General features: G+C 35.6%; 4 protein-coding genes and 1 long non-coding RNA gene across 23 annotated transcripts; 2 read left to right on the top strand and 3 right to left on the bottom strand.

Moving 5' to 3' along the window:
• The first annotated feature begins 14477 nt into the window (after window positions 1-14477).
• On the top strand, window positions 14478-18995 carry LOC18440713 (NAC domain-containing protein 92). Of its 2 annotated transcripts, none has more exons than XM_006850851.3 (3): window positions 14478-15625; window positions 17239-17510; window positions 18325-18995. In XM_006850851.3, exons 1-3 carry the CDS (start codon window positions 15460-15462, stop codon window positions 18835-18837), a joined length of 951 nt encoding a protein of 316 aa, XP_006850914.1. In that variant the 5' UTR covers window positions 14478-15459; the 3' UTR covers window positions 18838-18995. The 2 variants fall into 2 exon arrangements, with proteins under 2 accessions (XP_006850914.1, XP_020526822.1); XM_020671163.2 differs by having other exon boundaries at window positions 14572-15625; window positions 18355-18995.
• Window positions 18996-19368: 373 nt separating this feature from the next.
• Window positions 19369-43892, bottom strand: LOC18440714 (uncharacterized). 6 transcript variants are annotated; one of them, XR_966894.3, is made up of 16 exons: window positions 43710-43892; window positions 43066-43193; window positions 42301-42372; window positions 42093-42206; window positions 31690-31758; window positions 31554-31610; window positions 29864-29917; window positions 29716-29778; window positions 29475-29537; window positions 25888-26052; window positions 25603-25758; window positions 24194-24274; window positions 24026-24087; window positions 23759-23916; window positions 23438-23601; window positions 21744-22171 (listed from the first exon to the last, which is right to left on the bottom strand). XR_966894.3 is itself a non-coding variant. In XM_011627443.3 (15 exons), exons 1-14 carry the CDS (start codon window positions 43864-43866, stop codon window positions 23841-23843), a joined length of 1317 nt encoding a protein of 438 aa, XP_011625745.1. In that variant the 5' UTR covers window positions 43867-43892; the 3' UTR covers window positions 19369-19919; window positions 23829-23840. The 6 variants fall into 6 exon arrangements, 2 of the variants coding, with proteins under 2 accessions (XP_011625745.1, XP_006850915.1); XR_966895.3 differs by having other exon boundaries at window positions 23829-23916; XR_002282003.2 differs by lacking the exons at window positions 21744-22171; window positions 23438-23601 and adding an exon at window positions 19369-19919.
• Window positions 43893-48351: 4459 nt separating this feature from the next.
• On the bottom strand, window positions 48352-57751 carry LOC18440715 (Pentatricopeptide repeat (PPR) superfamily protein). Of its 5 annotated transcripts, none has more exons than XM_088848731.1 (5): window positions 57669-57751; window positions 57305-57510; window positions 54128-54421; window positions 53814-53926; window positions 52374-53303 (listed from the first exon to the last, which is right to left on the bottom strand). In XM_088848731.1, exons 3-5 carry the CDS (start codon window positions 54350-54352, stop codon window positions 52601-52603), a joined length of 1041 nt encoding a protein of 346 aa, XP_088704857.1. In that variant the 5' UTR covers window positions 54353-54421; window positions 57305-57510; window positions 57669-57751; the 3' UTR covers window positions 52374-52600. The 5 variants fall into 5 exon arrangements, with proteins under 5 accessions (XP_088704871.1, XP_088704857.1, XP_088704875.1 ...); XM_088848749.1 differs by having other exon boundaries at window positions 53822-53926; XM_088848745.1 differs by lacking the exons at window positions 52374-53303; window positions 57669-57751 and adding an exon at window positions 48352-48494 and having other exon boundaries at window positions 57305-57632.
• Window positions 57752-58512: 761 nt separating this feature from the next.
• Window positions 58513-66660, top strand: LOC18440716 (rRNA processing protein-like protein). 9 transcript variants are annotated; one of them, XM_088848677.1, is made up of 4 exons: window positions 58513-58673; window positions 59375-59429; window positions 61623-61811; window positions 65510-66660. In XM_088848677.1, the coding sequence occupies exons 3-4, from the start codon at window positions 61781-61783 to the stop codon at window positions 66355-66357; spliced, it is 879 nt and encodes a 292-aa protein (XP_088704803.1). In that variant the 5' UTR covers window positions 58513-58673; window positions 59375-59429; window positions 61623-61780; the 3' UTR covers window positions 66358-66660. The 9 variants fall into 9 exon arrangements, with proteins under 9 accessions (XP_088704803.1, XP_088704842.1, XP_088704806.1 ...); XM_088848716.1 differs by lacking the exons at window positions 59375-59429; window positions 61623-61811 and adding an exon at window positions 62071-62124 and having other exon boundaries at window positions 65455-66660; XM_088848680.1 differs by lacking the exon at window positions 59375-59429 and having other exon boundaries at window positions 61651-61811.
• Window positions 66661-68947: 2287 nt separating this feature from the next.
• Window positions 68948-71000, bottom strand: LOC148783951 (uncharacterized). Its single transcript, XR_016041946.1, has 2 exons — window positions 70468-71000; window positions 68948-69196 (listed from the first exon to the last, which is right to left on the bottom strand). It is a non-coding gene; the product is annotated as an uncharacterized LOC148783951 (long non-coding RNA).
• Window positions 71001-72089: the final 1089 nt, after the last annotated feature.

Here is a 72089-nt window from a genome sequence, read left to right as displayed (position 1 = left end):
AGAAGTTTAAAACGCGACTTTTTCAAAATTTGAAAAACTTGTTTCAAAAAAACTTTTCTATTAATATACTCATTTTTTTTTAGAAAGTTCAATATCTTTTTCCTGTTTTATGAAATTTCTACTTCTATTTTTATTTCTCTTCTCTCGAAACTTTCTTTGGTTCTCTACTATGGATATGGTGCATATTTTTTGAATGGTTATGGGTAGACCATAGTTAGCAAGTATTAGGTAGACTATTTCTTTCTAGAAAGATGAAAATTGAATTAAACCTACCCAATACTTATCTTGACTAATAGAATAGATAACCATCTTATGATTTAGATATATATGAATATTTGAAATTTATATATATATATATATATATATATAGGGAGGTCATTTTTATATTGAGTGATATATATAGAGTGAATGCATTACTCCTCACTACTATTAATTTTTTCTATGCTGAGTGATATATATATTTAGAGTTTCAAAATTTCTTATATTTTAAATATATCCGATTTTTTTACTCCAATTTTTTGAGCCTAGCCCGATATATTCGCTCTCTCTTTACATGAAGCATTTTTGGCCATCTATATTTTTTACTCGATTTTTTTATCCAACTTTTTAAAATAAAAGCGATTAGTTTCCGATTTCAAGGTGAGCCAATTTATTGACAATCCCCGACGTGCTAACTATGGTCTGAATATTTAATTTTTTAAAAAAACCATATGAAATTCCAAAAAATAAAGGATTTGTTTGTAATGTATTTTTAAATATTTTTTATCATTTTAGCAAAGTTTGGAAAGTATTTTTTGCCACAAATACTTTTTTACATGTTCCCTTCTTTTTTGAAAAATGTCAAAAATAACCTTGAGTACAAATCAATTTTTTAAAAATCCATTTTTTCACTACTTTTCAATTTCATTTGGAGGCGCTTTATTTAATCAAGTTTTAAATATATTTTTATATTATTTTTGGAGTTTTTTTTTTTTTTTCTTAAATATTTTTTAAACCAATTGGGGCCTGCCTGGTTAAGCCGGTTGAAGTTGGTCTTTTACCGTTACTTGGACCCGGCCCTTGGCCGATTTGATTTTTCTAACACCGGTCATAATATTCTTTGTCCCCGCGGGGCCATTTCCTATGGCCACGCAGTCTGAGATACTTTTAGAAACTCACATTTTAAGGATGTAACCTCTTCAACATAGCCACTAATCTAAACAGAAATTATATGGACTTTGTATCCGCGGGAAAAAAAAAACTAATTTCGAAAGATTATGTATAGTCGATATAATTTTTGGACGTTAGATCAAAGTGTCTGTGGTTTAAAAAACGAATAAGTGACCCGGATCGGGTACTCCAAAAATCCATTTGGATCGGTGAATCGGCGATTCGGATCAGAAATCGGCCGAATCGGTGGGATTAAGCTTTAAAAAAATCTAAAAAAATTATTAAAATTCATTATAAATGTTGTATTTTAAGAATTCAATAAGAAATCAGGATACTATATTATTAATTTTCATTTTTTTCATCAATATGTGAATATTTAGTTTTTTTTCCTCTGTATGTACTTATTTTAACAAAAATACTTGTTTTATTTTTGAAAAAAATAAGAAATGAGTTTTTTTGACAAAAATATGAACTTATTTTAACAAAAATAAGAAATGAGTTTTTTTGACAAAAATACTTGTTTTATTTTTTTTATAAGAACTTTTTATTTTTTTGACAATAACTTTTTATTTTTATTTTTTTGACAAAAACCCTTTATTTTTTTTGACAAGAAAAATAATTGATAAGAACTTTTCATTTATTTGACAAAAAATTTCATTTTTTTTATACGAAACTTTTTATTTTATTGATAAGAAAAAAAATTGACAAAAAGCGAAATTGATAAAAACCTTTTATTTCATTTTTTTTATACGAAACTCTTTATTTTATTGAGAAGAAAAAAATTTAACAAAAAGTGAAATTGATAAAAACATTTTATTTTTTGGATAAGAAAATAATTTGACCAAAAAAGGGAAAAAACAAAAAACCAACTCAAGAATTAACCCGCGTCCATCTCACATTGAGGACACACAATAACCAATAGGGCACTTTCAACTTAGTGTTTATGAAGCAGTCAACAAAATATATAATATATGAACATTTTAAGGTATTAGCTATTCACATAGTCCCACATTGAAGAGAGAGAAGCAAATTTATATGCATAAATAGTTCTTTGTACTTATTCTTCATAGCGCGTGTGAAATAATGAACTTACACAAAGCGTGTGGATCGTGAGCACACGTGCGTGAAGAATTTAGGGCCGTGTGAAGCGTGTGTGGGTATTGAGTTTATGTGGCCTTTAAAGGCTTTATGAGTGTGTAATGAAAAACATTTACTATAGTGGAACATAAATTCAGTGGGAGTGTGGTCCCTCGAAGACCATACTAAACAAATGATATTTTCGAATAACGGACTGTGCTTGACGATTTAAACCAATCGGTTGGAAAACCCAAGTACCTGGGCATAAAAAAATCAACCGAAAAGGGTTTTTAGGTTAGCCCTTGATGAGGCTGGAGCTTATGTCTAGATGAGTGAGCCGTGTGCTTGACGATTTAAGCCAGTCAGTTGGGCCTTTGATGAAGCCGGAGCTTATGCCTAGATAAGTGAGCCGTATGCTTGACGATGTAGGCCAGTTGGTTGGAAAACCCAAGGTACCTGGCCAAAAAAAATAAACCAAAAAGGGTTTTTGGGTTAGCCCTTGATGAGGCCGGAGCTTATGCCTAAATGAGTGAGCCGAGGGACTGTGTGACCCATGTGTGTGATGGTAGGCCTACAGAGACTGGGGCTAAAACCTCATCTTTGTTCCATCACACGGCATGCATATAGATAGATTGTTCGGGAAGCCCTTGATGAGGCTGGAGCTTATGCTTAGATGAGTGAGCCGAGGGACTATGTGACCCTTGTGTGTGATGGTAGGCCTACAGAGACGGGGGCCAAAACTTCATCTTTGTTCCATCACACGGCATGCATATAGATAGATCGTTTGGGAAAGCATATCCACCTTTAGGTGAAGCATATGCTTGTGCGAGATATACCCCTATGCGCCATAGAGTTGTGGTCGGATCAGGTCGTGGTGACCTTGACTTGTCTCTAGGGGAAGACCTGTAATCCACAGATTGGGATTGTGACTCCTTGGCTCATCGACCAAACTTTGGTGACCCGTTAATGAGCCCATGCTTGGACTGTGGGTCATGAGAAACACTAGGTCGGTTCGATAAAGCAAGTGTGGTCTGTAGTCCACAGTTGAAGATGGAGTACCCCGTGATCGTTGATTGAATTCCTAAACCATATGGATCCACTTCCCATCATATTAATTTAATTGTATTGTTTTTATTATTAAATTATTTTAGATTTATTGTTTGAATTTTTGTAAGTCATTTGATATGTTATTTCTTATTTTTGGACTTATAAAAATCACGTTATTAATTTACCAAGTTATACTATTTTAAAATTCATTTTGTTTAAATTTTTTAAATATTTATTAAAAAAAATTCATTGGGGCCCATAGTGCACATGGGCCCACCATGTGGGTATTAAGTGGGGCCTCACATGCCATACATGGGTGGCACGCGCCACCCTTGGATACCTTATCTTGTTGCTTTGTCTTCAAGTTTGTTAAATATGGTAACTACATCTTGTAGCATGTGGTCAAATATTGATTAGGAAATATTGACCATATCTTGTCTTGATTATTGAAGGAATATCTTGACTTGATATTATTGAAATATTTTTATGGAAAATATGAGATGGAATGTAAAATTTATGGTATGCACTATATCTTTAATTGATTTAATTTATTTTAAATATATTGGTGGGAAAATAGTTTAAGGAAAGGGGGATAATGGTTCATGCACCTTCTATAATGTTGATGACACATTTATGGAATGGATGGCTCAGATCTCTCACCCCACAAGTCATCTTGATCAACGGTCTATATTTCATTTCAAGAAAGAGGCAAACTATGAAAAACCCTAAAGAAACTCTAAACCTAAGTTTCACTATAAATAGGGGTGATCTCCCCCCATCTCAACATACATCTCTCACTCCCCCATAAACTCTCTCTCTCTCTTCCCTAGGGACCACGCCCCGCTCTCTACTCTCTTATTTTCCCTCTCTACTCTCTCTCTCTCTCTTAAAAAGGACCCTAGGGGGCACGCCCCAACATAAAGAGTCTCTCTCTCTCATGATCTAATCTAAGGGTTAGAAAAATTTGAGCCTAATTATTTTGGAGTGAGGGGTTTTTAGAGATTTAATGATAGTTACCTAGTTTGGCCAAAATTAGCTTTCCCGGTTCGAGATTGAAGCTGGACCGCTGATCCCGCGCCATTGGATGTGGTGACTCGGTTTGTGGTATAAAAAGCCCGGTTGAGGTAATCTCCGACATCTTTTCTTTTAATTGTTTGTTCTTTTATTTTATATTCTCAAGCACATTAATAGGTTGTATGAATGGCATCAAGTAGTTGAGATTTATTTTATTGATGTGACAACTATTTTTGAAATTTCTATTATTTGTAATACGACCACCTGTGAGTGATCTTGTTATCAAAATTATAAGGGGTGATTATTATTATTAAAATAAAAATAAAAAATTGTATTTTCCCCGCATAAGATTATATAGGTCTTTCTTTCATTGGTATCAAAGTTAGTTTTACTTGATTGTCATTAAGAGTCTTTTCTTTTTAGAATATAAAATAATTGTTGCTCGTACATTCATATCTGAAATCCTAAAAACCGAAAGGTTTGATGGGACCAACTTTTCTTCATGGAAAAAAAAAATCAAATTTGTGTTGTATGAAGAAAACTTACATGAGGTACTCTTTGAGGACCGACCTCATCGTCCAACTGACGACCCATCCCAAATAATCAAAGATGAGTACGCCAATTGGAAGCGGAGGAACTTGATACGCAGGCACATTCCTTTATGTGCCTTGACTGACTCGTATGCTTCTGAGTACGAGTCAATCTATACTGCAAGTGAGATTTTGGATAAACTTGAAAGAGAGTATGCTGAACCTTATCTCATGAAGCAAACCATGGCTATGAGAAGGTACAATGACTTTAAAATGGAAGAAGGTACCAAGTTTGCAGATCGTGTGCACATGTTTCGTGCGCTAGTAAGAGATTTGGAAGATACAGATATGAAGCTCAGTGGATCTATACAAGTGATTCATTTAATGAATTCTCTTCCTAATTCATGGGAGACTTTCATATCTTCCATCTCTGCTAGAAGAATTGGAAGAACTCATGACGACCATCAAATCTGAAGAAAAAATGAAGAGTTCAATGCAAACCCCAAGAGATGCTGTGTATATAGTAAAATCTCAACCATCTTTTAAATTTAAGAAATGAAGGGGAAAAAATACTTTTGAGAAGAAAAGATATTTCAAAAGAAGAGATTTTGGAAATAAGGGAGCAAAGAGAGAGACTTGAACTTGTTTTATTTACAAAAAGGTGGGTCACATAGCCAATAATTGTCGGTTGAACAAATCTGGTGGAACGAACAAGGAATTGGCATGTGTGGTTTTCGAGTCCATGCTAGCTGATTCCAAGGAAGCTTCTTGGTGTCTTAACTCGGGGGCTACGGCTCATATCACAAACACCAAGAAAGGTTACCGTTCTTTCACTCCCATGGGGATAGAACAACAGCATATTTATATAGGAGAAAATCAGAAGACTGATGTTCTTGGAGTTGAAGATTTTGAGCTGAAACTAAAGAGTGAGAGCACCTTGATCCTGAAACAAGTACTTTATACTCCTGATATGAGGAAGTGCTTGGTTTCGTTTCCTAAGATGTTTATGGCTGGATTCATAACCATTTTTATTGGGGAGAAAGTGGTTGTCAAGAAGGGGAAAGATGTGATCATGACTGGACGACTTGTTGATGGGCTATTTACCATTGAAATAAAAGAGAACGTTGCATATGTCTTGTCCCCTAATGAATTAGATGCCACCCTAGGATATATGAGGTTATGACACATTAATATCAAACGAATGGAAAGATTAAAAAGGGACGGGATTCTTCATAATTATAAGGGAGATTTATCGAAAGTGTGCGAGTCTTGTATGCAAAGAAAACTAATAAGGAAAAATACCACCAAGGCAAAAAGAACTTCAAGCATATTGGAAATCATTCATAGTGACATATATGGACCTATGAATGTGACCACCAAAAGTGGAAAAAGATATTTTATCTCTTTTATAGATGACCACTCGCGATATGGCCATATATTTCTTATTCATTCAAAATCAGAAGCTCTAGAAAAATTCAAAGAATATAAAACTCAAGTAGAGAATCAAATCAACCTGCAAATTAAAGTCTTTAGAACCGATAGAGGGGGAGAATATTCATCTGACGTTTTTAAAGAATTGTGCATTGAAAATGGGATCATTCATCAGTACATCATGCTTTATACTCCTGAACAAAATTGTGTGGCTGAGAGAAAGAATATGACCTTAGTGGAAATAATAAGGAGTATGATAGGGCATGCAAATCTCTCATTGGAGTTTTGGGGAGAAGTATTATTAACGACATGTTACATCCTTAACCGGACTCTCACAAAAGTTGCACCACTTACTCATCACTAAATTTTCACAGGTCGTACTCCCTCCCTTGAACACCTGAAAGTTTGAGGTTGCTCAGCCCATGTCCTTATCCCACATCAAATTAAAACCAAATTGTAACTCAAAACTGTCAAATCCATTTCCATTGGTTACCCAGATCATGGTAAGGGGTATCGATTCTACAATCTTGAAACTGGTACGATTATTGAAAGTTGTGATGCTCACTTCTTCGAGGAAGAGTTCCTTGAAGCAAAGGTGAGTAGAAAATAAGCCAACCTTTATCGGAAGGCCAAAAACAATGATATAGTTCGAGACCTTGAACCTGAAACTTCTAAACCAATCCAACCGATTCCTGAACACCCTAAAGAAAGTCAACATTTACCTGAACCAAGACGAAGTAACCGAATCAGTAAACCACCTCTTTACCTAGAACATTTTGTTTACAGGTTGGGGAAGATCCAGATTCAGAACCTAGAACTCACCGTGAAGCCTTGACCTATCCTCAAAGGGAATATTAGGTAGAAGCCATGAAAGATGAATATGCTTCTATTAATCAAAACCATGAATGGGAATTAGTACCGCTACCTGAAAAACGTAAGGTCATTGGTTGTAAGTGGATTTTCAAGAAAAAGTTGAACTCTGAAGGGAAAATAGAAAAATACAAAGCTAAGTTGGTGCAAAGGGTTTCACCCAGAAAGAAGGGATAGATTATGATGAAATTTTTTCCCCTGTTGTCAAATTTTCATCCATCCGAATCCTTATAGCTATAGCAGCTCATTTTGACTTTGAGGTTCATCAAATGGATGTCAAAATAGCCTTTCTAAATGGGGATTTAGAAGAAAAAATTTACATGACCCAACATGAGGGATTTGAGGAGAAAGGGAAAGAAAACCTTGTATGTAAACTTAATAAATTCCTTTATGGCCTGAAACAAACATCACGACAGTGGTACATAAAATTCCAAAAGACTCTTGCTCTTGTAGGATTCTCTACAAATAATGAAGATTATTGCATATAACAAAAGGTCAGTGGGAGTGATGAGGTCTTTATATCGTTATATGTGGATGATATGTTAATTGTTAGTAGCTCAATTGCCCTGTAGAGACAACAAATTTCCTTGCACAACACTTCAATATGAAAGATCTTGGAGAAGCTTCATATATGTTGAGCATCAAAATAATAAGAAACAGGAGAGAGAAGACTATCCAACTTTCCCAAGCAACGTACTGTAAGAGGATACTAGAAAAGATTGATATGAATATGTGTAAACCCATGTCATCCCCAATTGACAAAAAGATGAAGCTTAGTAATAAAATGTATCATACCGAATACATTGATATAAGAGCCATGGAGAGAGTGTCATACAGGAGCGCAGTTGGGTCCCTTATATACGCCATGACGGGAACAAGGCCTGACTTGTCCTTCGTCATGAGTCTGGTGAGCCGTTTCCAAAACAACCTAAGAGAGGAGCATTGGAAACCATCAAAAAGAATTCTCAGATATTTAAAGGGGACCATGAACTATGCTCTCACATATAAGGGGGGAACTGAAATAGCAATAGAGGGATATTCAGATGCAAGCTATCTCGCGGATCCAGATAATGCAAGGTCTACATCTGGGTATGTGTTTATGCTTAGAGGGGTTGCGGCTTCTTGGAAGTCAAAGAAACAAGATATTGTGGCTTTGTCCACGATGAAATTCGAGTATGTGGCATGCTGTCTAGCAGCCAAGGAGGCGGTGTGAATTTTCTGTACGTACGTTGTAAGGCGGTGTGAATTTTCTGCGACAACTCGGCGACTATTTGTGTCTCTAAGGAACCTCAATTTCAAAAGAATTCCAAGCATATCAAGCCATACTTCTATCACTTGAGAAATAATGTGAGATTTAAAGAGATCGAGATCAGCTACATATCTACATATTTGATGATTGCAGACCCTCTGACTAAAGGAATTGTCCCTTATGATTTTGTAAGATATGTGAGAGAGATGGAGATTAGAGAAAGTGAGGAAGAGAGAATGTAAGGCCTTCAAAGGCCAAGTGGGAGACGTTGGGTTTATGTGGCCTTTAAATGCCTTATGAGTGTGTAATGAACAACATTTACTATAGTGGAACATAAACTCAGTAGGAGTGTGGTCCCTCGAATACCATACTAAGCAAATGATATTTACGGATAACGGACTATGCTTGACAATCTAGGCCAGTCAGTTAGAAAACCCAATGTACCTAGGCATAAAAAATAAACCGAGAAGGGTTTTTGGGTTAGCCCTTGATGAGGTCAGAGCTTATGCCTAGATGAGTGAGCCAAGGGATTGTGTGACCCTTGTATGTGATAGTAGGCCTACAGAGACGGCGGCCAAAACCTCATCCTTATTCCATCACATGGCATGCATATAGATAGATCGTTCGGGAAAGCTAGATATCCACCTTTGGGTGAAGTATATGCATGTGCGAGAGATACCCCTTATGCGCCATAGAGCTATAGTCGCATCAGGTCGTGGTAACCTTAACTTGTCTCTAGGGGAGGACCTGTAATCCACAGACTGAGATTACGACTCCTTGGCTCATCGACCAGACTTTTGTGACCTACTAATGACCTTTGCTTGGACTGTGGGTCATGGAAAACACTGGGTCGGTTCGATAAAACAAGTATGGTCTATAGTCCACAGTTGAAGGTGGAGTACCCCGTGATCGTTGATTGAATTCCTTAACCATATGGATCCACTTCCCATCATATTAATTTAATTGTATTGTTTTTATTATTAAATTATTTAGATTTATTATTTGAAGTTTTATAAGTCATTTGATATTTTATTTCTTATTTTTGGACTTATAAAAATGAAGTTATTAATTTACAAAGTTACAATGTTTTAAAATTCATTTTTTTAAAATTTTAAAATATTTATTAAAAAAATACATGGGGGCCCATAGTGCACATGGGCCCACCATGTGGGTATTAGGTAGGGCCCCACATGCCATACATGGGTGGCATGCCCCACTCTTGGATACCTTATCTTGTTGCTTTGTCTTCAAGTTTGTTAAATATGATAACTACATCTTGTAGCATGTGGTCAAATATTGATTAGGAAATATTGACTATATCTTATCTTGACTATTGAAGGAATATCTTGACTTGATATTATTGAATATTCTTATGGAAAATATGAGATGGGATATGCAATTTATGGTATGCACTATATCTTTGATGGATTTAATTTATTTAAATATATTGATGGGAAAATGCTTTAAGGAAAGGATGATAATGGTTTATGCACCTTCTACAATGTTGATGGCACATCTATGCAATGGATGGCTCAGATCTCTCACCCCACAAGTCATTTTGATCAACGGTCCATATTCAATCTCAAGAAAGAGACAAACTATGAAAAACCCTAAAGAATCCCTAGACCTAAATTTCACTATAAATAGGGATGCTTTCCTCCCATCTCAACACACACCTCTCTCTCTCCCATAAACTCTCTCTCTCTCTCTTCTCTAAGGGCCACGCCCCTCTGTCTACTCTCTTATTTTCTCTCTCTACTCTCTCTCTCTCTCCTAAAAAAGACCCTAAGGGGTACGCCCCAACATAGAATCTCTCTCTCTCTCTATCTATCTATCTTTCATAGTCTAATCTAAGGGTTGAGAAATTTAGGGTTTGAGCCTAATTATTTTGGAGTTAGGGTTTTGTAGAGATTTAAGGGTGGTTACCTAGTTTGGCCAAAATTAGCTTTCCCTGTTCGAGATTGAAGCTGGACTGTTGATTCTGTGCCATTGGATGTGGTGACTCGATGTGGGGTATAAAAAGCCCTGTTGAGGTAATCTCCAGCATCTTTTCTTTTAATTGTTTGTTCTTTTATTTTATATTCTCAAGTACAGTATTAGGTTGTATGAATGGCATCAAGTAGTTGAGATTTATTTTATTTATGTGTTATTAATTTTTGGAATTTCTATTTTTTGTAATAAGACCACTAGTGAGTGATGTTGTTGTCGAAATTATAAGGGGTGATTATTATTATTACAAAAAAAAAATTGTATTTCCCCGACATAAGATTACATAGGTATTTCTTTCAGGGGGGGCCCTTTTGCCTCAAAATTCTCTAAATTTTAAGAAAATTTTTACAAAAATGCCCTTGATTGTGGGTCTTGACATCATGACACGAAGAACCGACGTCATGACTCGAAGAACTGGGCGACGTCATGACTCGAAGAACCGGGTGAGTTATTGTGCGAACCAGGCGATTTACTGTGCAGAATCGTCGGCTATTTTCTAGAACAGGGTGATTCCCAGCTTTACAAAAGAAGCGACACGGGATGACCGATTTTCGATTCGAATCGACCGATTCCGTACCGACTCGGTGATTTTTAAAACATTGGTTTTAAGTATTGAAAATTCATTTTTTCTATTTTGAAAATATTCTTGGAGGAAGATGCCAAAATTTTAGATTTAAAATAAAATTCCTCTTAAGCAGTTCTTTCACTAGAGGGAGTCAATATATATCATGCTTCAATGGAAACATGCTGCACAACTCCTCCTTGATATGACTATTTAGTGTAGCACAACAAAAAAAGGTGCATGGTCCTCTTTTAAGGGTCAACTCCCAAGCCCATTTACTTGATTAGTGTCAACGTTGTGCTATAGAAATATGGTGCACATCAAAACCTCATTGAAAAGGTTGTTCGGATGTGGAAAACCTTCCAATTAAACATCTTCATCTTGAGATATATAGATGTGGAAAAAAAAAGACTTTTTGAAAATAGTACATCTTGTAATGTATTATGTGGATTGTTTATTTTTAAGATTTCAAGTATTCATATATTTGTTTGACTTACACTTTTTGAAGCTTTAAATTTTATAGTTAGAAATGAAAATAAATTTTGAAGCCATCATAGAGATTTCTAGTATATACGGCATCTTTTGGCACAATTTGGAGGTGTGCCCTACTTTTATTGTTTAAGGCCCCAACCTTGTACAAACTGCACCCACATGCGTACACACACATAAATATGTGACCAAAACACCTATAAAATTTGTAAGGGTATTTTGCATATTTATTGAATTAATTTTTTTATTGGGAAAATAACTCTCACCCCCCTCCTTTGGGGCACTTTCACCCCTCCTACACTCTTCAAAAAAACCTATGGAAACCCCCAACTTTTAATAAAAAGACACTAAACCCTCACTTTTTTACTATTTTCTCACCCTATTCTTTGTACTATTCTCACCTTTAACTTATGTCCATTAAACAACCCCAAACCTAAAACACATTGAACCGCTCCTTTTGTTTTTTTTTTTTTTGGTAGTTCAACATGGAAGACAGCCCCTACCCAGTTTTTCTAGTAGATTATGAGTTCGCTTTTTTAATGCATTAAAGTGGTGGTGCATATGGTGGGAATGGAAACCACAACATAGTAACTAGGATGTGGGATGCTACCAGTACGACCCTTGCCCCTTTCGCATTAAAACTCTTCTTTCTCTTTTCATTTCATCACTCTCCATCTCTACCCAACCAACCAGTCGCCTCTTTCTAAGCAATGAGCGGTATTATCCAATTATAACCTATTTGACTAGCAATCTAACCACTTTGGCCAAGATTTTTAAAATGAAAGAATAATGATAATAATAATGCAAAAATATGACATATAATAGGAATAAGTTTCTCAACTTTTTTTATCTAGTCGAAAAAATGAAAACCTTACGGTCCGATATGCCAAAATTGATCAAACCCTTATTTTCACTTATTTCCAAACAAAAATTGATTTATACCATGCCCTATGTTTTTCGTTATGTGAGAAATCGATTTCCCATGAACTTTTGAGATTTTTCTTAAGAAAAGTTGACTAGGAAAATCCCAATGGTCAAGATCTAATTAAAAACCTCTCATTAAAATGCAAAAAAGTCATTAGAAAAATATCAAGGGAGCAACTTAAAGTTCATACAAATCTTGTGTCCTTTTCAAAAATCAGAATATTTTTAAAAAGTAAAAGCACTTGTCGGTACAAGTATCATTCTGTTGCAGGTAATACGTCCGCTATCCTTTTTAGCTCTGCTAGTTGTGCCAATGGCGGTTGCCACCACTACAACATATGAATAACAACGTTCTATTAAAAATAACGGATGTTACATGGTGCCAATGTTGTTGTAACGGATTTGAGTTTCTATTTCAAACTATGAGTAAGGAGAATAAATTTTCAAAAAAATTTATGATAATGCTTTTTTTTTTTGTGCTGATCATCCGGGCCTTTCCTAACTTTTCTTCTTTTTTTTTTTAAAAAAGAATATCATAAAGACCTCTATAATGCTAATTATTTTCCTTTTTCTTGTATCATGAACATCATTGGGGTCTTACCCCAACTATTTTTTTTTTCTTGTATTTTGATTATTTTTTTTTAAAAAACCTGTTTAATTTTTTTCAATAATTTTGTGCAATAACATACCATTACCGTTTCATGAAGTTCACATTCTCTCTCATTGATGATCTTTCATGATTTAGAAGCTTTATACAAGTACTGAAAAACACTGGATTGGGTTTTATCTCACCACAAGCCCGATCTCAATTTTTACCAAACCTATTCAGGCTATTCTGAATCAGATCAAGAAGTTTTTAATGAGAAAATTTATAAAACTGAAGAACCCGAGCTATATTGGGTCTTTCGGCTCAAAATCATCAATGTTGACATCTGGTTTGACCTAAGCAAATGTTTGGAAAATAGCTGGTCCAACTGGTATAGGGGTGGGAAACCTTGGCAGGTCGATCCGATGTAGGTCTAGGTGTAAACTTGAATTCTACACCCAACAGGTTGGGTTTGGGTTCGGGTCCATTTGACCTAGACTCAACCTAAGTCGGGCTTGGGTCCTAGTCCAGTTTAGACCGTATCGGATCTGATAGGGTTCACGTCGTGTTGACTTGACCCTGTATTTATAAATATAATGCATATAAATGTATATTTAAAAATATATCAAGTTTAATGAATAAACCATTTTTTACACGTGAGATCTAACCCGACCCGATGGGTTGGTCTAGATGTCAGCTTGTCCATATCCAAATGGCCTAAACGTGACCCGACCTGAGCTAAATTTGAGAAGGATCGGGTCCATTGACACATTGATAGTTTGATCAACAGTTGAATCATATTTTTTAAAAAATAAACTAGTAAAAATAATAAATAAAAAAAGAAAATACATTTCACAAAAACGTACAATTTCATTTAATCATCCCGATAAATCGAACCGATCAACATTGGCTTAACAACTTTATAACCAAACTCAATTTCTACTTTAGACCGGGCTGATCAAAAACTAATCTGTACCTAATGGCTATTGGACCCATTTTTTAGTCCCATCATGATAACTACCTTGTATAGTACTAGTAACTTTGGTAGAGCCCACCACACGAGGAAACAAGTAGAAAATCTCTAGATTAGGGGATGAAATCCTTGTATTTTATTGTGGAAAGCACCACACGTGAATACATCACAAGAAAACAACACAAAAAGAGAAATAAAGGGGAATTGTTGGAACCCTAGAATTGAACAGCAAGAGAGAAACCCGCTAACTAAGCCAAAATTTGTAAGGGTGTTGGGTAGCTAGCACCTCTAAAAACGAACCCCATCAATTTTTCCCATTTCTTAATTTAAAGAATGCTCAATTAATCCCATATCATTTTATGACGTGGTCCCGCAGGCTCAACTTTGTCAAGTGGGGTGGGACCGAGTTTCTGACGTGGACAGTTTAGTGACGTGGCCGGATATGATTGGTCTGGGTGGCGTAGCGGGTCACACCAGCACGTGGCGTGTTGGCACGGGCACCGGAGATGGTCCGAAATGGGGGCGAAAGGATTACGTGATGATGTTGGCGAAATCCATAAAATATTTGAAGGGGTTTGCATTGTGATCAACGACAAAATGGAGCTGTTAAAGGCTTCACTAACACACATCTCTCTCTCTCTCTAGAAACACGCTTCACCACGACACAAGGTCTCTCTCCCTCTCTCTCTCTCTCTCTCTCTCTCTCTCTCTCCAACTAACATTGTCATCTCTCCACAAACAGACTGCATCACTCTTCACAAACACACAACCTCTCTCTTCCTCGTTACACAAACCAGCTCCTTCTCTCTCTTCTTTAACACACATGCTCTCTCTCTCTCTCTCTAGCTTAAACGTGAACCATTCCCATCTCTCTCTTCTCTCTTATTGAGACTCTGTGTATCTGAGAGCCAACTACACATCAGGTAATGCAATTATTTTCTCCCTCCTCTCTCCAAACTTAATTAGCACAGCTCTCTCTCTAAATTAATTAATTAATTAATTATAGCAACACAGTCACTCTCTCTCCCAGCATAAATAGAGAGCTACACTCTCTTAGGCTGTTGGTCTCGTGTCACATGTATTTGAATCTTACCACTTCCTGGCCCTCTCGAGCTTGACCAAATCTTTCAAGTGAGTGGTGATGGATCATAGATTCTCAATCATGGACTTCATCCTCATAGCTCAAGGGTTCATTCTAGGGTTTAAATGGTGTTGCGTTTCCCATAAATTGCAATTCAACTTGAAAAACCAGTGACTTTGTTGAGGCTGGAAGACTCATTTTAGTGGGAAAAAGCTCATGCTTGGGCTTCCTCAGCACTTGTAGTGAGAGGATTGGAGGTCTCAACATCACATTGAAACTTTTGAGTTTAGTCCCAAGCCCAAGCTCAAGCTCAAGCTCAAGCTCATGCTCATGTAGAAGAGTTTCAGAAAGTTAAAAGTTTGTGTTGGTTTTCAATTTTTTACTTACTAGAATTGGCTGAGAAAACCATTTCAATCCCAATCCACTACTTGTTCTTAGTGAATCAGTTTTGAGGGGTTTTCTTATAAATAAATAAAAACGAGAGAGAGATGGGTGATAGCAAAGAAGAGCCACTTCCTCCAGGGTTTAGGTTTCACCCAACAGATGATGAACTCCTCAGCTATTATCTCACACAAAAGATCTCTGATTCTTCATACGTTGGAAGGGCAATCGCCGATGTTGATCTAAACAAATGTGAACCGTGGGATCTTCCAGGTAATGTTCAAAAACTTTTCCTTGTTGAAATGTTACTTCGAAGTGAGAGAGAGAGAGAGAGAGAGAGAGGAAACCTTCATGCGCGAGAAGAGAGAAAAGAGAGTCAAGAGTGAGTGGTCCTCTCTTATGCGAGAAAGAGAGAGAGAGAGAGAGAGGAAACCCTGATAAGAGTGCTTCTTGGTTCCTTTTGAGCAGTGCTTGAATATTCGGGCGAGCCAACCCCGACTCGCCCGAGTAGCTCGGACTTGCCACCCTTGGGACCTTGATTATGACCTAGTTGGGTGGTCAACTCAAGGAAAGAGTGATTTACATATGGATCCTAAATTTTAAGTAAGTAAAAATAAAATAAAATGTTCTGTTTTTAGGAGTAAATTACAAACAAAAAGTAGGTCAATTTTTTTTTTCTTTTTTTTTTTGTCTTCAAAAGTGGCCTACAAGTAATCTCAATTTTAATATTTTTATTTTTGTAAAATTTTTCGTTATTAGGGCAGTGGGCACTGCCTTATTAACCAAAAAAAAAATTAAAATTAAAATTCGGGTTGATCGAGAGGTAATTTTAAAAAAACATAAAAAAAATAAGTTGATCGATCTCCTTATAATTTCCGCCAATCAGCGGACGATTTTGTATTTTACATAAAATTTTAGGGTCTTTACATAAATCACTCTAAAAAAATTCAAAAAAAATAAAATAAAAATCTAAAAAAAGGATTTCATTTACAATATATTTTTTATGTTTTCTATCACTTTAGAAAGAGTGGAAAGTGTTTCGGCCACTGATACTTATTTTATTTCCCTTCTTTTTGGATTATTTTAAAAAATGTGCTGTTTGTATAGAGCCAAGGCTCTAAACAATCAAAGCAAAGTGCACCTTCAAATAGTGCCAAGAAATATGGTTTCAATATTGGAAATCTTTGTGGTAGCTTTAAAATATATTTTCATTACGAATTATAAAATTTAAAGCTGCAAAAATAATGTAGATCGAGCATATCTATCAAAATTTGAAAATCTTGAAAATTGACCTTCCAAAAATGCATTATAAGATGCACTATTTCGAAAACTTGAAATCCAATTTTTTTTTTTCTCATGTTCGTGCATTTTGAGATTGAGATTATCAATTGGGGGATATTTGGGCTTCAAACAACCTTGTCTATTTAAATTTTTTAGGTGCATCCTAATTTGATTGTCTAGAGCCTTGCACTTATATAAACTTTTTTTTTTTTTTAATAACCCCTCCCATATTTTTCCAAAATCCATTTTTCAGTACTTTTTTAACCTCATCTAAATGTTTTGCTTAATTTTACTTTAAACATATTTTTCTACTTTTTTCGATATTTTTTATAACTTTTAAATTTTTTTAATTCTTTTTTACTTGGTTAAGACCCAGCCCGACTCGAGCCGAATAACTTGAACTCAATCTAAGTTACTAAGCTCGAACAGGAGCCTAGTCTAGTCCCGAGTTGTGGCTTTTTTTTCACTCCTCTTGAGAGAGAGAGGTGTTTACCAGAGATAAAAAGATACGTTCAAGAGTGGTTATCCTGCAATGGCATTTCGAACACATCGGATGAGAGAGACCAAAGTCCTTTTGATTAGAGCCATTGCTCACTTCTCACCAGGAAAGGCGAAGATGGGAGAGAAAGAGTGGTACTTCTTCAGTCTGCGCGACCGGAAATACCCAACCGGTCTTCGGACAAACCGGGCAACTGATTCTGGTTATTGGAAAACCACCGGAAAAGACAAAGAGGTTTTCAGGGCCACCACCTCTGAATTAGCTGGCACGAAAAAAACGCTTGTATTTTATAAAGGAAGAGCACCGAAGGGGGAGAAAACTAGCTGGGTCATGCACGAATACCGGCTCATTCCTGAAATCACCTTTAAAACCGGCATGGTAAGCCTGAAAACCGCCTTGTTACCTTTTCCTTTGGTAAGATGACTTGTATTGTATTCAGATCGAATTTGCCACAAACATAGATAAACATAATATATTTTAACATAAAATTTCCAGCTTCATTTACCATATCAAATTTATGTTTTAAAATAAAATTTCCTACTTCATTTTCCATATCAAAATGGTTAAAATTGACTTATTCAACTCGTCAAAATCAATCAAATATTGGTTTTGACCAACTTTCTGACAAACTCAGTTCTTATCTTAGACCAAACCCAGCTAAGGCACCAATAAGTGATTTGATTGGTCCAACCACCGGTTTGATCCTATCTTAACTTTAGGAAAATTGGATTAAAACCTCTTGCAAGATATCAAAAATAAAAGGTTTACTTCTTAATATTCTTTAGTGCCTCATAAAATAATTTAAAAAATGCTCAAATTGCTTATGTCCAGGGACAAGCAATAACTTACCCGCCCTTAACATGTAGGGGCGTACTCCTAACACTCGATTGCGGTCTCTTAATAGGGCAAATTACTTACCCACCCTTAACATGTAGGAGGTACTCCTAACACTTGATTGTGTTCTTTTAGTAGGGCATTTTTAAATATATTTTTTGAAGAGATGGCTAATTGAAAACAAAAAAAAAAAAAAAACTTCTAATTAATTGATATATTTTGGGCCCTATAATGATTTGGTAAGAGTTTTCACCCCTTTAATGATATTTCCCGTAAAATAATTTTTTTCTCTTTCAACGAGAATCTTAAACTCCCTTTTTTGTTCTACTAGAAGAGAATTAACATTTCGATTTAACAGGATGAATGGGTGGTTTGTCGGATCTTTCAGAAGAATACCAGTGGGAAGAAGTATACGATGAGCCGCCAACACCTGAATCCCTACGACCTCGATATGGGGCCCACCACCCAACTGAATCCTGACCCTTTCCATGCCGGCATGGGCAGGACATTCCATGCAAACGGACACACCAGCACAAGAAGGGGATTCAACATGAGCCATAAGGATGAGATGACAGAGTTAACTAGGCTCATGTTACAGGCTCCACCGCAATTAGCATTCCAAGGAGGCTTATACCAACCAAGCCTAAATCCCAACAACACTAGCCAACAGGCTGGGCTACCACCTATGCCGGTCGTGTGGAGCCTCCAACAGCCGATGGCAATGGACACTGTGTCCTCTCTTTTAGCGGGAGGGGAGATTCTCATCGGCACGGGACCGGAATCCACAAGCAATAGCCGATTTCACCAGGTGAACCCACGCACCCCATGCGTGGAGCTAGAGCCTTATTGGGCAACTTTCATGGGTGGTTAGGACTCAGTTTCTAGAAGCTTCTAGAACTTCCTGAGGCGCTTTGGGCCCACCATCAACAGAGTTCCAGAAGAAAAGAGAGGAAAGAAAAATATGTTTGAAAAAATATATAATAAAACTATTTATTTTTAATATAAAGAGGTCACAATCATTTTCAGCCTTTAGATGTGAAATTGGGCAATTAAAGATGTATTATTGACCACATACAAAATCTTGTGAAAAATTTTCTAAACTTTGTTTCACACCTCAGTTGTAAGATTTCACATCTAGAAGTGAGATTTCGCAATTGTAGCTTCCTTAAACCAGAGACGTAACAAAATGTCTTGTATATACATGTTTAGGCATGTGATCCTACACAACAAAAACTAACTAGCGATCAGATAGTGGTGTAATGGTGCAACTGGTGCGACCTCTCTCTCTCTTCCACTTATGATCTTTCCCTACAATTTTTCATGCAAATTTTCATGTCCATTATTGTTTTACAAAGTAGTTAATTCATTTCCGAATGCTAAAACAGAAGGGCAACCCTATATAAATGCCAAGAAAACTATTATCTTTATACATGTCTAGATAGTGCACAGAACAGAAGGGCAACTTTACATAAATGCCAAGAAAACTATTATCTTTATACGTGTCTAGATGGTGCACATTTGACTCACGAATATGGAAGAACCAAAGACATGGAAAACTAGGGTCATTCGGCGGGAGGATCCGAGAAGCTTTCGAGCGGCTGGGATGGTTTGAAATAGAAGCAAATGATTGCCGTGCCTGCCTATCTATCTGATCGGAGGATGGATGGGTACCGGAACTTGATACCCGAGAAAACCCCAACCATGACGGATAGGCCTTTGAAATTAGCCAATCTTACAATAATCACATTCTCTGTCTTTTCTCATGCAAAGATAAGCTACTGAATTCGACAAGTTTTGCAGAAGCAGTAAAAATGAGACTCAAAACCCAAACCGGTTAAAGTATTGATACTTAGAACTCAAGTCCAAATCCTACTACTGAACTGAACTGCCAAAGAAAATGCTTTAACAATTTTCAATGTCGTCAGCACCGCCACTGCCGCTGTGATGTAAAACCTGGGAGTCAAATTTTCACATATTAGGTACCAGGAAACTTCAACATAAAAGCTCATAATTTTCTCATTCAACCCTTTTTTTTTTTATTAGCTCAGGGATTGTGGTTCCACCTCAACTTAACCATGAAAAAAAAAAAATCACGACGTAATGCCTTGAATTCATTCTTATTACCCCTCCCCACTGAACTACACAAAAATAAACAAAAACTATGAACAAAAGAAAAAAAGCGATTCTTATTGCATATTCTAACTTTTCCTAAATTTTGTGCATATTTATTTTCGTGCTATCCTGCTCTTTCTACTTAGCTAATTCCATCTGAGTTCAATTTATATATAAGGTAACAACGATACTTGAAAAGCAAGGCTGTGGCATTTTATGGAGCATTCTAGTCAGATATATAAATTAGACACAATTTTTAATAAACTGCGACTTTTATGACAATATCAATCTGGCATGTTCAATACAAATTTACATTAATGCAACCTCATTTCAATTAAGTTTGTCATTGCCAACTTATATACACATTCCTATAAACATTTCTTCTATAATGTTCACTTCATAAGGAAAGAGTTTGTACAAGTCGCAAACTTATATTATAAAAAAAAAAAATACACTTTCAAAATCTCACAAAAAAATATTCCGGAGCTACCAAAAAAACATTTTTGATCATTTTGACGGCATAGTTGCATAAAAGAATTTCGGATCTTAAAAATTGCGAATCGTGTTAAAACAAAAAAAAAACCCTTCCGATTGATTATTTTAACCTCATAGAGACAAAAAAGAATTTTGGGTCCTAAACATTGCTCATCGTGTTATAAATTATTTGGTTTTCAAAATTTCCTATTGCTCATGAATATGCTGATTTGCCCTATTTTTTACAAAAATAAATTTTCATAATTGGAGTTACATATAGATTTCCAAGCGATTGTGGGGTCGAAAGTCCCCACACCTCCGTCTACTGATAAAATTTTAAAATGCTCTCATAACGCACCTTGCAAGATGGGCACCTCATATAAACCTCACTATTATTAGATAACTAAAAATAAGATCCTATAAAGCCAACAAGATAATTGTCATCAAGTCCCCTACACTCCACATAATATTAGTCTCTTAAATTAGAATCCCCATTATTCAAATCATGGCCCACTTTTGATATTGTAATTTTATTGTCTATTAGATTGAACTAAAATTTATATCAAATAAAAAATAAAAATTCATAAATTGACCTAAATATCCCCACAAAATTCAGAAATACTGTGATAATTTTATTTCCTTCCAATTATTGGTTTGCATTTTTCACAAGTTGCAAGATCATCGATTCCCTTATCCAATGTATAAATAACATGATTTATAAATAGAATATTTCTAATATTCAAAAGTACGATGTGGTTGATAGGTAAACTTTTCTTCTAAATATAAATGAAATGCATACTATACAGAAGCTTCCAAGTTGACCGAGAATCATAAATACAAAAAGATATGCTGGTCCAATTTGCTCCCTCTGGTATATATCAAGCTACGCATATTTTTAGGACCCTAAAAATATTAACGGACGTTAGAAAAACTAAATTCCCAATATACAACAAGAAATGCATCAGGGCAAGATCTAAGTCTTGTAGAACTTATATTACATTTTCTTTTCTTTTTTTTTTAAATACTAATATACGATAGATCCCCAAAGTTCAAATGGAAAAAAATCCCCTATGTCTCTTACCCAAATGAATTCCTCAGCCCATTACATTTCTCACCATTAACCAATCAGTAAGAGACTTCCCCAAACATTTCTCATATTCAGTTAGAAACTTGAAAGAAACAAAGACGAGAGGCTTTTAAACAGGGCAGCTCTGAAATTAAACTGTCAAAATCTATAATAACAAAATGTGCATAATGTTTCAGGTAAAGAAGACATGAAAACAAGGACTGAATAGCTCACAGAGACCAAAGTACAACACTACATCAGAATGTATTACAAAGCACAAGAGTTCATTCTTGAACAGAGAAGAACTCCATAAGGCAAGAAAAACTATCATTAAGACGAATTCAATTAAGGGAAAGTAGAGGAAAACAGTCGGAAAAAGCTTGACCTGAATAATCACAAAAGACCAGGAAAAAGCCATCTAAAATCTACAATCATAAATTAAATGACTGTATACATGGGCCTCCTGCAATGCACATAAAGCTTCAAACCCACATCTGACTCTTCACTTCCTTTTCTGTAATGGTCACAACTCCTAAACACAACGGCACAAGACCTGCATGGAACAGTCCTTATTTTCTTTATACTTTTAACAATTTGACTTGCTATAATCTAGTTTAAACCCTCCAAAGAGAGTAACTATTTTTTAAAAAACATAACAAATAAGTAAAGTCTTTGATTTGAAAACACATGTATGTTTGGTTTAGTGTGAAGTAGCAATAAAACCTAAGTCATAGTAACCAATGTTACATACACACGGATTTGAGATGGAGTAAGAAATGCAAATCTCAAAATTGGTATTTCGAACATGAGAAGTCCTTACACCAGAAAGGGGGAATTTACGGGGCTTTAGTACCTTTATGTTGAGATTTTAGGGGGGACAAAAAGGGTTGAAAAGTTTCTATGTGAGACAAAGGTGTCATGCCCCTGGTGTGTCTAAGACACGCAAAAAACCAGAAACATATGTCAACGTTACACAGGCCAGAAATTAACACATGACAGAAGTATTCACAAAGTAACCATCAAATTTCAGTAAAATCCAGCTTGAGCAAAAGTCACAGAACAAAGTTAAAGGTAGTAATTTTGGTGCTGGAAAATTTTTGTGATGGTCCAGATAATGTGCTTCAAGATGCACTATTTAGGACTTTTTTTTTTTTTTTTTGAGAAAATACACTATTTTCAAGACTTGAAATCAATTTTTTTCATATCTCACTTCGAAGGTTTTGCAGTGCAAGAACAATCTGTTTTAAGAGGTGCACCTTATTTCTACAATATAAAGTTGACACCTTGTATAAACTATGAGTGGGTTGTAGTGGGTAGGTAATATCCAACATTTAAATTCGAAAGAGAACTAAACCTGGGGAGACTGGAACTGCTAGATTGTTTTTGAAAATAATATTTTTTGTTCTCGATATAAATACATCTTATAATACATCATATTCATGTTTAAAAAAAAAAGACATAAATACATCTTCTAAAAAATCAAAAGTTTGAACCCAAGCTTTGGTCAAAGTTTTGAATTGTACTACTTATTCCCATTTTGAGATAAATCTCTTCCAGAACGTTTTTTCGCAAATTCATAGTAAAGACAAGGTTCAGTCTTGGACTGCTTGTTCCCATTTTGAGATAATCTCTTCCAGAACTACTTTTTGCAAACTCATAGTAAAGACAAGGTTCGGTCATCGACCCAACTAATAAAGGTCAAAAACACTCATGCAAGGCGTTCCATTTCTCCCTTGACGAAAGAATACAAAGGAAACAAATAAATCCCCCATGACGAAAGAATACTAAGGAAACAAATAAATCCTAAAACCGACTATACCTAATCAATGTCCACCAAAGGGTGATACTTGGTTGATGTACATGTTTTGGTGAAATAAAAATAAGGCAGGCTGTCCCAGGCGCATTATGATTTTGTTAGTTCAGAGAACAAAAGGTCCACATAAGATTTCCTCCCGATTGATATTTTCAAGATGTGACAATCCTCTACACCAAATCACCATACCAACTATGAGATAATTGAGAAACATTTTGCCTAAACTTATTTAGCTAAAGCTTGCTACAATCGTAAACATTGATAATTGATTAGCACAATTGGAAAATTTCATAATTATCTCCTAGATAAGTATAGAATCACATTTACCCTATTAATTATGACATGCAGTATAGCAACCAAACCAAGTAAATGATCTGAATGCACTAAAACCACAAACCCCAGAAATTCTCTACTTGTCAGCATGCCTGCGTTTCAGCCTTCGATGGGCATGATTTCCACTTCTAGTGGGTTTCCTCACCTTCTTACTGCAAATATGCAAACAAATGGAACCCAAGATGATTATCTCAAGAAACTTAATGTGCATTCACTAAAACAAAGAGAGAAGAAAAAAAAAATTCACGTTTGTTAGCTTACCCAAAAATTGATGAAAACAAGCTATATAGAGCAAAAACGGGTAGTGCCAATAAAGCAGAAGCCTGCATCCAAAGATAGAATACTGTTAACCTACCCCTGCACACTGAGAGAGAGAGAGAGAGAGAGAGAGAGAGAGGATGAAACCTAAGAGAGAAGAAATAAACACACCAAAAACCACACTAGTTCTTTCGTTGCCAATGCTTTTGTTAACTCGTGTTGCTTCAACATCTTTTCGATGTTAGATTGGGCCTGCAAAAGCAACATTAAAGAAGTCCATGAGATTAACTCATTCCAAAGTGCTTCTGAATTCTCCATCCACATTCAAATTTTCTTTTTCTTTTTTGATTATTCTTTGTCCATGTAAACAAGAAATTCTCCGGTACATGTTACCAAAGACCGCATTGAGAATTGTGCACAGGTTTTCCAAGATTTCCCCAAAACAGTTTTCGAGGAAGTAAGCGAATTGATGGGAGGTATGCAGAGACAGAAAGGAGGGGCAGAGATTGGAAGGAGAGGAGGCGGCTCGAGGGAGCGTTTAAGAGGGCGAAAGAGAAAAAAGTACCCGTCATCTGTGTCTAGGGAAATGGGAGGAATTTGGGGGCAAGAAAAGGAAGTCATACAAGAAAATTTTTTACCTCGTTTGAATAAAGGACAGAAGGGGCTAAACACAGTATTAGGAGGGTTTGAGGCTGCATGCAGGTGTTCGAGATGTGAGTTATTTTTTAACACCTCAGTTTCAGGGAATGTGTACTATGTAAACCTCCATTTATGTTATGGGAAAGCTTTCTATGTTCCCCCTCCAACATAGAAGTTCTATCCTCTCCCTACCATCCAGTCGTCCATTTTTTATCAAGAGAGACACTCACCGTTTGATCTTAGATCCGACGTCTCAGAGTATTTTATTTTTAGTTTTTTTAATACAACTTTTCTGAATATGAAATTTGGTACATCCCATCTTCTCATTGGGACACACCTATAAAAAATATTAACAGTAATTTTTCCATAAAAGATAATAACCAAAATACCCCTTGAAACTTTTAAGGGATTTTGGTCATTTTATTTTATTGAAAATATTTTTTTTATATTTTTCGTTAGTGCAAGTTTAATAGAGGAATGAACGTCTAAAATTTCGTGTCAAAACAGTTTATAGAAAAAAAAAACTAAAAAAAAAATAGTGTAAAGGCGTGACATTGGGGCAATCTTAGCCCTCCATTCAAAAATAGACGTGTGGATAAAGGGGAGGATAGAACTTCTATGTTGTAGGGGGAACATAGAAAGCTTTCCTTATGTTTTTACCATGTTAGTTAAAAGAATAGGGTCTTAGGGAAAGTACTGAAGAATCATAGTCCTCGTGCCCATTAATGCATGCAGCACATTAAAGTCATGGAGAGAGGGGCACCCTCAGGTTGAATCATGTCCTCGGACCCATTGAATCATCTTTTACGACGACAATCACAGGCCATTGTTTACACAAGAGAGAGAGAGAGCGACAGGCTCCAGGAGTATGGTTTCCATAGCCCTCGAGATTGTAACACACTTCCATTTTGTAGAATCAAAAGAACCATAAGGACTCTTACCTGATGATGGTACACGGTTGCAGTCTTAAGGAATTTCCCATAAGCATGAACTGCTTTTTTAGTATAAGGTTTCATAGCAACCTGTAATTTCTCGACATGAGGCTTTGTAACAACAGCAACCTGATCAATATATGGCTTAGAGAACTTCTTAGCTTCCTGTGACCACATGGAACACCACATAAGTAGCAGACAACAGTGTAATAAACAAGTAACTGAATGCATAAAGAAATTTCTGAATGGAATATTGGAAACCAAAATTGCTCCAGGCATTCTTGATGTGTATACCTGCAAGTAGGGATCTGCCATTTCTTGTGCCTTTAGAATATGTGGTCTAATGGTACTCTTTGATTCCTCATATAGCTTAATAGTCTTCGTAGTAGCTAATTGCACATAGGGTCCAGCAAATGTTGTAAATGCCAGCCATTGCTCGTTCAAATAAGGCACCAATTTCTTTGGGCAGAACAACAAATACAACAATTAGTGATGAAACTATTAGTGGTATATCCAAGAACGTGCAAAAAGTTTCCAATTAGCTTCAAATAAGAAACATTAAGCATCCAAGAAAAGAAACAAAGATGTAAATCACACAATACAAAATGCAAGTCAAGCATTAATCTGAGCTACTTATTTCCCATGTAATTTCTATGGCACATATTCAGCAATACAATTATCATCATCATTATCATCATCCGAGCCTTATCCCAACTATTTAGGGTCGGCGACAGGAATCCTATTTCGCCATTTTGCTCCAAGCGCCATACCCTCAATACGATCCTATGTCACCAACGCGTTGCTTACAGGGAACACCCCTGTATGAGCACATAACATAGGTTCAAGATTTGGTAAACTTTTACGCTGGCTGTCCTATCTAACAACCCTCCTCCTTTACCTGGTCTTGAACCAGTATGACCGGCTTGCGGGCGGCCAAGGTGGTGATGCAGTCCATAGTTTATATTATTGTCCTCGACAGCTATCGCCAGAAAGATGCTCCTTGAAGGAGTACAAGGGACAGCAAACATGGATCATGATTACGTTAAATGTCATATATCCACAAATTTCACCAACCAACAAGCAAGTATATGTAAACTCTTCAACAATGACGCGTTCAGTTCTCTTTCTACACAATACCAACCTTTCCTGACCTCTGATGGCCAACTTGTCCGACCAGAAGTAAGTTTTCTAATATTGAATTCTCATGCAAGAACGCATGCATTCAAGTAATGGATAAATATGACATTTCTGCACTCGTTTATAACATATATAAATCATGATTGTGACAAGTAAAGAATTATTGAGGTATATAATATCATAACCTAAACCCATCTCTCTTTCTATCCAAGTAAGCAGTCTTATCAGCCACCAATTGGCCTCCCACGGAACATAAAAATCAAATTAGCTCCATGAATATTAGACAATGTCAGCTCCCCCAGCCTCCCCCCCACCTCCCCAAACCCCTTCCTCTCACACGCATGCACATGTTACGGATTAAATAACTCCCCAATTTTGTATAGCCTTAATCCAACCCCTGTTACTAATTATCACACATTTTTGTATCCATTTTGTAGTTAACCTATTTTCGTATTTTTGGTGATGTATTGTGTCATACCAATTATATTGTACAACTTCTCAACATTAATACAACTTTGTTACTAATCTGAAAAAAAAATAAGGGGGTTCTTCCCTCCCAATTTCATATGAATGGGCTTGTGCGAATACTCAGGCTCCCGAGCAGTGCTCTTCTATGTGACACATATACATACATGCCTACATTACTTGCCACCCACCTAACTACTTCCCTAACACATATATACAAATATTAGGTACGACCATGGTTTTAGCCTTAAGGGCATAAGAAGTCGCAGCAATATCTTCAGGTTTCAACACCAATACGTTCCAACACGAGGTTCAAAGTGGCTGCCCACGTAAACGCATGTGAATACCTGGGCCACAATGGGATGCTGCATTGCCTTGAGGTATTGCATGGGCATCCGTTAAGGTCACATTTTTACCAAAAATCCATCAACAAGCATGCAGAACATCAATCTTCGTATATTCTTAGGTAATTACTTAAAATACTTAATCCAAAACATAATTAAAAAAAGTTGGGCATGCCACCCTGGAATATTAACTTTAGCTTCAAAGGATATACCAATAAAACAATTTTCCATTATGGATAAAAAGAAAACCATTTTCATTTCGTTAAGGCAGCTTTTAACCATTTCCATTTCGTTAAGGCAGCTTTTCTATACCTAATCATAAACAAGTCAGGAATTTGCAGTTTTCATACTAAGCACAAATATTTTTATAGTCCATGACCTGTATTGTCATGATTGTCAGGAGAATATAAAACTTGGAGGCAGATAAATAGAGTTATATGACAGATTGCTAACCATTGCTAAACATTGTTAACTAGGAGTTATCCATATCTGCTATCATGGTTTTCAAATATAGAACCCACTTATCAAAAATAGATAAAAAGTTCAAAGCTAAGGTTTACTTAGGGCAGCTGAATTCGAAGGTCAAAAATGCAAGATACAACAAAGGCGATACCCACTAAATGCACCATTTACAGAAAAATATCAATACCATACAACAGGACTGAAAACTCTTCCAGAATTCCAGCAATTCATAGTTATTGACAATAAAGTTTTTTACCATCAATTTGAGCAAAGTGCTAGTTTGGATGTATCCAAAACCAGCACATTTTTGGTTCATAATCCAAAAATACAGTGATAAGCAGGAGGGAGGGAGGGAGCAGTTCAGACAACACTAAGTTTTAAAGATTGAAATTTAAAAAACTTCACTACTAAGGAACAGAAATCCCATATAAAAAATTCAATTCAGACTTGAATTTGCCCAGATGAGAAACTTAGCCTTCTCTGAAACCCACGAGGGCCCAATACGCAACATGCTCCCTCCCTCCTTTACCCCAAGCCCTCCTCCACCATTATCTTTAACAGCATCATTTGAGACAACCTTCATCACAACTATCCCTTTTATGAGGTTCTTCAATATAAGAACCCAACCGCATTCAATCTCACCCAAGAGCAAATAAGGCAAAGAAACCCTAAATTGAACAGAAAGTACAAACTACAACTTCACACTTAACCAAAGTGCTGCATGTTGATTTGGTCACATGTGTGGCAGCCATGACACTAGAACTTTGATGAAGAAGAAGAATGAAGGGAAAAGACCATAATAGAACCAGAAAGCCCAATACCAGAGCCATGGGGCAAATCCAGCAAGAGATTAGAGTGAGAATTGGTGTTCCCGAAACAAAGATGGGCTGAGGGAATACGGAGTTCACCGTACGAATCCATGCCTTGAGAAGGGTTCGAGATCCTGATTTTGCAGGACGTGCATATAAAGAGAAATTATTGGGTAGGTCTATCTCTCTGCGCTCATCCATGGCCATCTCTTAATGTGATTGAAAAGTGGTGCTCTTTTTTATTTTTGCCCCTTTCTTTCTTCTTTGTGGGATTTTTTTTTTTTTTTTTTGTGATAATGTTAACCTTAAATTGAGTAAAAAGATGAGTACAAGAGACGTAGGCAACAAGGGTGGATGCTCTAGGGAAGAAAGTAAAAACAAAATAGGAATCCAAATCTTCTATTTGGGAATTCGTAAAGTGCTTTTACTATGGTTTTAGAGATAGGCTCAATAAAAGCTTAGGACATTTTCAATGCGGTGGAGAGAGATATTGAAACCCAATCAACTTTGTAAGAGTAGAAAAGCTTGCATTTTTTTGAGTAATGTGATCTTTATTTATTTGACAGCCAAACTACCCATAAGTGATAAATACAAATGGAAAACATGTGGACACTACAGGAGTCCAAAAGTCCAATAGCAAGAAAGGTCTTCAATAGAAACTTACCGAGTTAATTCTTTCCACGTGCGGCTTTATCAACGCCTGGGCTTTTGCAGATGTTTCTGAAGCCTGAAACATTGTAAATAGAATGGAAAGGAACCAATAAAAGGAGTGAAAATAATCACAAAATCTACTGAAATACATAACATAAAATGGCAGAAGAAACTACGACAGCAAAGATACACAAACTAACATACAATCCATAAAGCCCAGCTTAATGCTTAGTAGATGTAGAACTAGCTATTACCTTCCCAACAGCAATGTCCAATATAGGTTTCACATGCTCATGCCAGTTTGACACTGCAAAGGACTGCTCTAAGAAGTTAAATTCAGTGAAGAAACTAAACCACCAAAGGGCTCCAGCGATATTGATTCCAAATGTTTTGATACATTACCTGAACTTTAACAAAATGGACAGCAAGCCAAGGTGGTAGCCAGGCACCATGGACCTAACCAAGAAACCGAAAGAATATTGACCATCAATAGAAGTTACGGAGTTCAATTTAGGTTATATATCATATAATGATCTTATAAAGCAAAGGGCATCTGGCAAAAACTTTAAAAACACTTCATGATGAGTACATGATTCAATACCACTAAATGATGTCAACTAGCACTTCTCTGTTGTGCAATCAATTACAACATTAACACGGAGAGAAGAGCAGATGGCAAGGTGTCAAAACATTTTTCGAGCTCAATACCGTGGGAGGTCATGTCCCTTTTTCTTTTTGCTCTTTTTCGCACCTACGGTAGAGATTGGAGGTATCTGGCCCGCAAATGGGATATAATATATATATATATGGAAGAGGAATCAAGGGGTGGAAGATTGGTCCCTAAAAAAATGGTGGCCTCTATTTGCTCTCGTACTTGTGAATCAACAAGCATCAATTGATAACTCTGATTACACAATGAATGGAAACTATCAACAAGTTATCTGAAACCTCTTACTAGTAAACCTACTATCCTCCACCGGTACACTATTGCTCACATCACCCATAATATCATGTTCATCAAGTCGTCATCCACCATCCAAGCCCTTCGAAAATGTCATAATGACATTTTTGTATTAGTAGAGCTCTTGCATTCACCTGAGCAGAATCAGATACTCCATAAACCCATCACAGCACTATATATGAAGATGTTCATACCAGAAGGGCATGGATTTGCAGTGGAACAACCAACCACTAATATCAAGATGTCGAGATGTCCGAAATAAACCATAGTCAAAGTCCAACAAATCATCATCACCATCCAAGCCTTATCCCAATTATTTGGGATCGGCTAGTCCAACAAATCATAAATGCAAAGTTATTTATTTATTTTGGCACACTACCTTTCTTTTCATGAATGACAAAGGTTTGAATCATTGCCCTCCCTTGCACAAACCGGACATCACAATCAATAACAAGAGAACAAATACTTGACGACCCTATTAATCGAGCTCAATGTAATTAACTGTACAAGGCGACCGATGGTAAGAGAGAACACATTGCATATAAAGTCCAGGACCTCATTAAGCAAGGCTCCAGGACACCGCTATTTATTCAATTGTTAATTGCTCAGAGTTACACATGCCAACCATATCTGCCTGGCTCACGTCCAATTTACATGTAATTTGAAAAGGACATTTCAAATATACTTTTGTTTTTTTGAGAGAATTAACCTTGAATTAAAGAATGTGAGTACAATAAGCAAACCGCAAGCGGGTGCCCCAGGGGAAAGAAAAATCATATTAAACTAAATTAATTTACTTCCTTATTATTTTGAAATATCATTTTTTTGGAGAGAGTGTCCATGTTGAATGTTTTCTTCCTTGGTTTGCTTCAGCCCAGAATGCCTCTACACTCTTATATTTATATCCACAGAAGTGCCACATCCATATGGCGCTGATTATCATGTCCTAGAAGACAGAACTACTAAATGAACCAGCAAGTTTTAAATTTACCATAGAGAGCATATGAAAAGATCATTCATCAGCAAACATCAGGCACCTTTTGCCAATCAGATGTTAACACAATATGAAGAACCTCTCTAAGAAGCAGCAGTGCACCAGGAAGCTAGTATGATGACAAACCATATTCCTACCTCCGTCAACTTTTTGGCCTTAGATTTTGCTTCCAGTCGAGCCTTCAACAGGTTTTCCTAAGATAAAATGTTATTTAGTATGGGGAGTGCAAACGAAGGAGCAAATTAAACATACTCTGGGAAGATGGAGACACACCTCTGCCGCTTTAAGTGCTTGTTCTGCTTTACGAACTCGGGCTTTTTGCTCTTGAGTAATTTCTTGTAGCTGCATTGGGAAAAGATGGAAAATAGAGAAAGTTACTTCAACCTCAAAGAATACAATCAGAAGCACAGAGCATCCTCTTTAATCAGTTATGTTAGACTTGGAACACATGGAAACCATGTAAAGCTATTAAATCCAACATAGGACTAAAAGACAACGAACAAGAGGTGAAAGATATCAGAATTAATCCGGTTCGTCCATCATTGATAAGACACTAGCATGTGTTCTTCTAAGATCTTAAACAATTTTGGCACCAAGGGAGTATAACAGCTCATGTGAATCCATGATGGACATACTGTGCGCCAGTGTTTTTGCATTTAATACATGATCTAGGACATGTGAATCCAAAATCCACATACCATACAAACAATAAATATAATTTTCCCACAAATGCATGATACCTTCTTTTGAGAATGTTAACATTGTATTACTGTAAATTATAAATACAAGCAGTATCCCCTAAACAGGGGTAAACAAGTGGATAGATACAGCCAGAACTATGGCAAAAAGCTCCCATCAGGTAAGAGAGCCAATGGGCCCCCAACCTCTAGGGTCCAGGGCCAACGGCTCCCTCTTTAGCCAATTTATCCGCTAGAGAGTTACTCTCTCACCACACATGGTTCCAAGAGACGGAAATCCCCGCGCACAGGTGGGCTATTTCTTCGAACACATAGGCAAGGTTCCACGGATAGGTGCTCACCGACGAAGCCCATTGAATGATGTTGTGTGAGACTCCTCCTCACAAATACATGATACCAAAAGGCAGTTTAATATACATATTCGCTATGAGACACCAAATCTACAGAAAATGACTATTCGTTGACTCCAAAATGCTACTCCAAGTCCACCAATTAATAGTCATGTTTTTTACTCCCTCTACAGTCAAAAAAGCCGAAGTTTGCATATCACTCAGCTTGATGAATCACAGTGTGTGTGTGTGTGTGTGTGTGTGTATAGATATATACATATTCAGAACATTATCGAATAGAACTGCTTCTACTAGTACACTACGTGTTAATAATAAAGAAGAAGTTATTATCGATAATATTGAAAAACAAATCCAAAATTAGAACATCCCAAAAGTTCATACAACAGATGTTTATAAAAAAGGGACTTTTGAATTTAGAAGTAATTTCTCAATTAAAACAATTGAAAAAACTATTTCTATCACGGAAACTCAGGATCATTTCCAACTCCTATCATCCAGGATGGTTGAAGAACATAAAAAGAAAGACTTCAACTACCTACATATTGGTCTTGTCCAAATAGCCGTTAAACCCCTAACTAGGACAGGGTTAAATAACTCTGTTTTGCTTTGCTTAAGGGATAACAAATATAGAAGATTATCTATTACAAATATAGAAGATTACCTATTCTTTATTAGGAATTGTCGAGTCAACCCTTTGCAATGGATCTATCTATTTTAACTGCTTTCCAAATTTTTTTGTAGCCTTATCGGATCCTAATCTATTAAAAGTTCTAACCCTAAACCTTAAAACTCAAGGTTCTGATATGGACCCTGAATCTCAAAATTTAGCTTTTGTTTATAGGATCTGTTATGAAGTGATGAACACTCTGTGCCCTAATGCTAAGCAAATGGATACTAAGGGACAAACTATTTTCTTTCAAACTAATATGGATAAATCTAATTTAGTCATACCAAAGTCTGTATCCTGGAAACAAGTTAAATTACCAGAAAAATGGTCTCTCCAGTCTGAGACCCAGATCAAGATCCCTGAAAATAGAGAACCTGAACAGATAATTGAATATCCAAATGGAGAGATAGATATACAATTCCCATCTTCTAGAAGGACTAGGCTCAGTATTTCAAATACACTTCTTAGAAATCCACCTAGAACCTCAACCTCCGCTATTCCTCAATCTGTTTATGACAAAGCCCATAATGAGAAAATAGTTCTTGAAGGATTTAGAATGGCTCCAAATCAAGTCCAACATCCAATATATAAGATTGACACTCCCAGTTCTTCCCAAACTCAACTTGAAGAGCCAACCCTATCTGAATTTGATTTCGAAATATTAACAATCCAAAAAATAGACGAATTTATCATTGATAAAAAAAGGATTCACGAAGATTTCCTCTTAGACAAAAATAAACAAATAAGAGAATGGTTTTTTCAAGAATTTAAAGAAGAATTAAGAAATGCTTTTCGTATAAAATTTAATAAATTTATGATACAAGGCAGAAGAAATGTAAAATTCTTTAAATGACTTAAATACATCCTTCAAAAAGAAAGGATCAAACTTCCCGAATTTAAAATAAATATGGCTCTTTCATACAATCAAAGGTGAAAAAATAGAATCTATCCATCCCCCGGAATTAGGTTTACCGTTAAAAGGAGAAAAACATGAAATAAAAGCTTCACCTTTTAAGTTGGGACCTAAAGAGTCAGAAAACCAAATGGCCAAACTTGATGGAATACCACACTTATAGAACATAATAATTACACAAATCTCTTCCTACAAACAATAGGACAACAAACCACAAGAATTGAAAATGTGTTAAATAACTTGAAACCTCCACGACTAGAGAAAAAGCAAGCAAAGGATAAGGAAGCAGTTTTATTCAAACCACCACCAAGTATAGAAACAGAAAAATTCCACCTGCAAGGGATCAAGAAGAAAGAAGATAATAGAGAATTGGTAGATGAGCTAGTCAAAAGACTTGCAAAATTGAATATTGATGATAAGGCAAAATCAGCAATCGGTGAACTGCAAGTTCTTCAAAGAAGATCCAAATTATACAAGTCAAAACATATCTGAAATAGAAAAAGCTTTTAAAACCGAGAGCTTAGATATTAGCAGAATAGATTATGGGAGAAAAACTAGGCCTGTTGCTCCAACTATAATGTATTATCCTAGACCTACTCCTGTAGATCTTCAAATAGAAGAAGACCTTATTGCTAGTTTTGTGTCCTATTCAAGAAGATCAATTGTAAATTGGAATATAGATGGCATGTCTGAAAATCACATTCTTGACCTTATGAAACGCATAACAATGTATGTCACCGCTTGCAAAGCAAGTAGAAATAAAGATCATGAAATTGCCAAAGCTATCATATGCGGTTTTACATGATGGATTAGAGGATGGTGGGACTTTCATATGGATGAAGCTGCAAAAAAGCAAATCTTAAATGCTACTAAGCAATGGATTATTAAAACTAAAATCAGGCCTAGACAGGTCCAAAAAAATATAGTTGATGAAGGAGATGCAGTAAATACACTAATCTAATACAATCACACTTCACTTCGTGGGAAGTACGGGTCTCTTATCTGCTAGATCTGAGACCTACTTTCAAATTTACATTGTCCAACTCTCTCTCACTTTAAATAGTATAAAGACGTTTTTTATTCCAGATTATTATCTAGGGAAGATAGTAAGGCTAATCACTGGAAAGAAAAATTTATAGCAGAACTTCCCCATCTTTTTGCCGAAAAAGTCAAAACAAGACTTAAAAATAAACCTGATGGAATTATTCCCTATTCCCTTTATTACCCTTGATGAACTTTCAGCGGAAATCTGCGCTGAAGGACTTGCCTTATGTACTGACCTAAAACTGCGAATACAACTAGAAAAACAGAGAATGACAGGGAAAAACGAACTAGGAGATTTTTGTGAACAATTTGGGTATAATACTTTACCCACTTCTAAACCTACTTACAAAGACAAATACAAAAATTTGCGAAAATCAAAATCTAGACATTCACATGAAAAGAAAAATACTTTTCCCAAAAAAAATTTACAAGATCACTCTTTCAAACAGAGGGGAAAAACAAAGATACCAGTTTGCTACAACTGCGGAAAGGTGGGTCATTACAAAAATAAAAGCAGAAAGTTAAAAAGAAAATTAATGCACTCAAAATAGACCTAGATATCAAAAAACAATTATTTGATATTCTATTAATAAAAAAAGATGACTCAGATGAATCTTCCAACTCTGATAATGAAATATTAATTGGAGAAATTAATGATGAGAATTTGATCTTCACTAGCTCGGACTCTGATTCAGACTCCGAGAATGCTCCTGAAGATAATTGCCAATGTAATTTTTTAAAAAGCATCATTGATATGAATGGTTTAAACATAAATACTTTGACAAAAGAATGAAATCTTATCATAGAACTGATTGATAAAATTAATGTCCCTGAAAACTCGACCAAATGTAATGTGTTAAGAGAAAATTCAAAACTGTGAATATATTAATCTGTTGGACAAAGTCATAACTCAAAGATGGTTTACTATCGTCAAAATTGTTGTCCAAAAAGAATATACTTTCCAAACCACGGCCCTTATTGATTCAAGAGCTAATTTAAACTGTATAAATGAGGGCTTAGTCCCAACAAAATATTTTATTAAAACCACACAGATTCTAAATACCACTGATGGAAGTAAGATGATAATAAACTACAAGCTTCTGATGCGACTGTTTGCAATAACGGCGCTTGCTTCAAATTTCTTTTTATCATGGTTAAAGGATTAAGTCAACCGGTTATTCTTGGAACTCCTTTTCTAAATATGTTTTACCCAATAAAAATTGATAATACTGGTATTGAGGCTAACATTGAGGGAAAAGAGGTAAAGTTTACCTTCATAGATAAACCCAGAGTTCATGAAATAAATAATATCAGAGATAAAATCTCTACCAAGGAAAAATTCCTTTTTCATCTTAAAGAAGAAATCAAATATAAAACCATTGGGGAAAAAATACTATCTCCTCAAATACAAAGTAAACTTAGTAGTTTTCAAAAGTATTCTCGAAAAAGAAATATGCTCTGATGTCCCTAACGCCTTCTGAAATAGGAAACAACATATTGTTGAAATTCCTTACGAACCAGGGTTTGATGAGCAAAAAATTCCTACAAAAGCTAGGCCTATTCAAATGAATAGTAGGCTCCTTGAAATTTTCAAAACTGAAATACAAGATTTGCTAGATAAAGAGCTTATCAGAAAAAGTTCCTCACCCTGGAGCTGTTCACCTTTTTATGTTGAAAAGGCTTCTGAAATAGATAGAGGAGCCCCTAGTCTAGTTATAAACTACAAACATTTAAATAAGGTTTTAAGATGGATTCGATATCCCATTCCAAACAAAAGAGACCTCTTAGACAGATTGGTTAATGCCTACATATTCTCAAACTTTGATTTAAAATCTAGATATTGGCAAATACAAATAATAAAAAAGGACAGATATAAAACCACCTTCAATGTCCCCTTCGGACGTTATGAATGGAATGTTATGCCTTTTGGTTTAAAAAATGCTTCTTCTGAATTTTAAAACATCATGAATGACATATATAATCCTTATACCAAATTTATGATTGTATATATTGATGATATTCTTATCTATTCTGAAACTATAGATCAACACTGGAAACATCTAAACACATTTTTTAAAGCTGTTAAAAATATTGTAGCTGCATCAGCAAAAAAGATAAATCTGTTTAAAACAAAAATAAGGTTTCTTGGACATAATATTTATCAAGGGAGAATAATTCCTATTGATAGGGCGATTGAATTTGCATCAAAATTCTCAGATATTATTAAAGACAAAACCGAACTTCAACGATTTCTCGGTTGCCTGAATTATATCGCTGATTTTTATAAAAAACTTGCTTTAGACGCTAAGCCTTTGTTTCAAAGGTTAAAAAAGAACCTTCTTGATTGGACTAACGAGCATACCATGGCAGTCAGATAATTAAAATTGAAAGCCAAAGAACTGCCTTGCTTAGCATTATCTAATCCTACAGCGTTTAAAATTGTTGAAACTGACGATTCGGAACAAGGACTAGGTGGCATACTCAAACAAAACTTTCAGGAGCAAGAACAATTCGTGCGTTTTACTTCCAAAACCTGGAATCCTGCCCAACAGAACTATTCCACGATTAAAAAAGAAATATTGGCTATCGTTCATTGAGTGACTAAATTCCAGAGTGACTTACTAAACCAAAATTTTCTTATTCGTACTGATTGTAAGGCAGCCAAAGATTTTCTTGAAAAAGACAAAATCTAGTCTCAAAACAAATTTTTGCCCGATGGCAAGGTTTCCTTTCATTGTTCGAATTTACAATTGAACACATTAATGGTAAAAATAACCATCTCCCAAACTTTTTGACCCAAGAATTTTTACAAGGAGGACAAGAAAATGCAAAATCATCCGATGGATATAGTTCTCAACCCGGGTAAAAGCCTGGCTCCGCATAGTCATCCAACAAATATAGTTCTCAACTCAAGAAAAGGCCTAGCTTCACCATCAACTCCAAGAGCTTTAATAAGAAAGCAAAAGATTGATATATCTTCCCGACAATCCCCTTTAAACACTAATAGAACTCCGTTTCTGGGAACAACATATATACCACTCATAATTGTTGAGAATGATCACAATTGTTGAGAATGATCACAGGGGAAAAGACCCTACTGAAATAACAGCAATATATTTACGAAATCACCTTCAACCCAATATGGGAGAAAAATGCAGAAAATGGTATGAAGTCATACTCATGGAAACATGATCTGTGACAATAGTACAACACTATAGAAATAATGACACAGAGATTGCATACTCAAAACTCCAAATTCATAAAATCATCTCCTATAGAGATTGGGGATTAGATCCTTTAAAATCAACGATGTTAAATACTCGAGGATTTAAAATTAAATCCTACCATTATTTCAAATATATCAAAGGCTTGGGATGAAGTCTTTGCCTACCAAAATACCAAAACTTCGCATAGTTGGTATGTACAATTTAAAATAACTGAACTAATGGAATTTCCTAACTGGTTAAAAAGTTGGTTCCTGTTATAGGGATCATACAGCCAGATACTTCCCCAATAAATGCAGATATCACAGAGAAAATTCTCTTACAATAAACATTGTCTAAAAAGAGACTATTATTTATACTTTATGGCCTTATATCAGGCCCCTTGGATTACTAAAATGGATATATCAACTCTTCGAAGATGATATGGACCGATGGGATTATATCCCACAATTACGCCGATAAATATTAGTAAAATGGTGAGACAGTTACAAAAATAACTCCCGGGACCCAGAGAAAATTTATATGAAGATAATACCATCCTCCTCGCCAAGTTCAAACATGGATATAACAGAATACGTCACAATGATGCAACAAAAGAATCCCAAATTATCAAAAGCAAAGCTTAAAAGAAAGCTGCTTTTAGCACTAGAAGAAGATGTAGATATACAGACCCACCAACAAAAGAAGAACAAGAAGAAATCGAAGATTACAGTCCACTCAATGGTGATAACTATGCAGCAATAAATTTTTCCCCGATGAATTAAAAGAAAAATTAATAGGGACGGTACGACTCCAAATTCACCCAAGACACGTGTCTCTAAAGCTAGCAGCGAAAGATAAGAGCATTATTACTACTGACAAATTTTCAGCAAAAAGAAGAGCATTATTGCTACTGACAAAATTGTTTACTGTAGGGAATCTTGCTTTTCCCAAAAGGTGACAGTTTCACTGTAGGAAATCTTGTTTTTTCCCAAAAAGATGTCGATGCGGACTTAAAACATTTTGAAGTCCGACTCCTTCCTTTATATAAGAGAAGCTGAGAAGAAGAGGAAGGCATATGAACACAGGCCAAGAGTTTTCTCGAGTGCTTGGTTTGTTTGAGTGTTTGTTTGTAAAAGTTTGTCTGAGTGTTTGTTTTGAGTTCGTTTGAGTGCTTGTTTTGAGGCTGTCTGGGTGCTTGGTTTGAGCAGAAGTAAACCATACCCCGTTGGTGCATCAAGCGTACCCTATCTGTATCAAGCCTACCATGTAAGCTTGTTATTGTTTAGTTTAAGATATTTGTTGCTATTGTTATTTAATTAAAGGTGTCATGTTATTATGTTTTAGATATTTGTTGTTGTTGTTATTTAATGAAAGATGTTTTGTGACTATTAATATTTAGTCTCATTGTTATATATCTGATGATCTTAATTCTGCTATCATTCCGTTGTTCTGGTATCAAAACAGAAGAATTAAACATAATAACATAACATTAACAATAGCAACAAATATCTTAAACTAAACAATAAGAAGCTTACATGGTAGGCATGATACAGATAGGGTAAGCTTGACGTGCCAACAGGGTATGGTTTACTTCTGCTCAAGCCAAGCACTCAAACAGCCTCAAAACAAGCACTCAGACGAACTCAAAACAAACACTCAGACAAACTCTTACAAACAAACACTCAAACGAACCAAGCACTCAAGAAAACTCTCCGCCTGTTTTCAGATGCCTTCCTCTTCTTCTCTGCTTCTCTTATATAGGGGAAGGAATCGGACTTCAAAATGTTTTAAGTCTGCACCGACATCTTTTTGGGAAAAAACAAGATTCCCTACAGTGAACCTGACACCTTTTGAGAAAAGCAAGATTCCCTACAGTAAACAGTTTTGTCGGTAGCAATAATGCTCTTCTTTTGGCTGAAAATTTGTAAGTAGTAATAATGCTCTTATCTTTCGCTACTAGCTTTAGGGACATGTGTCCTGGGTGAATTTAAAGTCGTGCCGTCCCCATTAATTTTTCTTTTAATTCATCAGGGAAAAATTTATCCCTGCACAGTCATCACCATTGAGTGGACTATAATCTTCAATTTCTTCTTCTTCTTTTGTTGGTGTGGTCTGTATATCCACATCTTCTTCTAGTGCTAAAAGCGGCTTTCTTTTAAGCTCTGTTTTTTATAATTTGGGATTCTTTTATTGCATTATTGTGACGTATTATGTTATATCCATGTTTAAACTAGGCGAAAATGATGGTATTATCTTTATATAAATTTTCTCTGGGTCCAGGTAGTTATTTTTGTAACTGTCCCACCATTTTACTGATATTTGTCGACATAATTGCGGGATATAATCCCACCGGTCCATATCATCTTCGGAGAATTGATATGTCCATTTTAGTATCCAAAGGACCTGATATAAGGCCATGAAGTATAAATGATAGTCTCTTTTTAAACAATGTTTATTGTAGTCAGAGAATTTTCTCTGTGATATCTGCATGAGGAAGTATCTGGCTGCATGATCCCTATAACAGGAACCAACTTTTTAACCAGTTAGGGAATTCCATGAGTTCAGTTATTTCAAACTGCATATACCAACTATACGAAGTTTTGGTATTTTGATAGGCAAAGACTTCATCCTAAGCCTTGATAAAAAAAAAAAAAATATATATATATATATATATATATATATATATATATATATATATATATATATATATATATATATATATATATATCCAGATGGATTCCAAGATATAAGAGCACAAGCTCCACTTCTCGATAACGTGCTCCACACATGAAGTTTGAAAAGCTTCAGTAAACCCCCTGCCAATCCCCCAAGCACTCCAATGGACGTTCTTCCACAGTTCCACACTCACCCATCAGGATCTCCATCCAAAAGGAATTGCATTCTCTAAAGTCTGACTTCAAAAGCCATGTAGAACATGAGCACTTTATATCCTCAATCTCCAGATAGCACTTGTCCCTTCTAAGGTGTGAACACCAGAATACCCATTGCCCTCCTCTCCGTGCACTTCATAATCAATTACACAGGAGCTGAATTTATCTAGATGTATGTGTTCGGTGTGATCTTGCGTCACCAATCAACAGGCCTCAAGAAAACTCTACACTAGTCCTGCAATCTAAAGCCATCTCATTTCTCATACCTGCTTCCACAAAACAGATCTATATCCAGCCAAATAACTCCCTACTTGCACCTGCATTCGCCAGAAAATCAGCCACCGTGTTTACCCCCTTTTCATAAATAACATTATTTTCTCTAGCTGTATTTGGTGCTATTCTGGATTTCTCTTTTCTTTAACACTCTTTATCTATTATTTTTCCATTGAATGTCTCTTGCTTGGTCAAAAGTTATGTACCTCAATTCAAGGGCAAACCATACACCCATGCAGCCTCCGCACCCTTCCCATCTTACCAGACCTCACATACACTCATTGAGAGCCTAAATTCTTTATTCACGGTACCATGTACATGTTTAATCCAACCATCAACTATCAAGGCAGACCCAGTTCATGGAAGCATGTGACATGCAGTTTTTTCAAAAAACAACATGAATTCACATGCAGCAAACCAGATCATTATGATAATATTTACTTCGCTGAAACTACAAATATGGATGCGGGCATATGACTCATACAGATAAAAATATTTTCCAGGAAAGAAAACAAGTTCTTCAAGAAGTGTATGACCTGGACACTGGAATAACAACATAAAGATCAAGGAACCAAAATCGAGATACCAAATTATCCATAATAAAAATATTGACATATTACTCCAGATTGCTCACTTTTTCCAGACTTGAATTCAATTCCTTCATTCGGTTCTCAGACTCATTTGCTCGCATATCTAGAGCATTGCGTATTTTACTCTGCATTTCAATTTCTTTCTTATGCGTATTCACCTGCCAAAACAATAAGCAATATAAGAATGCATTGATTAGAAGGTATCTCAACGAAATATCTTAACGAAAGCAATCTTTAAGCTGATTCCCCAACCTGTAGCTCCAATTCCTTAATGCGTGCATGAGCCTTTGCAACCTGTTCCTCTGCATCCACAGTCCCCCTTTTCTGCAGCATGACAAATAATATCATAATCAAGTAGCGTGCTAAAATGGGGGTGTTTCAGTGAGATTACAGCGGCCATGAACTCCACAGACAACTTGGTTGGTATGTGAACAAGTTATATTATGAAGAACTTAGCATTGGGCCATATTTTTCAATTTCATACTTGAATAAACCAGAGTCAGTACGAAAATAGAAAGTCGGTTTTTATGGCACTTGTCTCGAGTTCATATTTCATTGCTGACATAGAAAGTAAGAGTACAATCAAAAAACTGGAATTTCCCCAAAATTGAAAAGCTTGGATAAAATGGCTCAGATTTGGTCTTGTCCGAGTCAGCGACTGAGTTCGAGTTTCTAACACTGGGAATTAGAATGAAGAAAACCACCCCAACCACCTTCAACTCCAATAAAGTCACATGTTTGGCAATGGTCGATCTAAGCCAATAACAGGATATTGGACTTCAATATAAAAGCAACGAAAATACTCAGAAGACATAAATATCCCACAACAATAGTATAAGCACATTCATAAAAACTTCATATAATTCAGAATATTTAATAAGCTATATTAGAAATGAAACTGTAATCAACATAACAAGTTAAAACTCCTCATCTCAATGTTCACTAGAAAGCCAATATACAGTTGTTATCAACATTTACTCAAGGCTAAAGTTTCTCAAAAAGTGCTCATAGTTGAACCTGAAGAGAATCAATCTCATTTTGCAGGGATGAAATGCCCTCTGACTTCTCTTGAACAAGCTTCTCCATCTGAGCAATGCGCTCATCTTTTCTTTCCAATTCTCGAATCTTCTCCTTAATATTAGATTCTTCCAAATAACCACAAAAAATGAAAAAACATTAGTTACAGATCAGGACAGAAACACCAAACCCTGACCAAGATTACTCCTTTAGGAAAAAAAAACCAATTCAATATAAACCCTAGACTGAATCCTTCTGTAACACCCACCACTAAGTTCTAATCATTAGACCACAAACTAGAAATGGGATAGGCTATTAACCATTAGATTTGGCATATATCTATCCATCCCAAGAGATCTAGACAATCCCCCCGCCAGCTTCAACTCTCAACTTCAAAGTAAAGAATCAAAGATCCCTGAATCATAAACCCTGAACCTAATTCATTTCACCCCATGCACCCTTCACGAAAATCCCACACATACAAGCAGGAGAATTCCGAAACACCAGATACAAAACCAGTACGCAGCAGGACTTCCAAAAACCTCAAAGCAAACAAAAACCCTGACCCTAATCCTCCTCCTACTTCAGTTCCCTCACAAAAACACAATATTGGAGGATTCTAAATCACAGACGGAGAGGAATACCTAGGATCGAAACTTTAGACTGCAATTGCTTCAATTCGTTCCTCAGAGAAGCTTCAATGGCGGAAAACTGGTCTTCGGCCCCTGCATCTGCAACTGTGCGGACAGCGAAGACGCTTACGAAAAGAAGCAGCCAAGCCACGAGAGTCGTGGACGCCATGGCTTCGAAAACCAGACCACTCGTTCGTGTATGGGAAGAAACGAATCTAAGTTTTATCCGCCATTACCGTGTTATACACCGGAGAAGCACTCCTTGCGTGACTTGTGTATGGTGGGTATGGTACACGACTGGTGTGTGGGTGAGAGCCAATCGTAAGAGATCTTGGTCGTTGGTTATGGACAGCGGACTGCAGAGATTGAGTTCGAAAAACACAAGGGCGAGGGCTGGGGTGTTGTTTGCGACAGAGACGCGTGTCGGTGAGGTAGGAAAACACGGGGCAAGACGTAAAGACACGTGGAGCGTCCTCGAGGTGCGGAAAATGATCGAAATCTTCTGTCCATTTACGAGTGCATTTGTGGATCAAATGGGTTGGGTACCGGCCAGTTTCCCCATAAAACATCGCCCTTTTGAATCTAACCCTAAGGAATCCTATTTTATGGATGAACAATCAACCCCATCAATCAGAATTTTGAAACGCATCTCTCATAGATATATTTATTATTTTATTTTTTTGGGTAATTCAATGAGGATGACGGGACCCTACCCGTTTTCTAATTCGTTTGTGGTTTTTTAAAGCGTTCGCTGAAAATAATAGCTTCAATTTTTGTTGAGACACAAGTAATACTACCACCATGACCCCAACCCCATTCTAAAATGGATATTTACTTGAAAGTTGAAACAATGCAAAATCGACAACCCTCATCCAATTATATTCTATATAACATTTTTTCATAATGGAAGAAATACAAAAGCATGTTGTCTCTTTTCTGTTATTGGTTTCTTTCTGGATTTTCTTACCATTTTTTCTTGCCCCTAGTGAAAGGATAATTGGATAATTGGCTGGTTATGATGCAATGAATGTTTTATATTTGTTATGTATTGATTCATTTGATTTTTTTATATATTGATAAATTTAAATTTTACGAATATTTATGTAAATATCGGTGATTCGGATCGAAATCATCGATAACGATCCAATTTCCTCCTTATATTGGGAACTAGCCGGGTCCCTCTCGAGCCGGTCAAATATATGATAGAGTTGGCTATGTTAGAAACAGACCGAATTTGTCCGGCACCAATTAGAACGAGGAACGTTAATGAGAGACACCTCATTGCAGCCCTACCACGAACACTCAAAATTTGAGCGTTGCCTTTTTATGAAGGCCTTGGACGCTGCAAAATTTTGATTGGGGACAAAATGGGCCCTTGCATGCTGCAAATACTGGTTGGGGACTCAATGGTGATTGAATGGGGCATGGGTGATTAGATACGGGTATGGGTGACTAATGGGGGGGTCTATAGGTAGGTAGGCTGGGTAGAAAAATAAATTTTGAGGTAAATGTACGAGGTGATTGAATAGCCTGGGTAGATGAACAAATTTTTCGGTGGAGATTAAATTTTGAGGTAAATAGTGAAATATATTAAGTTCTCAAAAAAAAAAAAGCTTTGAGGCAAATAACAGTAATAAAATTATTTATTTGCTTTTAATTTTTATTAGAACATGCTTATAAATTCATATTTTGAGCTATATGCAAACTGCATATTATTTACTAATTTATTTATCTTTAAAGTACATTATCTATTATTGTTTGTTATAGTTGTACATAATATTTTTTAAAAATTAGTTGATATAATAAGTCAGAGTTTAAATTTTTTTTTATTTGCATCGTAAAATAATTATAAAATATAAATTAATAATTTCAATTTTAGTATATATTATTATAGTTTGTTAGGTTGTGATAATTTTGGATAAGTAAAGAGAATTAATGAATGATTGATACGATACTAATTTCACTTTATAAGGGTATCATTTTTTTAATCTTATAATAAGAGAGTATTTGTTTTGAACCATGTTTAAGGTAATATCATAATATTATATTATAATTAATTATTATGTAGAGAGACATGGAAACAACCTCGATATTCATGTTTTTTTTGTAAAATAATGAAAGTACTATAACAACCCCAATTTTTTTTCGAAAACTCAAAAATTCTTTATTTTTAGGGGTTTTAATGATTTTTTAAGCCAAAACCAGATGATCTGGCCCATTCTTTGATCCAGATCGCTGAGCCACATATCCAACATGGTTTCAAAGTGGCCGTTCCGGGTCATCGATCCATGTTTTTTAAACATTGGTTCATATTTTATGCTCATATCTTGCCTTTTTAGAGCATGGCTTATATTTTAATTTTATTTTCTATAAATCTGATCGAACTCAAATCTTGAGAGTTCGTAGTCACCATGATGAACATGCAAAAAATACAAATAATATTATGAAAAATTTACCAAAACACTTATAATGTTTCAACTATATAACAATTGGGCAAGCTTTCTATGCTTCTCCTAAGCATAAAACTTATATACTTCCCCTTATTCAACCATCCATTTTGAATGGAGGGTTAAGATTGTCTCAATCACAATGTCATGTCTCTACATCGTTTTATTTTTTAATTTTTTTTTTTGCAAACTATTTTGACACCAAATTTTGGACATCCATTCTTCTATTAAACTCGCACTAGCGAAAAATATAAAAAACATATATATTTTCAACAAAAAGATTACCAAAATACCCCTGAAATTCTCAAGGGGTATTTTGGTCATTATATTTTATGGTTTTTTTTTTTAATATGTTTTATAGGTGTGCCCCAATGAGAAGATAGCATGTACCAAATTTCATATTCATACAAATTGTAAAAAAAAAACTAAAAATAAAATACTTTAAGATGTTGGATCTAAAGATAAAATGGTGAATAGCTCTCTTGATCAAAATTGGACAGTTGGATGGTAGGGGAAGGATAGAACTTCTACGCTGTAGGAGAAGTATATAAACCTTTCCGATAACAATTTACTCTTTTTCTACTATTCCAAGTCCAGATCATGTTGATTTCCATGGGTATTTTCAAATTAAATAAAAGCATATAGTCAACATCTTAAGCATATTTTGGCGAAATTTTCTTATTTATTTTTCAATAAATAAAATGACCACAATACCCTAATATTCTATATATATAAGATATTTTTTAAATACTGAAAAAATGGGAGATATTAACCCGCAAATTTAATTCCCAACATGACTTGTTATTGTTTATTCTGTTTTTTTATTTGATAGAGTTGATCCAACAGACGATGATATTTTCTCTCTTTTCTTTTTTATGTTAACTGAAGATGATATTTTTCATACTTATTTATGTTATTTGTCATACTTATTTTGTTTCTTCTATTTCTGCTGTAGTTATTGCTTATGGAGACGAGCCAGTGCATATTAAACTTCATAAATACTCCAACGGCCCTCTAGTGCTGATTTATAGGAGAGCTGTGGAAATTTATACCTTCTTCGTGAAAGAAATACTTATATGATCTTTTGTTAGGGAAAGAATAATTTTTTTTTTAAATAATAATCACCTCTTATAATTTTGGCAACAAGATCACTCACAGATGGTCTTATTACAAACAATAGAAATTCAAAAAATAAATAACACATCAATAAAATAAATCTCAACTACTTGATGTCATTTATACAACCTAATATTGTGCTTAAGAATATAAAATAAAAGAACAAACAAATAAAAAAAAAGTATGCCAGAGATTACCTCAAAAGCTAATTTCGGCCAAATTAAATAAGTACCATTAAATCTTTACAAAACCCTAACTTCAACATAATTACGCTCAAACCTTAATTTTCCCAACCTTTAGATTAGATCATGAGAGAGAGAGCTTAGGGAGATCATGAGAGAGATTAGATCATGAGAGAGAGAGCTTAGGGAGATCATGAGAGAGAGAGAGCTTAGGGAGATCATGAGAGAGAGTCTAAGTTGGGGCGTGCCCCCTAACGTATTTTTAGGAAAGAGAGAGTAGAGGAGAGAGAGAGTAGAGAGAGAGTTTATGGGAGAGAGAGAGTTCATGAGAGAGAGAAGTGTGTAGAGATTGGGGAGAGCACCCCTATTTATAGTGAAATTTAAGTTTAGGGTTTTTTTAGGGTTTCTCATAGTCTGCCTCTTTATTGAGATTGAATATGGAACCTTTATCAATGTGACTTGTGGGGTGAGAGATCTGAGTCATCCATTTCATAAATGGACTATCAACATTATAGAAGGTGCATGAACCATTATCCCCCTTTTCTTAAACCATTTTTCTCATTAATATATTTAAATAAGTTAAATCTATTAAAATATTATACATTCCATAAAATTGCATAATCCATCTCATATTTTCTATAAGAATATTTCAATAATATCAAGTCAAGATATTATTTCAATAATCAAGATTAGATATGGTCAATATTTTTCAAATGATATTTGACCATATGCTTATAAGATGGACTTTCCAAAAATTACAAAACTTGATATCAAAGTAATAACAAAGGGAGCAATGGGTGAGGCGTGCAACCCATATGTGGCATATGTGGGCCCCCACCCATTTGCCACATGGTGGGCCTATGTGCATGTCACACCCCAAGAATTTACAATACTGATATTCCTGATATGTGACAGTCAAAACATATATATATTTCTAGATAGGACAAATTTACAGTGGCAAATTCTTACAAGGTAACAAAAGAAAGTTAGCACAACAACAATATCTTCCAAGGTTGATCCCGACTATCACTCAAAATGAATCCGCATTTATCCTGAAAAAATGTTTATCATAATTTGATGAGTTTGGCTAATCAGTAAGTGATCATCATAATCCTAAAAATAATCATGATTGAAATATATCAATATTTTCAAAAAGGAGATCTATTAAAAGAAATGCATTAACAATTTCACTTTAAAAAATGCATAATTAAGTATAATCCGAATAATTGAAATACATATCACATTTTAGCGTCAATGCATAATTAAAAAGATTTCACAAAATACCCTACTGGCGTCTCAAGTAGGTAACCTATATACTCCATCAGCGTCCTGATAGGTCCACTTAATCCCTATCGGCGTCCTAGATAGGTCCACTTAATCCCTGCAGGTCCATTTATATATCACCGGCGTACCGGATGAGTCTACTTAATCCCTACCAGCGTCTCGAATAGGTCCACTTATACCTCACCGGCGAATCGGATAAGTCCACTTGCATACTTAAAGTATTTCTAAATCTCTTTAAACATTCGAAAGCAGCAATATCATGTACTCAACGTATCACTAAATCATTAATATGAATCTCACTGAAACCATTAATAACAGTCACTTTCAATAACATTTCAACCAATCAAATATTTTGGGCTTAAATTTAGAAAGGTAGCAGTTCGTAAAGACATTCTAGCATAATTGTCAATTTAATATGTATAGAAAAACTCTTATAGAAATAAAAAAATACGGAATTATCACAATTTATGAGATATCAATTCACAAATAAGCATTTCACAACAATGCTATAATCAATTGCAAAAATATCAATTTTTAAATAATAAGGTAGTCATTTGCACTTGAATTTTACAATATCTAAATATTCAAAAACAGTAGAAAGAATTCTCAGAATTTTACTAACAGCAGAAATATCACATTTATTTTTAATAATTTTACAGTATCTAAAATTTTCTAACAATAGACAAGAAAAATAAATAAATTTATTTTTCTAAGAATTTATAGCATTTAAAATTTCTAACATAGATAAAATATCACAATTTTTTTTATTAAAAAGATTATTTTTCAAGATAATGAGGTCGCGTGCGCATAAAATTTATCGCGCCTAAAATTCATGATAATAAGTAGAAATAATTATTTCATTTCATTTTTAAAAAGAACAAATTATTTTTCAAGACAGTGAGGTCATTTACACACAAAACTTATAAAATAAAAATCCTGGACGAAAATATCATTATTTATTAAAAAGCAAACTATATTTCAAGAAGATGATGTCACTTACTTTTAATCAGTCACGAAATTGATGCTTTACTTTTAATCACTCACGAAATTGATGCTTTTTGTGTACGTTGGTTGGGGCACTAAAAGGCCGCCCGTTTACAGTAGATCTTATAGAATCAGTATGCACAAGAGGTCAGTGATAAAAGTTTCAGTTAAAAAGACGCATCTCATGGTTATATCATAGGAAGATGGCACATTTAATTTACTTACACGTCATAGTGGATTGTCAAGGGCCAACAGGTAAGAGAAACTACAAGCCACGTCATAAGATAAGAAAAGCTTAAGCTAAAAGCTTTTGAAAATAGTGATGGTCCCTAAGGACCATCATGCTCATATGGACCATCACTTATTAAAAGTTTATTTTCCTTTTTTTTTTTTTTGAAAGTTTAGGATTGTTACAGTGCACTATGGGCACCCATGAAAATTTTATAAATATTTTAAAAAATTTTATTTAAACATTAATTGAATCTTATATAACTTGTAAAATTAATAATTTTATATATATAATTTCAAAAATCATAAATAAAATATTGAAAGATTCATAAAAATTCAAATAATAAATCTAAAATAATTTTTATAATAAAATGAACACAATTAAATTATATATGACGGGAAGTGGATCTATATGGTTCAGTGATTCTATCAACAAACACGGGGTACTCCACCTTCAACTGTGGACTACAGATCACACTTGCTTTATCGAACCGACCCAGTGTTTCCCATGACCCACAGTCCAAACAGGAGCTCATAAGTGGGTTGCCAAAGTTTGGTCGATAAGCCAAAGAGTCGCAATCCTAGTCTGTGGATTACAGGTCCTCCCCTAAATACAAGTCAAAGTCACCACTACCTGATTCGACCACATCTCTATGGCGCATAGAGATATCTCTCGCACATGCATACGCTTCACCAAAAGGTGGATATCTTCCGAACGATCTATCTATATGCATGCCGTGTGATGGAACATGGATGAGGTTTTGGCCTCCGTCTCAATAGGACTATCATCACACACAAAGGTCACACAATCCATCGACTCTCTCATCTAGGCATAAGCTCCGACCTCATCACTGGCTAACCCAAAACCCTCATCGGTTAATTTTTTATGCCCAAGTACCTTGGGTTTTCTAATCGTCTGGCCTAGATCGATAATCACAGTTCGGTATAAACAAACATCATTTGCTTAGTATGGTCATTGAGGGACCACACTTCCACTAAGTTTATGCTTCACTATAATGAAAGTATTTCAACACACACTCATAAAACCTTTAAAGGCCACATAAACCCAACACTTCGGGGGATTTTTTTGGTTTGGAATGATACAATCCACGAAAATCATAATCATCATCATCATCTGAATCTTATCTCAACTATTTGTCTCTTGCTATCTGAATCTTTTTCGAGGGCCATATCCTCAATAAGACTATGTTGTTGAGGATTGACAAGATTCGATAAAATTTTATGCTGGCTGTCTTACCTTAATACAACCCTCCTATTGTACCCAAGGATCGGCATGATCTGTTTGGGTTTAGCCAAGGTGGGCTTAAAAATCACAAGACAAGTATTTAAATAAATAAGGTACTTTTTAAAGTTCTTAAGTACTTAGATTTCACCATAAAAAAAGAGAAGTGCATATGCTTTTTAATTTTATACTCTTTTTTGAAGTTAGTTTTGAGCAAGTTGGAAGTTACACGTGGAAATGTTCAGTCATTGAAGCAGCTAGAACATGTAATTTGAGGTTCGAACCCCACATTGGCTTTTCTCATAATAAGGACTTAAGAGACAGAGATTGGTTGTTTTCAATATGTGTGCATTATTTAAAACTTATCCCACAAAAAAAAAAGAGAGAAAAAAAAAGCAAATATCTATAATCGTTCATGCACAGCATCATAACAAGCCCTAGTTCCGGAGCAAATCTATGCACAACGATTAAAGTGCGTAGAACATGCCCTGCATGTTGTGCACTTATTTTCTCGGGTAAATGGCCCACTTAAAAAGTATTTTCTCAATTTGAAATTTTGGGACCGACTTTAAGATAGCCTAATGGGTATTTTCAAAAAACACAAAGAAAACAAGAAAAATATATTTCGAATTTCTAAGCACTCAGATACTTTCTTTTTAAATCTATAAAATGTGAGATAATTTCGCTCTCTAATTCGTAAGGTTGTTTTTGTGGATTTAATTGTATTTTATTAAGTGGATGTCTCCCTAACAAGGAAATCTGGCTGGAAATCAATTTCGGTGGATAAAGACAATGATGCATATTTCTTTACTTTTGATTTGAAATGAGAAAAACAATTACCAGAAATACTTTTCAGTCCCAAACTGCCGATCCAAATGTCAAAAATGCGTACCTCCACTGAAAAACATTTTTAGAAATATATTTCCATGTATCCAAACGATCCCTAAGATTTGACCTTCTGAAAATTGGATGATGTCCATTAGCACTCACCTGGTCTTCCTATAGTTTCTCTTTAAAATTGACCATTTATTTGATCATGTAAGCGACGATAAATATGACATAATGCACGATAATTCTGTACAGAGTACAAAGATCAAACTTAAGATCTTTGCTTGAAACTCACACGATTGGGGCTCTGGAAGATGCTTTTGAAGCTGAAACAATGTAAATAGAACACAAAGTGACTCATAAAGAAAATGGAAGTCATGAACATGTATCATTTGAAGCAGATCGCCAAATTGGCGATACGAGAAACTACACATACAAATATGCTCCAAAGCATCACTACCTCAAATATCAACAAGTACATCGTTGAATGCATGAGTACGCATTCAAGCTTTTTGGCTTGCGCATCCAAAAAACTGTTATAAACCCACATCAATAGCAGCAAAACACAAACAAAATTTTGCTCTCTATATTTTAGGCACTATCATATGTCAAATCCAACGCCTCCTCCCTACTCCTCTGAAGTTCCTTAGCCTGACGCATGAGCCCTAGAGTCGAGTAAGCCTTTATCATCGTACTATACGTGATCTTATCAGGCAGGCAACCCTTCCTTGACATTTCCTCTAGCACCTTCTTCATCTCAGCCAAGCAACCAATCCTACCATAAGCCCCTATCAAACAATTATAGAAAGCAGTATCAACCACAATATCCGAGTTCTCGATAATTCTTAGCACTCGTGCTATCTTCTCCCCAGATCCCTCATACCCATAGGCCCTCACTAGGGAAGACAAAGTGACATAGTTTGGTTTCATCCCATCGGATCTCATCATTCTAAATACATATTCCATCTGCTTTATGTCACCTGCTCGACCAAACGCATCTATAACCACGTTATATGTGACTATGGTCCATTTGTAATAGTATTTTTGCATGAATTCCATAACTGCACTCATTTTATCGTACATTTGAGCTTTGCCATATGAGTCAAGGAGGATGTTGAAGGTCTTTATGTCAGGAAGGATGCCACTTGCTTGGAACTTTTCATAGCAACTCTCCATGTTCTCGATTTGGCCACTGGAACCAAAGGCCCGGAGAGTGGCATTCATGGTCCAGACATCAGGTTTGCACCCACTCTCACCAAGCATGTCCATGAGCACTCTTTCCATCTCTGAATATCTGCAAGAGAGATCCTCACATTTGGTAATGGAATATAACTGGTGATGGTGTCCCAAGAAGATTAACATTGGACATCCTAGTTTCTTTCTCCTTTTCATTCGGATTTTTCTTATTGAACATTTTTTTGTCCGGTGAACTAGGCCATTGCTACTGATAACATAAGATAAATTCATGAATTATTTGGGAAAGTTAAATAACATTTTAAAATATGGGTTAACTGGATTTCTCGGTACAAATTTGACCATGGGTTAAATATAGGGCCTCAAAATCCGAAATATGTCTATGCAAAGTCAAAAACTTGATTTTGACTTGCCTCACAATTCAAATTTTCACAGCAAGTTCTTCTTTTTCTTTTCATTCAGTATCAGAGTTTTAGTAAATATTTTTGACCAAATTTGTTAAATATTTCACCATTGACTAGAAATTGCAAAAGTTTCAAGAACAACCACAAGCTTCAGTATTTGGTTTCTAGAATACAAAAAAGGGGAATTTTTTTTTCCCTTTGTGTACCTGCCCACCTTGCCATAGGCATCAATGAGGGTGTTGTACGTAATGGTGTTTGGTTTCACCCCTCGGCTTACCATTTCAGAGAGCAGCTTCTGGACGAAATCGAAAGCTGAGACCTGGAATAGGGAAATTCTTTTGTCATTAACCATTAGAATGGTTACTTAACCATTATAATGGAATAGGGAAATTCTTTTGTCATTAACCATTAGAATGGTTAAATAAAATTGCACAATTAACACAACCAAAAGAAATAACCCAAGTTTTTTTTTTTAAGATGAAGATAGAAAAAAAAATTACGAAAAGAAAATAAATGAGACCTGGAGGCAAGATTTGATGAAGATAGAATAGGTATGAACATCTGGTTTACAACCAGGTATCTCCTTCATTTGCTCCAGAATGGAGAAGGCCTCATCAAATAGGGCACTCCGGCTGTAAGCTGAGAGGAGGGCTGTATAGGATTCATGGTTCGGAGTGCAACCCTCTTCGACCATAGCATCAAAAAGAATCCTTGCTCTCTGGGGTTGCTTGCACTTTCCCAACATGACTATGAGTTTGATGTATATACCTGCATGTGGCCTGTACCATAGCTGCTCTCGTAGTAGTTCGAACACCTGAAATCAGAAGAAGAAAAAGGGTAATGTCATTGCCTCATTAATAATAATTAAATTTTTTTTAAAAGAAAAGACTTATTACAGATAGACACACACACACTCTGCATATAGCTTACTGCAATTATTTGCATTTGACAGCAATTCACACTGAAATACAGCAGCCCTCATGGAATCATCCGTTTGGTGCCATTATCATCAATACACCCAATGCTCTGTGTGTGTGTGTGTATCTCTCTCCCTCTCTCTTGCGCACACACACAGCAAAAAGTTGTTGCTACACTCAATGAGAACAAGCAGACACTACCAGAAACATGTATAAGAATGCTTCAAGGTAGAAGCAGCACCTAAATGTGCTGGAAATACACATTGCCCATATACTACATAATGATCGATATACCATCGAGAAAAAAAATTTGAACCATGTCATGCATAAATTGCCACATATAAATACAACTTTAGGAAGGCTAATGGAGATGAGTTCATAGAACCCTACTAGTTACACAATACTTCTTTTAAGAAACAACGTATGTCAGCAAATCAGCAGGGCATCAGGCATATAACTCCAGGCACTTTTCGCACAAATAATAAGGGAAACAGGTAAAGTTCAAAATCATCTCAAAAGGAGACAGAGCGTTGCTTGCTCTAATTTTCTCAATTGGTTTTGATAAAAAAGAATAAATCTTTTCTTTTCCTAGAAAAGATAATGCAAAATCACTATTAACAAAACTTTGACAGACATGAGAAAATGAAATCTTTTTCAGATAAAGATCAGATCATAAAGATCAGATCGCTTCCTAAGCTCAAAAAGCCAAGAACAGTTGATATGAAAAAGAAAAGTTTAAGAAGGGTCCCTATTAAGCTATCTCAATTTTAGCACTGCAACCTGCAAATAATTAAGAAATCTCAGTATCATATAATTCTTAAACAATGGTTTTGAAACCCCATAAACAAGAAAAGAATAGGAATGACATTATATGGATAAAGTTATGTAGAGGAGCCTATGATTGGGTCAGTCTGAGCTTCAATCATTAATCAATAGAACATACAAGATGCTTGGAAAAAAAGAGCTCATTTATATTTTTTTGGGCTGACAACTTGAAATACAAGAGATCCCTTGTCTATATCTAATGCTTAAGTGTCTAGAGCATAGAGAAATTGCTTTATGGCATTGGAGACCGGTATGTTTCATGGCATATCAGTTATAAAGTGCAAAACTAGTCCAAGCCTCGTGGATGTGTTTTAAAAGTTTGATGGATACCTATTAATAAATTCAATGAAAGATGCCTATGTTTGCTTATTCACTTATTCTGGAATCACATGTGACATAAGTTCAACATCTGTAAAGAAAAGGTTAACTAGGGTTGTAGAACACATGGCTAGCCTACAAAATGAGACAGAGTTTAAGGCTAGTGAGTGTCACTTGGTTCCAAGGTGGGTATGCTGCAAGAGGCTTTATAAATAAGTTCCCAAATTAGATTGTTCATTTACATCTGATAAAATTCTTACAGATCTGATGATATCAATGTGCCCTTTATGACACAATGCTATGGGTAATATATTGAAGGCTTCCGGGGTCTCATTAAACATTTGAGCTGAACAAAATTTTAGTGTTAAACAATAACATCCAATGTGAGGAGGGGAAACGACAACAACCATCATACTCTACGTCCAAGATGTTCTTAACCTCTTTTTTGTTTCTTATCTCGTTGGCATTCTAATTATGCTTTTGGCAAATTTAAGTGCATATCATCATTGACATCATTAGAGCTTGTTCCCAACTATTTGGGGTTGACTATACGAATCCTGGTCCTCTCACCCTCAGCGAGGTCATAAATCCCCATATTTTTTCTCAAATTTGAGTGCATATGAATGAACTATATAAGGCTTAAGCATTAGTTACATAGCTTCAGAAATTTGAAGTGTGGGAGCATCAAGTAGCTTGATCCTGACAATCTAGTTTGAAGTACCGTCCTAATTTAGTTCAGTTTATTAATTTTCTTTTACAAAAATACGTATTTCTTCAAATGTACTTTTGCCTTTCTCAAAAGTGTTATTGAATTTGTGCTATTCTTTATAGGGTTGTGTATTAAAATTTGGGCAGCAAATGCACTATACATGACAAAAATGAAATAGATATTATAGTAAAAGTGAACACTCTTTTGAAGTTTTCCAGATCAATTTGTTCCTTCTTGGTCTGTCACTCAGGAAAACATAAATAAATTGAAGATTAAGAAGCTTAACTTCCATAGGTTATGTAAGAGAAATACTTTTGCAGGGTTAATGAGGGAACTATCAGTTCCTGCATAACAGAGTATTTAACATCGAAAAAGTAAAACTTATCGTGCACATCCAGTTCAGCTTTGTTAATGAATTTGGTTTTTTGAAAAAACGTCCATAAATTTATTAAAATTACCACAGAAATTCTCCAACATGAAAGTAACCGAACAATCCTATGACGCAAAAAGAAAAAGAAAGGAACACCACAAGGAAAAAGAAATTGCAAGAAAACCCAATACTCCTTTTTCCACTACACATACAAGGACAGAACAAGAGAGAGGGAGGGATGGAGAGAGATGGAGCAAGAGAAACCCAATGCAGCAGAGAGAAAGACTGAAATAAAGAGAGACCCAATTCAGCAAACACAATGAAAGGAAGAGACAGACCCAATTAAGAAAAATTACTGAAAGTAACCCAGTTCAGCATTCACATTGAAAGTGACCTAATTCAGCAAAATCCAGTTCAGCAAACACAATGGAAGTAAGAGAGAGAAACCCATTCCAGCAAACAGACTGGTAATGAAATAAAACATGAAATCTTGAGCAAAATCACGATTAAATAAATGGGTCTTCTTTCCACGAGTGAAAAATGAGCAGCTGTGATTACCTTGAGAGCAGACTCCCACCTCAAAGCAGTGATCCTTTCATGGAGAGCTTCGAGTACAGTCTTCGGAAGAAGCTTCTTCGAATTGTTAGGGCCCCTCTTCTTCTCTATCACCTCCTTCGTGGCTTCCCTCCTCAGAATGATTGAAATGGCTTTCTTTGAAGCAATTTTCCTGTTTATCTCCTCTCTCCTTTCTCTCTCCTCTTGACCTGATAGTTTCAGACACACAATAAAGGATTGAGAAGCGGAGGGAGCAGGTTCTAGCTCCCTCCAAATGGGAGTTGAGCCAAAATGAGATGTAGAGAGAGAAACCATTTACGAAATTGGAGTTGAGACCAAAGGATATGCAGAGAGAGAAAGCATTTACCAATTTGGGGTCGAGCGCCAAAGAGACGGAGAGCGAGAAATTATTTACAAAAATATCTGTTCGCTGCTGCCCACGCGCCATAATGTCAAGAGAGAGAAGAGCTTTAAAGGACTCAAATGTACACATCTTTTAATAAAATGACAAGCGGACCTTTTCAGCCTTGAAGCTGGACAGGAAAAGCGTTCAAGACCTCGCTGACTTTTCAACGTCCATCTTAAAGATGGACGTTGTGTAAAGCGCATGCTTTCAAATCAGATATGGACGGTGCATATCGCATAAGAAATACTTTTTAAAGTTTAATAGGTGTGGTTTCTATAAGGTTGTAATTTTGAACGATCCAATTAAATTTTATTTTTAAATTTTATAATAATTTGGTGTAAAATATTTTTAAAATTATTTAAAAATTTATATTTATATTTAATTATAAAATTTAAATTTAAAAAATAGATCTAAAAATATATAAAAATCTTAAAAATAGATGATTTAGATAATATATTACAAAATACATTATTTTTAAAAGCTCAAATTTCTTTTTTTGTTTTTTCATATTTATACATCTAAATGTCGGGATGATTAATTAAAAAGTTTTTCAACATTAAAAAAACATTTTTCAACATTAAAACAACATTTTTCAATAGATTTTTGAGATGCATATGTATTTCTACATTTTAAGGTTTTAACGTTATATAAACTTTTCCAAGTTTAATATATTTTTTTGTTCTTTCATATTTATGATCATCTTCATATTATTAACTTCCAGAATTTTGGAACAAAATTCATGTTTAAAGTGAACTTTTGATGGAGACCGTATATGTACATATGAGTCAGCTGACTCATGGGAACCGCCCCCGGCTGGAAATCCAAAAACCCTATTGAGTTTTTAGGGTTTTAAGCCCCAGACTGAGAGACCGATCCTCTCTTCCTCTCACTCTTTCTCTCGTTATTTCTATTAAAACCAGAAGTAGGAGAAGAAAACTGAGGTAGAAGTAGAAGAAGAAAACTGAGGTGAGTGTCCCCTTCTTCTCCGTTTGTGTCTTGGTTTGGACAGAGGCTCTCTCTCTCTGTGTCTCTGTCGGTCTTTTCCATCGAGCAGTTTCTTAATGTTTCTCTTTCTAATGGAAAGAGAAGCACGGGAAGTGAAAGAGATGGAAAAACAAGCCCCTTTCATGATCGTAGGGATGGAATCCAGGGATTCACTATATAAATCTCTACGAAACACTTCTAGTGAGAGGGACTCTGGGGTTTGACCCTTTCTTGATTGTTTAGTGTAATTTGTGTGCTTAATATAAATTAAATGCATTGGAAGTTTATTTTTTAAATCTCATTGTGCTGTTGAAAAATCCTCTAATTGATCATCTGGACATCGAGATTAACAAATATGAAAAAAAAAAGATTTTAAGTTCCAGAAATAGTGCATCTTGCAACACATTATCTAGACCGTCCATTTTCAAGATGTTCATATGTTTATAGATCTACTTGATTTTAACCATTTGATTTTAACCATTTTTAGAGTTTAAAATTATATAATTAGATATAAAAATGGATTTTCAGATAATCTTAAGATTTTTTTACACCAAAATTATATGTTATGATAAAATTTGGCGGTGCGCCATAATTGGATTGTTTAAGGTTGCAACCTTATAGAAACCACACCCTATTTTTTGGAGAAAATTTTATTTGGTTGATGGCATGGAGTTCATTTGTAGGGCCAAAGGGAAAATTAGGGTTTCCTTCAAAGGTCCATTGCAGTGTTTTGAGCAGGTACATCTACCGTGAAACTAGACAAACTGAGTTTAATATCTCTATTGTTATTCTTAAGGAGTAATTTCTTGCTGTATAGCCTGAAATTCTCTCTTTGATTTTTCTCATGCTTATTATTTTTGTGCAATTTGGTCGAGAATATATGGCTTAAGTTCACTAAATGGCTCAATAGCATATACAAGGTTTGTGAACCTTTTACAGTTAGGCATTTGAGAATGGGCCGGGGCTTTGGCGGTAGTAATAACAAGTCCTATGATGAAGTCTCGGACTCCATTCTCATTCTCACCAAAGGGTATGGGCCAAATCCCCACGGACTTATCCTTTTTTTATTTATTTATTTTAACAGTTAGGCATTTTATGCATATGTGTGCATCGTTCTGTTATACATTCCTAAAAGGGCTATAAATTTGGAAAAAACAAAACAAAAAGGTTGTTGAAAATAAAAAAATTGGTAGAAAGAAAACTAAAACATGAAGAGCATTAAAATTCAAAAAATGATGAAAAATATAAAAAACAGAATTTGGAAAAAATATATTTACAGCTGGAAATAATTGAGAAAATTTAAAAAGGGTGGAAAATATAAAAACAGAGCCAATGATAAAAAGAAAGTCCATAAATCATCATCAAAATTATATAGGAACATGTTTTTGACATTGATTACTAAGAAATATAATTTTATGAATTTAGTTTTACTTTAGGAACATCTTTTTTACATTGATTACTAAGAAATATAATTTTATGAATTTATTTGTACTTTCCAATTTACTTGATCAGGATTTAATATCTGGAATCAACTTCCCCATCACATGACACATACTACTTGCTAAAAGAAGTTTCTCAACCACCTGGGGAAGTTATAATTTTGGGGGGGTTTTCTTCAATTTACAAGGAAGAGAACTGAAAAAGAAAAAAAATGGAGGGGAAAAGTGGATGAACCAGCTAAGTGGCTTATACCCATCCCAAAATTGTACTTCTTTCTTACTATGGAAATATTTCGATAATTTTGACCGTGAATGTTTCCCCAATTTGGCATTTTACCACATTTAAAAATCTTGTGTCCCTTGTATGGTTGTGATTGTGTTAATTTTTTTTTTATTTGCTGGAATTTCTTTTGATTTAATCCTTGCATATAAGTCTATTATCTGGGTGTAGTATTTTGAGGAAATTACGGCCATACTGAGTTTGTACACTACTACTTAACTGAATTTGAGTTACTCAGCTGAGACCAAGTCGACTCGGCCGAGTCCCTGAACATTGGTATGCATGATAAGTGGGATAATTTTCCTATTGAATATATGTAATTGGGGTGTCAACTGCCTCAACAAAACCATGGTTGTAACTAGCTGCTAAAAAACAAGGACTCAGGATGGGACTTTCTAGGGTCCCGAGCACGAGCTGGTCTAATAGACTTAAGTTTGTCACAAAATTCAATCGAGTCCAAACCCAAAAAAAAGGTAAATTATTGGGAATGGCTACACTCAACCGGTTCCCATATCTTTTGGTTATGCACCCTGCAGCCTGTAGGGCCTTAGTAACGCAGTGAGTATGAGTCAGACTCGCCAAGTTTTCCGACTTTAATGCAACCCATGAGTGAAATCATATCTCCTTACCACAATATATTGTCGTTACAAGGACTACTGTAAAGAAACTCCAAAAGTATGATGTGATTCCAATTTTCATGTGACAACATGGGCATATGGTATGCGCAGGTGTGAAGGCATCAATAGCAAATTTTTTCATGTGCTTGTATTTCGAAAGACCAGTAACATAAAGTTTTTCTTATAATTCCTCATATTATAATTATACCATAATTTTCCCTAGGAGAGGTGTGGGAGTTTCATACCTAGATGGTATAAATTATGACAAGTAGGGTGTGTTTGATAACAGGAAGTGTCTTCCTGGAAGTTGGAACTTACCTAATACTGTTCATGTTTTGTGTTTGGTAAAAAAATGGAAGTCAAATTGAGAACTCCACTATACAATTCATGTTCACATCTTTGTATGTTAAAAAAGTTCAGACCAAAAGGTCGGAACTTGAAATTAGAAGTTTGGTTAAACTTCATCCCCAAAAAAATTTTTGCCCTAGGATTTCTTCTCCTATTCTTTGCTCGCGCTGAGCCACCCCTCTCTTGGGGCCGTCTCCAATTCTTTGCTCGCACTGAGCCACCCCTCTCTTGGCACCACCGCTTACAGCCAGAGCTAAATCCTCATCCCTCACTAGGGTGAGAGGGAGGTCAAAGCTAGAGAGAGAAAGAGCGTAGAGAGACAAAATGAGGGAAAGAGCATTCATCACATAGGGCAGGCAGGGATTCAAGTGGGGAATTCGTGTTGGGAGCTTTACTGTCTCAAGCATGGGATTCAGCCTGATGGGATCATGCCTAGGTTTGTTATAGATCTTCTCTTCTTCTCTGCTATAGATCTTCCTTTTTTCTGTTCTTTTTGATTGGAATGCAGTGATTTTGAAGGTATTTGTTTTTATTGTCGGTTTTAAGTTTTTTTAGGGTTCAAATCAGATGAAACTGCTCTGATTTTTTTTAACTTTTGAAGGATTTTACATTTTTTATTTTGACCGGAGTTAGTCATGTTTCTCCTTGATGAATTCTTTATTTTCTTGATTTTACTATTATTCCATGGAATTTAGGTGATAAATCGTAGATCTGCAACAAAATTTGAAGGAATGTGTTCAATATTTAAGGTGAATTTGAGTGGAGTGGTCCTGCTTTTCCTGAATTCAAATATTATTGTTGTTGTTTGCTGTTTTTGTTGACAATTTTAAGTGGGATCTGTAATGTTTGATAAAAAAAGCATGAATGGGGGTTTATGAACTATTTATTACCTTTTTGCTTTTTTCTCTTTGATGAATGCTTTATTTTCTTGATTGCACTATTATTCCATGGAATTGAGGTGATAAATCGTTGATCTGCAACAAAATTTCAAGGAATTTGGTCAATTTTCAAGGTGAATTTGAGTGGAGTGCTTCTGCTTTTCCTGAATTCAAATATTATTGTTGTTGTTTGCTGTTCTTGTTGGCAATTTTAAGTGGGATCTGTAATGTTTGATAATAAAAACAATAATTGGGGTTTGTGAACTATTTATGACATTTTTGCTTTTTTTTCTTTGGTTAAAACTTGCGGATCGCTGTGCATTGGGTTCTTCCTTCAAGTTGGGATGCATTAATCTATGAATTTTCAGATTTAATGATTCTTTTTTCCCTGTAAGATGTAATTTCTAATTTTTAAATTTGTTTTTTAACTGATGAATTATTATTTTGTGTGATATTTTACACTGATTAAGCATGGATGTTCCTGTTTCGTACTCAGTGCTGATTTTTAATGTTTCTCGAGTCATGAGGATTTAGTGTTTGTCATGTGATTATCTCGTATAACTTATGCTATTGTTTATTTATAGAGGTAAAGAGGCTTTGTTATTCCTGGAAACTTATGCTTTTGAAGCAGCTGGTTGTGTGATCTGTGAGGAGTTTGAGTCCCAAGGCTTTGATAACTTAACTTGCTTGTTCTCATCCCTGTGGTTTATTTAGGGTCTTACTTTCTGTTAGTACTCTTTCTATGAGGCAGCAATTGGTATAATTTTAAATTTTGTTGACAACTGAATTTTTATTATAATATTCAGCTTTTTTACCACAAAAATTGAGTAGCATTTCACTACTTTAATAAGCTGAATTTTCCCAACAAATTGCATAGTTTTTAGGTTGGGATATGGAGGCATCAGTGGTGAATATAAGTAGTGCTCAAGTTATTACAGAAAAATAATATTGTACTTTACTTTCAATTGATATTGTATTCCAAAAAATAATATTCTACAAATTAATAAAAAATAAAAAATATCTATCTCAATTTTGACATTTACGTCATGCCTATTACTTAAGCTAATCCAATACCCAGCTCGTCTTTAACTTCCCAGGAGGTTATCAAACACAGAAACCAAGAACTTCTTAACTTCCCAGGAATTTCAATCTTAACTTCCCAGGAATTTCAAACACAGAAACCATGAACTTCTTAACTTCCCAGGGATGTTATCAAACACAGAAACACAGAAACCAGGAACTTCTTCAGGCACTACTAATTTATAATTCTTTAGTAATTTCCAATTTCCAGTTCATGTTCTTGCTTCCAGTTATCAAACATGCCCGTATTGGAGGTTCTTAGATAAATGATCTAACACATAGGGTATTTCTTTCATCCTTCCCATCCTAAGCCCATTCCTAGTTTCCTCTAACTAGCGAATCTGGTTTCCCCTAACTTTGCACCAGTTTGTTGATCCTTTGCAGTCCAAACCCATGAGTAATTCACTTCAAAATCCTACCGCCTACTCTTTTTCTTTCACTTGTATTGCTAAGATCTTTCTTTGACTTGTATAGCTAAGATCTTATGTATCTTATGTTTTCTCTTTGATCAGAGAGTCTTGGAGGGAGGGAGAGGGTGGGGGAGCAAGAGGGTGTTGTGGGGAGCCTCCCACCCACCTAGGGGGGTGGCAGGGGGGGGGGGGGGGGAGGTGGTGTTTCAAGTGTTTAGGTTTTGTCCCATCACACCAGGCAGTCTTCTGCTTTAATGATTTTCTGCAAATTTATTTTATCTAGTTCCTCACGAATTTTTTGTTTCATATGTCCTAGTTTTAATGCATTCTTGAAACAATGTCAAGTTCTCTTCTTTATTGTATGGTTGTTTATTGAAGCTGGTTTGGAAAAGAAATAGGGGTGGGGCATCTGTTTGTTTTTTAATAAATCTTGTTTTAGTTTCATATGGTTTATTTGGAATAAAAGGGCAAGGGGTAGGCTGAAAAGGTTATAGTTGGAAGTAACGAGAAAAGATATGGGGACTTATGGCCTTATTGAGGGTAGTCCTTCAAAAAGCAGAATGACGGAATAAGATTTGTGTAGCTTAATTCAATTAGTTGGGAAAAGGCTTTGACAATAATGATGGCTTATTTGGAATGTTATGAAATTTTGGGAAATCAACGTTGTTGCAATAGCCAATGAACCAATGAAGTCATCAACAGTAGTGAGGTTATATATATATATATATATATGGAAAACACTACGCAACGCCTATAGGCGAAAATAAACAGTGATTTCGCCTTCCCCCATCACCGTCCAAAGTTCATCGCGCGGTCACGATTGTCCGGTAGTGTTTCATTTTTTTATTTTTTTTTCTACAAATCGGAATGACTTGAAATTTAGGGCGTGTATTCATAAAAAATAGGAGAATCTTTGAAAATTATATAAAAAATTATTTTAGATGAAAAAAATTGACCAAAATATCCCCGAAAAGTTTTAGGGGTATTTTGGTCAATTTATTTTTTAAGGATAATTTTTTTTATATTTTTATTAGATGCACCTCAGTAAGATGTACATACCCTCAAAATTTCAGGTCACTCTGTTTTGTAGAAAAAAAATGAAAAATAAAACATTACTGGACAAATTGTGACCGCACGATAAAATTTAGACGGTGATGAGGGTAGGCGAAAACACTATTCATTTTCGCCTATAGGTGTTGGAAAGACTTTTCCTATATATATATCTATATATATATATATATATATCTATATATATATATATATATATATATATATATAGAGAGAGAGAGAGAGAGAGAGAGAGAGAGAGAGAGAGTCTAATAAACTATAGCTGAATGATATGTAGGTTTACTGTCATAGGAGATTGCATATATGTTGATTCCTCATGTCTAACCACAAATCAGGGTAATGATTGGAACTATTATAGTTCAATTATTGTCATTTGCAATTAGCAGGGTCGTTTGGTTTGTCTTTTTAGTCTTCCTGCTCTCCTGTAGGCCTTCTTCTTTTACCCCATTGGTCGTTTCAGGTTCTGGACTGGCCTTTTTCATAAATATTTTTCTCAGGTTTATGAAGAAAATATTTTATAAACTGTTGAACAAGAAGTTATCTGATGCATTTTTGGGGGTAATTATATAATATTGTATTAGATAATAAAGAAATGTTGATGTGTGGAAATATAACAGGCATTATTTTGCTTGAATTATCATAGGTTTAGCAATTTTAAATTTGGGGTCCAAGAAACTTAATTCCTTCATTGAAACCAGAGGAAATAGCCATGGAGCCCGATTCAGAGGAAATGGAGTCTGAATACGAATCTGAAGAAGTAGAAGAAGATGTTCCTCTCATGGAGCCTTCCAAGGATGCCATCTACAATGCAGAGGGCCTCCACGAGAAACTTGAGGACATAGCATGGCCCAAAGACATTGATTGGATCCAGAAGCTATCCATTGATGTAAATCTGGAGAGAGATATTGATGTAAATGACGATTTGGCTCGTGAGATGGCATTCTACACCCAAGCTCTCGAAGGAACGAGGCAGGCTTTTGGGAGACTTCAAAGCATGGCAATTCCCTTTCTTAGGCCTCCTGATTACTATGCCGAGATGGTGAAAAGTGACAGCCACATGGTCAAAGTGAAGGGTAAGCTCTTGTTCGAGAAGAAGAAGTTGGAAGAGGCAGAGGAGAGGAGGAAAGCAAGGGAGGCGAAGAGGATTGCAAAAGAAGTCCAGGCCGAAAAGCTCAAGGAGAGAGCCAAGCAAAAGAAACATGAGATTGAATCTGTTAAGAAGTGGAGGAAGCAGCGCCAGAATGGAGGCACCGGGGGGTCCAAGGTTGACTTGGATTTTGGTTTTGAAGAAGGGGAGGGATTTGAGAGGCCAAAGAAAATGAGGCCTGGCGTGGCCCCTGGTGATCGATCTGGTGGTAATGCAAGGCATGCTGGGAAGTTTGGGAAGGGGTCAGGAAAGGGTGGGAAAAGCAGGGAATACAGGAACACGAAGTTTGGACATGGAGGAAAGAAAGGTTTGAAGAGACAGAACAATGCGGAATCAGCTAATGATATTAGAGGATTTAACAAAGGCACTGCCCAAGCGAACAAGAAAAGGAAGAGGTAGAGCCAACTTCCATGTTTTATCTTACATCACTTCCATCCCATGAGACGGGCTGCTTTTGCTTTTGCTCTTGTCCTTTGTTTTTTCTTTTTGGTTTTCTTTTTTAATTCTGCTTGGCTTACCCTCCTAAATCCTTTAGCTTGTCCAATTTTGTTTCTTTTTATTTTTTTCAGTAGACAAGCTTATCTCGTGAGGATGTTAGATTTGGTGTAAGGGAGCAGGCTGCCAAATCATCTATTCTAGTTTTTTATGTATAAGCATATTATCAAAGTATCAAGAGTGTCTCAATCTGGGATCCATTTTGGATGTTGTTTTGCCTATTTCCTGTGATATTGGGGATGATCGTTGCATATCCTACATTTTGTTTCGATGGAAAATGGTGGTATATCCTACTAAAACAACCAAAGTCAGGAATATGGGCAAATCTGTTGAAAAAAGGAATGTGGGCAAACCCATTGAAATAAGGAATGGATTAATGGAGTTTCTGATGTGAGGGCACCTTCTGCAATTCATTCGTTTCTGGCTGCAAGAACTGTTAAACCTTTAATGTGTTGATTTGCGTTTTTTCGACCATTTCTGTGTTGAACTACGGTTTTATTTATTTATTTTTGTGAATAACTTTCACATTAAATATATATCTCAGAAAAAAGAAAAAAATCTGAAAAAAAATTCACATTTACATGTGCTGCCCTTCAGCAAGTTGCTTTTACAGAAAAGGAGACATACTCCTAGTGTATTTTCATCTAATTTGATTTTTAACTATCTTTCTAGAATTTTGGTTAAAGCCTCCAGTTCTGAGGTGATCCTTGCTTTGCAAATCTAAATATTGGCTTGAAAAAGATCGTCTCCACTAACAAGTTCAGCTGCCAGATTATTTTTGCAATACTGGCACTTCAAGTTTTGTACCTCACCATCAAACATGGCCTTTGATATGAAATACACAAATCCTTCCTTCTGGATGGGTCTATCCCAATTGGTTATGTGTTGAAGCTTACCATAAGCCATATGGTAACACTTGTAACCCTTGACCTTGTTTCAGATAATCGAAGTGTATGACAATTGTTTTTGCATTTGTATGAACAACTAACGAAAAGGGCAAGGTCCTGACCTAGAGTGCTATGTCCCTGGTTGTATGCATCTGCAAACGCAAACACTCCACAAGAAAATCTTCTTTGAAGCAGTGAATGTGTCCTCCTCCTGTGCTGTGTATAGTCACATGCATCTCTACAATTACACCTTTTTGAAAAATGTATTGTAGTACTGATGAAAGTTGGTTATATCAAGGGAAATTTATGGAAGAATCCATTTTATTTTTGAAATTTCAAGATGGTCCCCTATATTACATAGTTTACACTCAAGTCCCCCTCTTTTAGAGCACAAGGTTCTTTTTTTATTTTACTTTTTTGTATATCACATTGAGCTCAAATTTGGGGTATTTGTACTTCTCACCATAAGAAATAAAAATAATAATCCGTTAATAAAAATGCCTACAATACCCTACAAGTTTCAGAGGTATTTTGGTAATTTTCGGCCTTTTCAAATGACTTCTTTTGTATTTTTTACGTGTGCGTTATGGTGAAAAGTATGCACAACCCAAAATTTAGCTTGATCTGATACTTGGAAAAATAAATCGAATTAAAATATGCCACACTCTCGAAAGTGGGACTTGACCATAAAATTTATAATATATAGGGGACTATTCTTGAATTCCGAAAATAAAATGGGACACTACTTCTGTAAACTTCCCTTATATCAAAGCTGGGATTCTTGAAATATTTATTTGATAGGGTGGGTTTTTGCATGTGAAATATCCTGATTTGAAAGATCGTTAACATGTCCTTGGAAAAGCAGGAATTTGATGGTTCATGTTCACTATTGGGATCTGTGGTTGTAACTACCAGCACGTGCATTGCTTTTTATCCCGAATGGGTAAACCCAATGGTGATGCGTGCCACTTGATGATTCATGCCCAAACTTTCATAATCTTTTTGACTTTCACGCTTGCATGAATCTGAATGGAATTTAGAAAGCTTTTGCTACGCATGCTAATACATTGCTAAGTAGTATAATCTGATGAGTCATTTAAACTTGTGAATTATGTTTTTAGCTTTCTCTTGCCCATGTGAATTGTAGTGAAAACGGTTGCCGTCAGACTACTTACCATGAGACATATTGTTGGATGTGCTTATCTCTTTGTAATATTACGTGGTCTCTTTCTTTGTTCTGGTGTATGCCCAATTGCTTTTAGAGAAGTTCAGGAAAAATTCCTAATAATTAGCTGTCTCCATAATTTTTTTTGTGCTTTTTAAAAAAAATTAAAGATCATTATTTTTGTGCTTTATTGACTGGTTAAGCAACTTGGAGCTTTATCTGATCCCCATAAACTCTGGCACATGATGCCTTCCTTTCTTTTTATTATTTTATATGCTGCCTTTCATTATTTGTCTGATTTTTGTATTCTATGAAAGCATCTCAGTGGTTCCCCAAATTTGTTGATGTTCACTGAGCAGTTTGCAATCGCTGATTAACACTAGCCAGAGTACAAATCCATGCTTATCGATATTAATGAGAACTACTTTTACCAAATCTGTTCTGAATTGACTCGTATGTTCACGTGTGTCATACACATTTTTATTTTAAAAGATCCTGATTTTCAGATAATTAAACAAGATACTCGTTACATATATCATCTTAGCCTGGAGATAAAGCTACCATAAACTCAAAACATACTTTAGAGTCCCCATGCCATTTTCTCTATGCATATGGCACCAAGAGATATCCAATGGGCCTGTAATAGCAAAAGTCTCCTCTAAGATCTCCATCTGCCTTGGAGATATGGAACCTATGTTACACGGTCAAAAAAAGATATTGAATCTATGTTACTAGCATAGACTAATATAATCAAACTTTCTTGTTCATTGATAGAACCAAAAAGATTGATGTAAAAACTCAAATGTTGGCATTGAAAATAAAAATCGCTCGTGACAAAAGAAAAAACTGATAGTAGAAGAGGCCCGAGACAAAAGAAAAAACTGGAGAGAATTACTATTGAACTTAAGGTCCAAATTTGATAGGTCATAAAGAAGTCCAAGGTTTGCTTATGATCCAAGACCCAATCCCTTTCCTGACACTCCTGAAGATAGTCGTGATTAGTGTAATAAATAATTTGCTGCCTGGTTACTGTTCGGTTATGTCTTAACATTCTCCTTCCCCAAACCATAGTTGAAGGACTCAAAACTCATTTGCTGATGCAACAAATAGTAATCTACTTGAAATGCTGTTATTTGCTCTCTTATTTTCTAGGTACATTATTGAAGAATCCCAGTCACTATTCTAATTCATTCATTGCAAATTTAACCTATTCTGGCTTTTGGATCAGCAATTGATCCGCGTTTTTCTTTTGTATTTTTTTTTTAATTTTATATCTTTTTTTTGGAGAACTGATTTAAATTATGTCATTTGGTGATGAAATTGTCACTAACAACATCTATCATCTGGATAAATTGCACTTGCAGAAAATATCCAGGCATGAATATTAGTCTAAAATTCAGGTCTTCCTGGTGTATGAATTGATGAAATATCTTAGGCTCAAGATACTTGGATTTATCACTGGCCGATGTATATTGGGTTTGAAAATTGCAATGTGACATGGACAGAAATGTCAATGTTTTTTTGGCATGATAGACACACCAAGGGTGCGATAACCTTGTGTGATACTTTAGAAGCCTAGAGACTTCTAAACATTGGCTCGAAATCTCGCTATAGAAGTATTTAGCGACGCCTAAATCCCCACCTTGACTTGGATACTCTGAAAGGCAAATTTTGGCATTGCCATTTCCTCACACTCATATGCTTATCATATTCTGATACATGTATCCATCTCTAGGTAAATTGAGAGGCTATGCTTTGCCTAATTGTTTTGAGCAACGATTGATTGGACGTATAAAGTTAGGGCATCATTTCCTTGGAGGACTTGATTGTAAAAAAAGCAAAAAAAAAACGCATTTGTAGGACTCCTTGGATTATTTACACACAGATTCATTCACAGGCATATACATACATACATATCTGTGTGTTCATATATGTTGGGGGATAAGTTTGTTTATCACATACCTTTTAGGAAGTGTATTGAGATGGATTCATTGCCTATCATCTGCTTATCGACTGTTGGATCGGCTTGGCCTTGCATGAGAAGAAGAGAACGCAACGTAGCCAAAGACAACTTGCCCACAACCTTCCTACTCTCTCTCTCTGTAACACATGGCCCACAACCTTCCCTCTCTCTCTCTCTCTGGTACACATGGACACAACTTTGTTCCATATTTTGGTTTCTTCATGCAAACAGTCATCTTTGTCACAAGGTCAACATTACCAAAAAAAAACAGTCATCTTTGTCATGCATTCTCTCTTTGAATTCATGCATGTGCAGTGCCGTATTGCCTTGTTACTCCACAACATACCTCTGTGTCCCAACAAACTTCTCTCTCTCTCTCGCTCTCTATCTCTCTCTCTCTCTCTAAGCATGTCGGCAAGTCATCCTTGGCTGCAGATCGTTCTTCACCTCTTCATGCAAGGCCCTTAGGCGAGAAACAACACCATTGGACTATTTGCCAGGAAGCTCTCTTACACAAGCTCTCTCTCCCTCTTCCCGCCCCCAATCCATATAAGTACCATTGTTTTTATAGGCCTAACTGCTTCAACGCACTGCCATATTCTTAGCCGACCATTCTACACATCTTTTTAGAACTCTATGAAAAGGTGTTTGTCTGATTGTGTGTGTGTGTGTGTATTTGAGAGATGACTGCTTCTGCCTGCTGTAATACACAACATGTTTTTGCACCACACTTTGGAAACCCTTCCTTTTCTGGAGATCTCTAATGTGACCCACAAAAGATTTTGGGATGACCCCACATCCCCAAAATGGAAGAGGAAAAAATGACTTTTGGGGTAGGGGCCTCCCGGCATTTCTGGCCCTTGGAGAATATGGGGTGTTCATAATATATATATATATATATATAAAAGAGAGAGAGAGAGGATTGAAGTGCATCAATGATGGTTTTTTATGGTCTTTTTTAGTAGTTTATTTGTGTTGATAGTTGAGCATGGATAATGGTTCCTTTTGCATGATGTGAGCTGTTGAGATTTTTACTGTTTATGATTGATTTTTGCTGACCTGTTTGTGAGCAAAATAAGGTGCTTCCCACGTGACATGTTTGTTAGAGTTTTTGTTTTGTATTTTTTTTCTTGGTTTCAACCGTCAAGTGAGGGGTTATGTTTCCTTATGTCTTGATTCTTATGCTCTTTGTGCTGGGAGTAATTCTCTGCTTTTCATGCTCTTTTAGAGGGTTCTGGTTATTGCCTCTCTCTCTCTCTCTCTCTCTCTCTCTCTGTACAGAGAGCAACAGGCATGAGAACATTCAGAAGAAAAAAGAGCAAAAGGCTTATTAGTGTGCCTCCTATTTCATCCTGTCTGTTGCAGGTGGCACTGATTAATGAGAGAGAACTTCGGATTTAACACATGGGGCGGTGGATCCTTATTATGATGGTCAACAATTGGGGCAGAGAAAGAGAGAGCATTTGACATGGTAGCTTAGAGAGAGAGAGACAGAGAGTATCTGATATATCAGCTTAGAGAGAGAGAGAGAGAGAGCATCTAATTTTGCAGCTTTAATTTCAAAGCTCTCAAATGTTTTCTAAACCAAAACGCTTCTCTTTGATGAAACCAGGAGGGCAGC

This window comes from Amborella trichopoda, chromosome 1 (assembly GCF_054954075.1).
Source record: "Amborella trichopoda isolate Santa Cruz 75 chromosome 1, AtrichopodaSantaCruz75HAP2 v2.0, whole genome shotgun sequence".
In the NCBI taxonomy this organism is placed as follows: Eukaryota; Viridiplantae; Streptophyta; class Magnoliopsida; order Amborellales; family Amborellaceae; genus Amborella; species Amborella trichopoda.
Note: the sequence above shows the minus strand (reverse complement) of the source record. Positions and strands in the feature narration are given on the sequence as shown.

Bases quoted from the DNA above. Each gene is read 5' to 3' on its own strand.
- LOC18440713 (XM_006850851.3), top strand. From the start codon at position 15,460: ATGGGTGATAGCAAAGAAGAGCCACTTCCTCCAGGGTTTAGGTTTCAC. The intron at 15,626-17,238 runs GTAATGTTCAAA...ACTTCTCACCAG, and splicing joins TGAACCGTGGGATCTTCCAG to GAAAGGCGAAGATGGGAGAG. The intron at 17,511-18,324 runs GTAAGCCTGAAA...TCGATTTAACAG, and splicing joins TCACCTTTAAAACCGGCATG to GATGAATGGGTGGTTTGTCG.
- LOC18440715 (XM_011627444.3), bottom strand. From the start codon at position 57,616: ATGGTTTCTCTCTCTACATCTCATTTTGGCTCAACTCCCATTTGGAGG. The intron at 54,422-57,304 runs GTAATCACAGCT...TTCTGATTTCAG, and splicing joins GGTGGGAGTCTGCTCTCAAG to GTGTTCGAACTACTACGAGA. The intron at 53,927-54,127 runs GTCTCATTTATT...TCCCTATTCCAG, and splicing joins TCATCAAATCTTGCCTCCAG to GTCTCAGCTTTCGATTTCGT.
- LOC18440714 (XM_011627443.3), bottom strand. From the start codon at position 43,866: ATGGCGTCCACGACTCTCGTGGCTTGGCTGCTTCTTTTCGTAAGCGTC. The intron at 42,373-43,065 runs GTTCAACTATGA...GTCATGCTGCAG, and splicing joins ATGAGATTGATTCTCTTCAG to AAAAGGGGGACTGTGGATGC. The intron at 29,538-29,715 runs GTAATAGCTAGT...ACAATGTTTCAG, and splicing joins TGGACATTGCTGTTGGGAAG to GCTTCAGAAACATCTGCAAA.
- LOC18440716 (XM_088848680.1), top strand. From the start codon at position 61,781: ATGGGATTCAGCCTGATGGGATCATGCCTAG. The intron at 61,812-65,509 runs GTTTGTTATAGA...CATTGAAACCAG, and splicing joins CCTGATGGGATCATGCCTAG to AGGAAATAGCCATGGAGCCC.